The sequence below is a fragment of the Bombina bombina genome, chromosome 3, assembly GCF_027579735.1.
Source record: "Bombina bombina isolate aBomBom1 chromosome 3, aBomBom1.pri, whole genome shotgun sequence".
NCBI classification, from domain to species: domain Eukaryota; kingdom Metazoa; phylum Chordata; class Amphibia; order Anura; family Bombinatoridae; genus Bombina; species Bombina bombina.
This window is the reverse complement of record NC_069501.1, coordinates 978,543,971-978,616,059: the sequence shown is the minus strand read 5'-3', so window position 1 is coordinate 978,616,059 and position 72,089 is coordinate 978,543,971. Positions and strand designations below refer to the sequence as shown.

The 72,089-nt window shown below is 39.8% G+C and overlaps 1 protein-coding gene across 2 annotated transcripts; it reads right to left on the bottom strand.

Annotated features, from left to right (window-relative positions):
- Positions 1-17,417: 17,417 nt before the first annotated feature.
- Positions 17,418-64,988, bottom strand: PRPH (peripherin). 2 transcript variants are annotated; one of them, XM_053704958.1, is made up of 9 exons: positions 64,295-64,988; positions 44,725-44,785; positions 43,817-43,912; positions 41,301-41,465; positions 39,005-39,130; positions 35,395-35,615; positions 32,367-32,416; positions 19,869-19,948; positions 17,418-18,643 (listed from the first exon to the last, which is right to left on the bottom strand). In XM_053704958.1, exons 1-9 carry the CDS (start codon positions 64,810-64,812, stop codon positions 18,593-18,595), a joined length of 1,368 nt encoding a protein of 455 aa, XP_053560933.1. In that variant the 5' UTR covers positions 64,813-64,988; the 3' UTR covers positions 17,418-18,592. The 2 variants fall into 2 exon arrangements, with proteins under 2 accessions (XP_053560933.1, XP_053560934.1); XM_053704959.1 differs by having other exon boundaries at positions 17,418-18,640.
- Positions 64,989-72,089: the final 7,101 nt, after the last annotated feature.

Below are 72,089 nucleotides of genomic sequence, written 5' to 3'. Positions count from 1 at the left end.
ATACGGTTCCAATGACTATCGCTATATCAACTGCAGATAGACAGGTACAGGACATACTCACCACTCTAAAAGCCCTTCTTCTTCCAACTTTCATTAAACTGGAAGCAACCATGCTGAGCCTATTGACTGAGACGCAGGCTCTTAAGCCGCCATCTTTGTTGGCTGACCGCCACCTTCTCCCAGATGTTCGACTTTGCGAAGCTGCTAATCCAGCTGAGTTACAGACACTTGTGAACCTGGAGCAGGACAAGCTAGAAGTGGAAGTTGCCGCGGGGTCCTTTGAACAAATGGGACTATATATGGCCTCTGGTAAGCAAGCAACTGAAAGCTTACGCTGTGGGGCTGCGACTCTACATGGAGAACGGCGTCTCTGTCGTGGAGATGGTGACCAACAAGAAACGGACACGGCCTCACCTTCTCCGCACATGAGACTCCCATATTATCAGCTTACCTCATTCTGTGAGTCCTTCAATACTCCAGGCGGATCTAACGCTGCATACAGTGACAGGCATGAGCGTCCCATATCCGGATCTAGACAAAAGCCCACCCAACCAGCCGGTACTCCGAGAACAAACAGCCTTGCTTACATACAGATTCCTTTAGTCAACACCCTGACCTCTTTTTATGAACATTTCTACCGTGAGACCGGGCAGATAATTATTGAGGAGAAGCTGCTGTATCCCTGCTGTCCTACCGGAGTTGGTTAATATATGAATTTATGGAGGTGACGCTGGTTGCACGGTATTGGGACATACAGGTTTATTTTCATGAATACAACTGGACATACTTCTGTTATAAAATTTTAAGCAACGTTTCTTAAAGGTGTCTGACCCTGCTCCCACATACCAGTTTTCGTTGTGCTAGTATAGGCAGAGCAGCCGGTAGCGAGTGATTGCGAGGCTGTCTCCTGAGAGTTCACATCTCTCTTTATGTTTACTATTGTTCTGTTTTTGTTAATGTTCTGGTTATATTGTTTTAGTTTGTTTATTTATCAGTTTAAGGGAATACACCGATGAACCACTAGTTTCTCATCGTAGCCATATATTCACTTGGAACTGAGCATATTAACTGTCATTGTTGTTACTGCTTTAATCTCTAACTAAATCATGTTAACTCCCATCAACCCTAGTCTGGGGTAAGTTTACTAGGTAGGCTTAGCAATAATGGAACCTATCTTTATTGTTCCTAGCCCCATATTAACAATGTGTTTGTCTGCTGGAGAGGAAGCTTATGACTTGTTGTAAATTTGAATCTTGCTGTGCAAACAAGAGATAATGCCACCTACAGTATGGGTTATGCATTCATGTTGCTATGTTGCTCATCCAGACAAAAAACAAAAAAAATAAACATATATACAAATAAGATATGCCTGCATGTAATAATGCTGTTCCTACCTATACCTTATTGATTAGCTCATGGTCTCCTTAGGCTATGAATGTCAGGACCACATGCTGCCGCCCAAGTTTTTGGAATAGTTCTTTTAGAATCCTCCACGTAGATACTGTTGAACGGCTGTCACAGGTTTACTCCTTAATGCTCACATAGACCATGGTAAATAGTTCACAATAGATCTTTGTTTTACTTGTTCGCTATATCAGATGTAGAAACACATTTTATCATTTTATCATATCCTTACTGAAAGTTTTTTTTGCGCTGTGTTATAGCGGGGGGTTTTGCCTTTTCTATCACAATTGCTACTCACACCATTATACACGCTTAATTTGGGCCGCAACACCCTCACCTTCAATTCGAAAGGCATGTGCATGTTGACCTTTAACATACTGTTTACTGTTTTAATTGCTTGGGTTATATCCATACAAACATTTTCCTTCACTCTCACTTTATGTAGTGATAGGCGACTGTTCAGTGGGGCAAGAGACATAGGCTTAGAAATTCAAACTGCTGTTACATTAAGAGAGACATCCTTAAATGACAATACACCTCAATCTGCATGACCCCCAGACTAGGGATCTCTGTACCGGTGGTTTTAATTTATTAGACAGTTGGGGGGGTGGGTAGGGGATTAGTTGGGGATACTGTTAAAAGGTAAAATGGAAGAGCGGAGTATGTGGGGACAGCAAGACTGTAAGCGGCATTGGAAAGATGTAAAGTGCCTCTTGTGTACTGACATTTGTCATATATTGCTTTCATGGACTACTGCTATGTTATACACAATGTTACCTCTGTATAGGTTAAATCTTTATTGTATTTGTGAATGTAATTCTCATAGTATTATCTGGAAATGTTATTTGATGTCTCCACAACTTGGCTCTCAATAAAAAGAAATTAAAAAAAAAAAAAAAAAAAAAACAATTGAAGATCTTGCCAATAATAAATCACCCGGACCAGCCGGTCTCCCAAATGAGTTCTATAAAATTCTGAATTCTGAGATTACTCCCTATCTCAACAATTTATTTAACAGTTTGTACATCAAAGGCAATCAGGTGGCCGCCTCTTTCTCTTCATCTAATACTGTCTTAATTTTGAAGGGAGGGAAAGATCCCTCCCTCAAAGAATCATATAGGCCCATAGCTCTCCTGAATGGAGATTATAAGATATTTTGCTCTATCCTTGCTGAACGCCTCCAAGCACCACTTGCCACGGTGATACACCCAGACCAGGCAGGGTTTCTTAGGGGCCGAAACTCTTCAGCTAAAATCAGAGAGGCCATACTTATTACGGAGTATTTTAGGAAACTGGAGGTACTCGAGGGAGGGGGGAGGGGGTGGCACTTTCGATCGATGCAGAGAAAGCATTCGATTCGATACATTTTGACCATCTTTTTTCATCTCTGACAAATTTTGGTTTCAAAGGTAAATTTCTCGAATTTATTATGAATCTCTATAAAGAACCACACACTACCCTGATTGTCAATTCTATAGCATCCTCACAGATAACTCTCGGAAGGGGAACGCGCCAGGGGTGCCCCCTCTCTCCCCTTCTTTTCGACATCTCAATCGAACCACTAGCAATTATGGTTAGGCAACAACTTCCAGGCATCAAGGTGGGGAAGCAAGTTATAAAAATTGCTTTATATGCGGATGACCTTCTGTTATACCTTTCAGATACTAAATCCAGCATCCCCAAATTGTTAAACATTACTACTCAATTTGGGTCCTTTTCGGGGTACAGGATTAACAAAGTAAAATCGGAACTACTATGGTTGAGACAAAACAAAGACTCTCTTTATGATACCCTCTTTACCGTCTCTAAAATATCTCTCAAATATCTTGGAATTTTAATCCCTTCATCCCAGGGGGACCTGTACAATCTTAATCTCTCTCCGATTTTTGAAATGATCAGGGAAAAACTTAAAAATTGGCAATCTCTTCCGCTATCTTTATCCGGACGGATTGCTTTGTTTAAAATGATCTTGCTCCCAAAACTCCTCTACGTTCTCCAGAACGTCCCATTAATTCTCTTGGAGAAAGACATCCGCTGCTTAAATGGCTCACTTAGCAAATTCCTCTGGCAGGAAAAAAGACCTAGGATATCCCTAAATAAACTTTTTCTATCAAAAGAGAGTGCTGGTCTTGCATTGCCAGATATCCGATCCTATAATTATGCTTGTTTAGCCCGCGTGGTGGCCGACTGGTTATCCCAGAGTAACTATGTTACGAATCAGCCCCTGGAAGAGAACATGTGTAGCCCGTATCAGTTGATAGCGCTGGTCCACTGCCCACCAAAAGACCTACCAGGCAGAATCAAAAGATTTAAATCTGTTTCTAATCCACTAAGGGCCTGGTGGAGAATAAGTAATCTATTATCCCTAAATGGGAAAATTTCTCACTATCTTCCAATACAGGGAAATCTGAAATTCCCCGCAGGAGTCAGTTCAGGAACCTTTAGGAAGTGGCAAGACCTAGGTTTGAGTAGGGTAATACAACTTTGGGACCCAGAAAGGAGCATTGTCAAATCCTTTGACGAGCTAAAAGGAGAGTTTCACATCAACAATAAGGAATTTTTTGCATTCCTACAAGTTAGACACTTTCTACTCGAACTAGTGAACGAGGTAGGATGGAGCTGGAATATGGGAAAGCTGGAAGGCTGGATCACTCTGTTCAAGAACGGCATCAGGTCCATCTCCCCATGCTACCAGCTACTTAAATCAGGCAAAGGTGTTGTAGAGCTAGAGAAAATCACTGCTTTATGGAACAGGCTATTACCACAATCAACTATTGATACAAAAACTATTCAAAGCTCAATTTGCAAAGTGGCTCAGGTTTCTCTCTCAGCTACATGGCGTGAGATGCACATTAAACTTCTTCACAATGCATACTTCACCCCCAAAAAAGGCGATAAAATTCATTATGCCAGCTTTAACAAATGTCCAAAGTGTTCACTCCCCGCAGCGGATGTAATACACATGATTTGGAGTTGCCCCAGAATAAGATACCTCTGGTATAAATTAGAGTTCTGGATTAACAAAACCCTTAGGATCTCCCATCCGGGTCTTACACAGTTATTGATTGTCTTTGGCCATGGGGAACACAATCCAGAGAATAAATTGATATTTTTATCTATTTTAGCAACTAGATATCTTATCTTCAAAAAATGGAAGACGAGGGCAATACCATCTATCTCAGAGATAAAGAACTGTCTGAAAAAACAATGCCTTTTAGAACAAAGGGACACTAACCTAGATAATGACCTAGACATTAGACGATTCTTTAGTAAATGGTCTGCCTTCATCAAGTCACTACAAGACACAGAAATGCATGACCTTATATTCCCCTTCAGGAACTCGGAATTGGTCCTTCTGGGTGCTTGGTAGAGACCTGAGGGTGCTCTGACGCGGGGGGGGGGGGGGGTTCTCTCTCACATCCCTATATTCCTCTTCTTTTTTTTCACCCCCTCCCTCCTCTACTTCCCTTTTCTCCCCCCCCTCCTTCCTCCCCCGTCTTTCCTTCCCCCCCCCCTTTTTTTTTTCTTTTCTTTTTTCTTTGTTTGTTTTGTTGTCTGCTTGTTTTGTTTTGTTCTGTTTTGTTCTAATTTTTTCTCTTTTTCGTTTCTTTAACCAGTATAAATAAAATAGAAAAGACTCCAGTTTAGTGTACAAATTTTACGCTGTGGGGACCAACTTATTAAGATAAAATGAAGTTATTGTTTTAAACTATTTTTTGAGGTTCTCCGAAATGTGGTTTACCTGGCCCTGCGTGGCATAAAGAGGTTGAATTTATTTTGATTGTACACTCTGCTGGATTTAAATAAATATTTAAAAACAAAAAAACTTTTCTTCCTTGGTCAAACCTATCACAGACATGACCCGTAAAGAGAATGATCCACTCCATTGGTCACCTACTGCCATTAAGGCCTTTGATAGTCTTAAGACTGCCTTTGCTGCCGCTTCAGTTCTGGCTCATCCTAACCCTGTCCTGCCTTTTGTTCTTGAGGTCGATGCGTCTGAGACTGGAGTAGGTGCCCTCTTGTCTCAACGTCCTACGCCTGACGGTTCCTTGCATCCGTGTGGTTTCTTCTCTAAAAAATTGTCTCCAGCGGAGTGCAATTATGAAATTGGCGACAGGGAATTACTGGCCATAATTTTGGCACTCAAGGAATGGAGGCATCTTCTTGAGGGTACTAGCGTGCTCATTCTTACTGACCACAAGAATTTAACTTATCTATCTGAAGCAAAACGTTTGTCGCCCGACAGGCCAGATGGGCGCTATTTTTGTCTTGGTTTAATTATGTGGTCTCCTACCTGCCTGGTAGTAAGAATGTTAGGGCTGATGCCCTCTCTCGACAATTTTCGCCTCTGTCCAAGGAGGAGTCTGTACCTACTCCTGTTATATCTCCTGACCATATTTTAGCTACCATACGTACTAATTTGACTTTTCCCTTGGGGGAGGAGATCCTGGCTGCACAAACCAATGCACCTCCTGAGAAACCTAGTGGTGTTTTGTTCCTGAGAATCTTCAAACTAAACTTTTGCACACTTACCACTATTCTAAAACCGCAGATCACCCGGGCAAGAACCAAATGAATTGGTCTGTCACTCGACAATTCTGGTGGCCAGGTCTTCGTTCTGATGTTGCTGCGTATGTTGCCTCCTGCTCAGTTTGTGCACAGAATAAGACTCCTTGACGTCTTCCAGTGGGTCTTCTTCAACCTATTGCTAATGGTGAGCGTCCTTGGACACATCTTTCCATGGACTTCATTGTCGAGCTCCCTGTTTCCAATGGCAATACTGTTATCCTTATGGTGGTTGACCGTTTTTCTAAAATGTCACATTGCGTTCCCTTAATGAAGTTGCCTACCGCTCAGGAGTTTGCTTCAATTTTTGCCCGGGAGGTCTTCCATTTACATGGGTTACCCAAGGAGATATTGTCGGACCGGGGTAGCCAGTTTGTCTCCAGATTTGGGCATTCCTTTTGTGCTCAAATGGGGATCCAGCTTTCCTTCTCCTCTGCATCACCCTCAGTCCAATGGGGCTATGGAACGGTCTAATCAAGCTCTGGAACAGTTCCTCTGTTGTTATGTCTCAGATCACCACAATAATTGGTCTGAACTATTACCTTGGGCAGAGTTTGCTCGTAATAGTGCTATTAATGCTTCCTCCAAGTTATCCCCGTTCATGACGAATTATGGGTTTCAACCATCCTTGTTGCCCGATTCATTCATGTTTCAGGGTATTCCAGCTTGGAGGAGCATCTCCGGCAACTCCGTTTCACGTGGGTGCAGATTCAAGATTGCCTTCATTGTTCTATGCAGCGCCAAAAGTTCCAGGCTGATCATAGGCGTCTGCCCGCGCCTTCCTACCAGGTTGGTGAGAGAGATTGGCTGTCCTCCCGCAACTTGAACCTTCATGTGCCTTCCAATAAACTGGCTCCCCGTTATGTTGGTCCTTTTCAAATACTCCGACGGGTCAATCCTGTGGCCTACACTCTTGACCTTCCTCCTGCAATGCGCATCTCCAATGCTTTTCATGTCTCCCTCTTGAAACCATTGGTTTGTAATCGGTTTACCACTGTGTTGCATCGTCCCTGTCCTATCTTTGTTGACAACCATGAGGAGTATGAGGTCAGCAGCATTATTGACTCTCGTATGTCCACTGGAGGGGCTACAGTCCGGAGGAGCGTTCTTGGGTTCCCTTCTCTGATGTTCATGCTCCTGCCCTCCTCCGTGCCTTACAGGCCCATTTCCCCAATAAGCCTTTTGTCCTCCCGCAGGGGAGGGGTCGTTGAGGGGAGGGTACTGTCAGGGTTTTTTCCCTGTTTTGTTTGCAATGTGCTGCTGGCAGCCATTTTACTCACCTCTCTTGCTGACTATGGTGCATTGTGGGGAATGCTGCTCATTTCCTGCACTTCCTTTTATGGCCAGACTGGTGTGCATCATCCATGTGAGACAGGATGCAGTCTCAGAATTGTGATGTCATCACTTATTATTTAAAGGGCCTCTGTTCAGTATGCTTTGCCTTTGCGTTGTCTCAGACCTGTTTGTGAGAGTTCCTGTGTATTACCTGGCTGCCTGACGTCCTTTGCGTTGTCTCAGACCTGTTTGTGAGAGTTCCTGTGTATTACCTGGCTGTCTGACGTCCTTCCTTGTTCCTGATCCCTGGCTTGTTCCTGACTCTGCTGTTTTCCTTGTTCCTGATTCCGGCTCGTCTGACTATTTGCTTTGGCACCTGACTCGGCTCGTCTGACTACCAGCTCTGGTTTTGACTCCTGGCTTGTTATTTGACTTGATTAATAAAGGTGTGATTATTTTTGCACTTCTCGTCTAAGTCTGATTCCTGGCACCCTGACACCACTTCCATTAAGACCAGACCTTTTGTCTCAAGGTCCGTTTTTCCATCAGGATCTCAAATCATTAAATTTTAAGGTTATTTACATAATTTTAAGGTTAGTTAATAATCATAGATTCAAGCTTGTATTGACTAGTTATTATATCCTTTGTTAATTCAGTGAATGTGAAACTGAACAATTGTCGAAATGTCATTTTGTTTGTCTTTTTCTGTATGTTCGAATCTTAAGACATGCTGTATACCGGAAACCTCTTTAATAAAAAAGGAATTTAAAAAAAAATAAAAAAAATTTAAGGTATGGAAATTGAACACCTAGTGCTTAGTCATAGAGGTTTCTCTGACTCAGTAATTAATACTGTGACAGATACCCCAGCTACTCCGACTGGGTAGCTCCACCAAACGGGTCTTGCTTCCTCCCTGCCGACTGCAGCTATGTAGCTGGCAAGTGATCACAGCCTGTAGCCACCCCTGATGCCTGACAGGACCAGTACTCAGGGTCCCACCCTGTGGCAGACTCCGGCTACCCAGAGGCCTGAGGATCCTTTCCCAGCCTGGAACAGGCTGCTATGTAGCCCAGGAAAGTGATTTTAGCTGGAGCCCACCCAAATAACAGACTAGCATTCAGGTGAAACAAGAACTGATTTTATTGAAAGCACACACTCCTTTTATACAGACAGCTCATCTTGATAAGAACAGAAAAACAATGCCACAGTTTTCCCACCATTCCCACCCCTCCAGACAGCCCGGCACCTCCATAGGAGCCACAGTCTCACATAATCCCAATACCTAGGGGTGGCGGTTTTGGGGTGATCCCTGGCACTTCAAGGGTGTCATTTTAAAGCTCTCAGTCCCCAGATGCCACAGTCCAAAAAGCATGATTCATTACCGGGGACCGGAGTTACAGTCCATTGAAGTTATGGGGTTAGGGGTGTCCAAAACCCCCAGTTCCCAAAGGAGACCCCTCTGATAATTGCCACAGCTCTTGACCTCCCTAGGGGCTACCAATCCCCAAAAGATCGGAAAGGGCTGCTGGAGCGATCAGGGGTAAAGTTAGCGGGTGTTCTGATGTCCTGTGGCCGACCGGGAGTTCCAGGAGCCCGGCCAGCCAAGGAGGGTTTTCCTGGTCATACACCAGCTTTTCACAAAACAAGCAAAAAAAGCTTCCAGGGATGAGGTTGTAGGGGGGGTTGGGGGTAGTATTAGCTGTCTGGTATCTGTGACATCTTCCCCCCTCCAGTTCGGCAGACCCGGCTAGACCCTTAATGGGTTGGCCTGGGGCTGTCCAACGGTGGCCCTCCACTTCTCAGTTGCTGGGAGAGGTTGCTCTCCTGTGCTTGGGGCATCCTGGGGGGTTCCTGCTGGTGTTTATACCCTGTGCCCTGGGCGCATGGATAGTAATATAATGCAAAGTCCCAAACAAGTTTGTTAAGGCTGGCTCCCAAACAATTGCTGTTCCACAAGTTCCAGTTTCCTTAAGTTCCATGGCCAAACTGTCTCCCTCTGTGATACTCTGTTGAGTACCGGCTGACCCACCCACAAACAAAGCCAGTGCCGATTTCCCAGCTGTATTCCAACCCCAGATCGGAGGGGGAGGTTGCTCCTTGGTGGGGCATGTAAAGCTCGGGTGCCCAAACATGTGGCCCCAACTGTATACGCTTTAATCCTCCTTGCCCAATGCAACGCCTGCCCTTAGTGAGAAATAGTCCAGGACAAGAAAAGGGTAGAGACCCTGCCAAGCTCCTGAGGGGAGAGTCCGTTTGTCTCTTCTCCCGAGAAGGAGATCTACCGCTGGGGTGGGAGGTCTGCTACCTCCGCTCCATGGGAAACTGTGCTGCCGCTGGGGAGGGAGGCTGGCTGTCTCTGCTCCCTGTAAGGGGTTCTGCCGCAGGGAAGAGAGACCAACTGTCTCCTCTCCCAAAAAGGGATTTGGCCGCTGGGGAGAGATATCGATACCCATCTCTCCTGCAAGGGCTTCTCTGTAAAGGGAGGGAGGACAACTACCTCCACTCCCAAAGGATGGATCTGCCACTGGGGAGAGAGACCGACTGTCTCCTCTCCCAGGAAGGGGTTATGTGTAAGAGGAGGGAGGATGACTACCTTCGCTCCCAGGGGATGGCTCTGCCGCTGGGGAGAGAGACCAACTGTCTCCTCTCCCAGGAAGGGGTTCTGCTTACGGGGAGGGAGGACGACTACCTCCGCTCCCAGGGGATGGCTCTGCCGCTGGGGAGAGAGACTGACTGTCTCCTCTCCCTGTACCTGGCCCCAGGAAGGGGTTATGTGTAAGGGGAGGGAGGACGACTACCTCCGCTCCCAGGGGATGGCTCTGCCGCTGGGGAGAGAGACCAACTGTCTCCTCTCCCAGGAAGGGGTTCTGCTTATGGGGAGGGAGGACGACTACCTCCGCTCTCAGGGGATGGCTCTGCCGCTGGGGAGAGAGACCAACTGTCTCCTCTCCCAGGAAGGGGTTCTGCTTACGGGGAGGGAGGACAACTACCTCCACTCCCAGGGAATGGCTCTCCCGCTGGGGAGAGAGACCGACTGTCTCCTCTCCCGGGAAGGGGTTCTGCTGCTGGGGAGAGTTATCGACATCCATCTCTCCCTGCAAGATGTTCTCTGTAAGGGGAGGGAGGATGACTACCTCCACTCCCAGGGGATGGCTCTGCCGCTGGGGAGAGAGACCGATTGTCTCCTCTCCTGGCCAACTGTCTCCTCTCACAGGAAGAGCTTCTGCTTACGGGGAGGGAGGATGACTACCTCTGCTCCCAGGGGATGGATCTGCCACTGGGGAGAGGGACCAACTGTCTCCTCTCCCAGGAAGGGGTTCTCTGTAAGGGGAGGGAGGATGCCTACCTTCTCTCCCTGGTTTCCTGGGGCTGTTACAGGTGCTGGGCAGAGGCTTGCGGCTCTTTGCCCTGTTGCCAGCACTTCTGCTGGGGTGGCTCCTTTGTCCAGGTCTATAAGCCCGGGCCCAGGCTGCTGATCTGTATCTAGCAGCTCGTCGTTGCTTATGAGGCCAACCTCCATGATTCCCAGAGTGCTGCACCACAGCTCCATGCAGACTCCATGGCATGCTGCAGAACTCGGTCTAGCAGCCTCTTGTATGCCTTTTCCAGTCCCCATTCTTGGACAATAAGCAATACCATATCGGATACCAACCAGGGCTGGTCTCGGGAGTGGCCAATGTTCGTTACTCTCAGTTCCGGCCCACTCCCAAATTCTGGGTCTTCTGTCAACTTTTCCAATAGTAACCCAGGGCCGCCGAAGCCAAAGCCCTCTGTGGGGGAGCAATCCTCCAGCCATGGCCATACTTGCATAGCGAGCCATCGGAGGTCCCGATAGCCATCCTCCACCCACATCTCTGCCCAAACCAGTCGATCTAGTTCTGATAGCCATTCCCCCATGGGCTGCTCTCCCTGGAAAAGCACTCGCATGTCCCACCGGACCCAGTACCTCTCATCATCTGTGGGGAGGACCTTTCCATCACAATCCTTTTCTTGTTGAAGCCTCTCCCTCCAAAGTTGGCGGTGGACAATGCTCCTGCAGCTCAGCTGGTCTAGTTCAGAACCAGGACTGTCCAGCTGGGTCATTGCCTCCTGTACTCTCCTTAGGTACTCGGCTTCCATAAGTACCAGCTACTGTGACCCTTCTCTGTCAGCAGGAATCGTGTGGAAGAAGCAGATCCCACCGCCGACAGCCAATGGGATGGATACTCCAGCTACTCCGACTGGGTAGCTCCGCCAAACGGGTCCTGCTTCCTCCCTGCCAACTGCAGCTATGTAGCCGGCAAGTGACCACAGCCTGTAGCCACCCCGACGCCCGACAGCACCAGTACTCAGGGTCCCACCCTGTGGCAGACTCCGGCTACCCAGACTGGGTAGCTCTGCCTGAGGATCCTTTCTCTGCCTGGAACAGGCTGCTATGTAGCCCAGGAAAGTGATTTTAGCTGGAGCCCACCCAAATAACTAGACAGACTAGCATTCAGGTGAAACAAGAACTGATTTTATTGAAAACACACACTCCATTTATACAACAGTTCATCTTGATATAACAGAAGACAATGCCACAGTTTTCCCGCCATTCCCGCCCCTCCAGACAGCCCGGCACCTACATAGGAGCCACAGTCTCACATAATCCCAATACCTAGCCAATACCTAGCGGTAGCCCAGGAAAGTGATTTTAGCTGGAGCCCACCCAAATAACTAGACAGACTAGCATTCAGGTGAAACAAGAACTGATTTTATTGAAAACACACACTCCATTTATACAACAGTTCATCTTGATATAACAGAAGACAATGCCACAGTTTTCCCGCCATTCCCGCCCCTCCAGACAGCCCGGCACCTACATAGGAGCCACAGTCTCACATAATCCCAATACCTAGCGGTGGCACTTCCAGTATGTCAATTTAAAGCTCTCGGTCCCCAGATGCCACACACCAAAAATCAGCAAGATTCGTTACTGGGGACCAGAGTTACAGTCTGTTGAAGTTATGGGGTTAGGGGTGTCCAAAACCCCCAGTTCCCAAAGGAGCTCCCATCTGATAATTGCCACAGCTCTTGTCCTCCCTAGGGGCTACCAATCCCTAAAAGAGCGGAGCTCTGGAGCAAAGGGCTGCTGGAGCAACCGGGGGTAAAGTTAGCGGGTGCCCTGCTATCCTGTGGCCGACCGGCTCTTCACAAAACAAGCAAACAAAATCTTCCAGAGATTGTGGTTGCTCTGAGGAGCCCAAAAACTCTGAGAAACAACAGGGGTGAGGTTGTAGGGGGGGTTGGGGGTAGCCTTAGCTGTCTGGTATCCATGACAAATACAATGTTACAGGCTCGTAAATCTGTTTCTAGGAAGATTTATTATCAAGTTGGGAAGACTTATATTTCATGGTGTTCTCATAAATTCTCCTGGCATTCTTTTAGAATTCCTAGAATTTTACAGTTTCTTTAGGATGGTTTGGATAAAGGTTTGTCTGCAAATTCATTGAAGGGACAAATCTCGGCTCTTTCTGTTTTATTTCACAGAAAGATTGCTAAACTTCCTGATATTCACTGTTTTGTACAGGCTTTGGTCCGTATTAAGCCTGTCTTTAAATCAATCTCTCCTCCTTGAAGTCTTAATTTGGTTTTGAAGTGTTTGCAGGCTCATCCGTTTGAGCCTATGCATTCTTATTATAGAATGCGAGCTCAATCCTATTGGCTGATCCAATCAGCCAATAGGATTTTTCCTATCAGACAATCGAAATTCAAAGGAAACAATCTTGGATGACGTCATTTAAAAGAACCTTCATTTAGTGTTAGGACGTCGTTTGAAGAAGATGGCTCCGCGTCGGCTGGCTTGAAGATGGACCCGACCCAGATGGATGAAGATAGAAGATGCCGCCTGGATGAAGACTTCTGCCGCTTGGAGGACCTCTTCTGCCCGGATCGGATGAAGACTTCTGCCCCTCTTGAAGTCCACTTGTGCCCTGTGGGTGAAGACGGCTCAAGGTAGGGAGATCTTCAGGGGGTAGTGTTAGGTTTTTTAAGGGGGGATTGGGTGGGTTTTAGAGTAGGGTTGGGTGTGTGGGTGGTGGGTTTTAATGTTGGGGGGTATTGTATTTTTTTACAGGTGAAAGAGCTGATTACTTTGGGGCAATGCCCTGCAAAAGGCCCTTTTAAGGGCTATTTGTAATTTAGTATAGGGTAGGGCTTTTTTATTTTATTAGGGGATTGGATTAGGTGTAACTAGTTTAAAATTCTTGTAATTTTTTTTTTTCTGTAATTTAGTGTTTGTTTTTTTCGTAATTTAGTTTATTTAATTTAATTGTAATTAATTGTAGGTAGTTTATGTAATTTATTTAATGATAGTGTAGTGTTAGGTGTAATTGTAACTTAGTTTGGATTTATTTTACAGGTAAATTTGTACTTATTTTAGCTAGGTAGTTATTAAATAGTTAATAACTATTTAATAACTATTGTACCTAGTTAAAATAAATACAAAGTTGCCCGTAAAATAAATATAAACCCTAAGCTAGCTACAATGTAACTATTAGTTATATTGTAGCTAGCTTAGGGTTTATTTTACAGGTAAGTATTTATTTTTAATTAGTATTAATTTATTTAATTGTAGTAATTTTATTTAGATTATTTAAAATTATATTTAAGTTAGGGGGGTTAGGGTTATGTTTAGACTTAGGTTTAAGGGTTAATACCTTTAATATAGTAGCGGCGACGTTGGGGGTGGAAGATTAGGGGTTAATAAATGTAGGTAGGTGTCGGCGATGTTAGGGACGGAAGATTAGGGGTTAATAAAATTTAACTAGTGTTTGCGAGGCGGGAGTGCGGCGGTTTAGGGGTTAATAATTTTATAATAGTGGCGGCGACGTTGGCGGCGGCAGATTGGGGGTTAATAAATTTAATATAGTTACGGCGACGTTGGGGGGGCAGATTAGGGGTTAATAAATATAATGTAGGTTTCGGCTATGTTGGGGGCAGTAGATTAGGGGTTCATAAGTATAATGTAGGTCGCGGCAGTGTCTGGAGCGGCAGATTAGGGGTTAATAATATAATGTAGGTGTCAGCGATAGCGGGGGCGGAAGATTAGGGGTTAATAAGTGTAAGATTAGGGGTGTTTAGACTCGGGGTTCATGTTAGGGTGTTAGGTGCAGACATAAAATTTCTTTCCCCATAGGAAACAATGGGGCTGCGTTAGGAGCTGAACGCTGCTTTTTTGCAGGTGTTAAGTTTTTTTTCAGCCAGCTCAACCCCATTGTTTCCTATGGGGAAATCGTGCACAAGCACGTTTAGCCAGCTTACCGCTGACTTAAGCAGCGCTGGTATTGAGGTGAGATGTGGAGCTAAATTTTGCTCTACGCTCACCTTTTTGCGGCTAACGCCAGGTTTAAAAAAACCTGTAATACCAGCGTTGTCTTAAGGGAGCTGTGGGAAAAAAGGCTCGTTAACACCGCACCCCTGTTACCGCAAAACTCGTAATCTAGGCGTAACATTGTAATTAGCACCTAAAGGCTTATTTTTTTCACTGAAAAATTTTGTTTTAGAGATGTATGTAATTGTTTGGGTCAGATCACACTGAGAAAAGAGAGAGGTAGAGGGAAATGCAGACAGCCAATAATTGCAATCATTGCTGTCACATTGTATCAGTGCCATTCACTGTGATCACATGACTTCAACGGCGCTTATTGGTTCCTAGTGGACTGCCTGCGTTGCCCTGTATGTCGGATCCATGCGTGTAAGTTTTATGGGAGAAAGAAGGGGGGCCACAGAAGTTAGGATGTTTCATGCTCACCTAACATGTTTTCGGGGCGGCATGGAATGTCCAAAATTCATTAAGAGGATAACCCCTAGCTACTGGCAATACAGATTTAAACTTGCCCAAAATGCTGGATAATTTTTAACATTTTTGCTATCGGTTTTGCTACAGCGTTGTTTTTTTATTTACTTATTAAAACTATTTTTTTTTTTTAGTAGACAATCCAAGGTATTGATCTAGGCCCCTTTTAGTAGATATCACGCCACCATTTCGCTGCCAAATGCGATCATATAAAAAAAAAAATCATTAACTTTTTCTCAAATATTGGATTATTTACATACTGCTTATGCAGTCACAAATGGTTGTAAAAGCTTCTCTGGGATCCTTTTTGTTCAGGAATAGCAGACATGCATGGCTTTGCCATTGCTTTTTAGTAATAATAAGGCCATTAATTGCAGCTTCGCACCAGACTTCTAAAAATTTCTGGCATTGAAGGGGTTAATTAGCTAGCCGTATTGTACTGGAAGGATTACCCTACCACCTGAAACCTCACTAATCCCTATCTGATCCCTCCAAAACAGCTCTCCCCCAACACTCCTTACCACCATATTAAGTACTGACAGTATGCAGTTTAGGGCTTTTTTTCTGCAGTGTAGGGATCCCTCCTAAACAGCTCTCTATCCCTCCCCTCTCCCACTATTAGCAGACATCTTAGGTACTGGCAGTTTATAGGTATTTATTTATTTATAGGGATGCCCCTTGCCCGATCGTTGTGTGGGGATCCCCGTCCTCTCTAATTTCTCTTTTTTTTTATCGTGTAGTAATCTATCCATCGCTCCCTCTTCAAAACTTATTTTCCATAGTGTAGGGTCTCCCCTGCTGGGCCATCCAACCGCCTTCCCTCCCACACCTCCCACCGGCACCAATGGATAATCATTACAGATAGAAACACAGGCAGTGTCACTGTCTGTAACAATCTGGCTGATGCCTGAAGCCCGCAAACAGCAGGTTTCATTTGTCACTTGACAACCGTTACTGCTTGGGCTTACAACAAGTCAGCCGTAGCTCTACATTATGCGGTACGCTCTGCTTTGCACCCCAAGATCTAGATCTACATAATGATTAAGGGGTAAATTATTAATATATTTAGATTTAACTAATATAGAACCTCAAAAATGTAAAAAGAAAAGAAAAGCCATTAGAATTGTATTTTAGAAATAAATTAAAGGAAGAAAGAACTGTAAATATTACTGGAAAGCTTTAAACACATTGCAGTAATTCAATGAAAAGATGCTATAAAGCTTTGTTCAATATCCCGCATCATGCTTATAATTCACCACTTATCTGAGAGTAAATGTGTGAGGGGGAGAGAAACAGTCTGCACTTTTCTTAAAAAAAAAAAAAAAAGCCTTAAAGGGATACTAAACCCAAAAGTTTTCTTTAATGATTCATATAGAGCAAGCAATTTTAAGCAACCTTCTAATTTACTCCTATTATCAATTTTTCTCAGTTCTCGTGCTATCTTTATTTTAAAAAGCAGGAATGTAAAGCTTAGGAGCCAGACCATTTTTGGTTAAGAACCTGGGTTACGCTTGCTTATTGGTGGCTAAATGTAGTTGCTTAAAATTGCATGCTCTATCTGAATTATTAAAGAAAAAAATTGGGTTTTGTATCCTTTTAAGACTGACAAAGGTGCTCATAAGTGATTACCAGAAGGGTTGTTGACTGTGACTTTAAAACATCTCATAATACTGCAGTGCTTTTACCACACAGCAGTAATATTTAAAGTTTTGCTGTCACTTTAAAGACAACACTTCATAACAGACTCAAATTTGCGGAAAATGTATTGTTGCAGTCTGGTTCGTTGCAAAATGTGAGAGTTCTTACTTATATGTTATATGTATTATATGTTACTTTGGTGCAGTTACAATCCATTGAGAAAGGTTTACTGCTGCATCAATTATTTTCAGTAGTTAACTCCTGTTCAGATATGACTGCATGCCAACTTGTTTGCAAAGTACAGTTGTGAAGTGCTCCTTCTCTAATGGAACATGAGTGCCTCTTCTGCTCTGCAAAGATCTAATCTATGTGGCACATTTTTAATCATCTATAAATGAGTTGGCATATAACATCTATAGAATAGATAACTGTGTGGCATACAACAGCTATATTACAGTAAAAGAAAAAAAATAAACAATGATGGAGGTTATAGCTGTAGATCCTCTTTATTTTGCAGAGTAGACTATTTTGGTCAACATGCGGGCAGCATCTTGGCTGTTAAACTATGAATAGGAGCCCACTCCTACATTTGCAAATAAACTGGACAAAGGGCCCTTGGCTTACATTAAAAAACAAATCTCAACTGGAGCTGTTGAAGATATGACTTGGGAATTAAAGATGTGTAAGATAAATACAAATAATGAACAACTGCAGGTTTGATTGCTGTAAATGTTTTATTGACTGGTTAAGCAAACATGGCACATGTACTGTACATTGCTAAAAGGCTTATAGGGTGGATTCCCAACCATTACTAAGAGGCAAGGTAATCATAGCACCAAAGTCGCTTCACAGCTGTCTTGTCTTCAAGCACTTCCTACCCTGGGCAGCAGCTAGCACCTAAAGCCAACCAGCACGCTTGATTTGTCATATGTACGGTGATACTGAGGGACCAGAATATGATAAAGCTGAGAAATGCTGTTACTAGTGAGAGAATACATTGGGGTATATTTATCAAGCTCCGTATGGCGCTTGATGCCCCCTGTTTCTGTCTAGCCTGCAGGCTCGCCAGAAACAGCATTTATGAAGCAGCGGTCACAAAGACCGCTGCTCTGAGCAGGCGGACAGACATTGCCGGAAATAAACCCGATCGAGTACGATCGGGTTGATTGACACCCCCCTGTTGGCGGCCGGCCAATGCTGGTGGTGCAATGCTGAATACGGCGAGCATATTGCTCGCCGTATTCAGCGAGGTCTGGCGGACCTGATCCGCAGTGTTGGATCTGGTCCGCCAGACCTTGATTAATATGGGCCATTGTCTTCTTTAGCACTTTAATACTAGAAGGTATATTATCAAGCATTGAGATAACCTCAGCTTTGTTTTTGTCTGAAATTCTCCCTTGCCATATACAGTATATCTTAAAGTCATCAACACTTTTCTAACCTTTCTGCCAGTAAAGGGTTAAAGCTTTACCAAATTAGGTTTATAAGGTAAATATGACTTCAAGACAAGTGAACATGTCTGTATAGGTTAAATAATCATTTCAACAGCTATCAGTTAATGCAGCTGGTGATTTTGTTTGTAGGAAGAATAAGTGTTGAATAGTATTTATAATGTGGGAACACATAAGCACTGCATTGTGATTACATACAACATTAGTATGGGTTAAATTCTGAAAACAAATATTGACACTAATATCTAGAACACAGGCTTTTAGGAGCTGATTAATCATCAAATAATGGATGATAGTAATGCAACCCCTAATTTCCACATGGATGCTGTTCCATATCGGTCAGTCAAATGGGATAGCACAGGCGGCTTTATGGTCTCTAGGCTTGGGTTAATTCAGAGTTTTCCAGGGGCACCGGGTGTCTCGAATTATAAGTAAGAGGTCACTTGTTGCCTTCTGAAGACTGCTCTTTCCGGGATTCAGTGACTACCTGCTGTGTGCGGAGGAAATACAGATTACACATAATTAGCAAGGTACCCCTAAGCATAAAAACATCACCCAAACTAATACTTGTTTATAGTGTGCACCTTAAAGGGACAAACAAATGCAAAAATGTCATTAGATAATCTAATTTTTGTATTAGCGACCCAAGAACACTATGGGGCCTATTTATCATATGTCTGTCGGACCTGATCCGACAGTGCGGATCAGGTCCGACAGACATCGCTGAATGCGGAGAGCAATACGCTCTCCGTAGTCCGTATTCAGCATTGCACCAGCAGCTCTCGTGAGCTGCTGGTGCAACACCAGCAGATTGAGGGTGTCAATCAACCCGATCGTACTCGTTCGGGTTGATTTCCGGCGATTCCTGCCCGCCTCATCAGAGCAGGCGGACAGGGTTATGGAGCTGCGGTCTTTAGACCGCTGCTCCATAACTTGTGTTTCTGAAGACTCGCCAGAAACACAGGCCCACAAGCTCCTTACGGAGCTTGATAAATGGGCCCCCATGTGTTTAACTCCTGCAAAGGAAGCTGCATGGCATGTGTGACTTTACCTATGCATTTAAACCCATTTGTAGGAAGAGGAATTTGCTAAAGGACACCTAAAGTGTTAACAATGTTATGAACATTCCTTTTGTGGTTTACCGGTATTTAAAAAGTATCCCCAATAAAATATCTCATCCAGTCTACAGGTTCTTCTCCCTCATGGCTTCAAATATGCAGTGAGTGTTTCCCCTGGTTCCAGAGCTCTCCGTATCAAGGAGTTTGTGTAAAGTGTTTCTTAATTAGCTAAGCACCATTCTATAGCTTCAATCTGAAGTGTTGGTAAAGCTTAATATGCCAGGAAAAATACAAAATGCTGTACTAAGTACAGCACACCATGCAGTAAGTACAAAATATATATTTTCATGATGTTGGCCTATTTTAAACACCTTTTCTCATTTTTTTCATGTCATATAGTTTTCAAGAACCTTCCGTACAACACCTGTTTAACATATTTGATCATAATCAGAAACATATTTATGTAGTCACTGGACACCATTGGTGTATTTGGAGTTCCTTCTGCTTACATTTGCTTTGCACTTATTATTTATAGCGTGCTTTTGGATATCATTTAAGGCCATGGAACTATGTGTTAATTTGGACACAATAAAGCTACAACCATATTCTCAAGTATATATCTGGTATATTAAACCTAGTATAAATGTTGTCACTCACCTCCCCATCACGAGTCTCAATTGTTTTAATTACTACAGTTTTCCTAGTATGAACTTCAGGCATGGGTTCAGGTTCAGGAGCTGCACAGAAAACAGGAATCAGTATGATTTACATGGAAAGGAAAAAAGATATTTTGTTTACAGCAGTCAAGAAAATACTCAAGGCTAAAGCAAAGACATTTATATCTAAACACAGAGAGGCCTGTTAATTAAGATGCGAGCGGACATGATCCGATATAGCAGATTATGTCCGCTGCACAACGATAAATGCCGACAGCATACAATGTCGGCATTTATCATTGCACAAGCAGTTCTGGTAATTGGCCGCTAGCAGGGGGTGTCAATCAGACTGATCGTATAGGATCGGGCGGATTGATGTCTGCAGCCTCAGAGCAACTGGAGAAGTTATGGAGCAGCGGTCTTTAGCTCTTGTGAGCTGCTGGTGCAATGTTAAATGCGGAGAGCGTATTGCTCTCCGCATTTAGCGAGGTCTTGCGGACCTGATCCACAGTGTCGGATCAGGTCCGCAAGACCTTTGATAAATTGGGGCCTTAAAATCTTTTAAAATGAAAGAGTAAAATGTTTTTATTAGGATTTATTTTCTGACACATAATTTACTTGATAAAACAATACAAGTTTAAACTAAAAGTAAGGCTGAATTTTCTATTTCAGCAGCTTATTAATTTTCCCTTTAAAATAAACCGATGTAACATTTTAAACTGTCCGGTTTGAAAAAAAAACCTGGTTATTTCTAGTACACCGTGTAACAAGAAGCTATTTTTAGTGCCTCTCTGTGTCGCAGCAGTAATTTGAGCTTGGCAGTTGCGGTCACATGACCAGCTTTACTTCATATTGTTTCTAAGGCACCTCAGTAATTGAGGTGTGGGGTTGCCTGAGGTGTATTTTAGAAGTTTATTTGATGTTTATTAAATGTTTTTCTTAACTTTTCTCACATAAATTTTAGCTGGGGATCGATCCTAATTTGGGATAAAATTTAAAGTGAATTTTTTCCTTGGCTTATTTTAATTGAATATTAAAATCTTTGAAACTTATCTGTACAAGTTTATTTACGGTTTCACAACATGTCTGATATGGAGAAAGAGCCTTCTCTCATGAATGCATGCTTATTATGTTTAGATGCACACATTTTAGCTCCTATGCAATTTTGTTCTTGATGTGTCAAGAAAACCTTGCAAAATAAAGGTAACATTTTTGAGCCTAATGTCTCTCAGGATGATGCTGTTAAAATAATACCTCAGCTTTCTCCTGCTACGTCCCAAGCGTCAATGGCGTCACATGCAGTGCCCTGCAGTTCCTCTATAACTCCTAGTGGAGTTTATTTAAAAGCAGAAATTGCTGCACAGGTATCTTCAGTGGCATCTGCGGCATTAGCTGCCATTCTCAGATTACAGAGAAAACGCAAGAAGAAATCTAGAAATTCAGAAAGTAAGGCGCCTGTCCTCAGTTCTGCTTCCCAAGTTGCCCTTTCTCATAAGTCTGATGAGGAAGATACATCGGGACATTCTGAGGGTGAAATCTCAGATTCGGACAGTATAATTCCTTCTTCTGAGACTGAGGTGGTATCCTTTAGATTTAAGCTTGAACACCTTTGTGTATTGTTAAAGGAGGTTTTAGCTACTTTAGATGACTCCGACACCCCTGTACATTGTCACTCCTAACTTAATAGTTTCTTTGATGAACCTTCCACTTCAGAGGATTTTCCTGTGCCGGACCATTCTAGAGAGATTATCTCACAGGAATAGGAGAAACCAGGGGTGTCTTTTTCCCCATCTCCAATTTTAAGAAAATGTTTCCTGTCGAGGACTCCATTAAAGACCCTTGGTATACTGTACCCAAAGTTGAAGGGGCCATTTCCACTCTGGCTAAGAGAACCACTATTCCTATTGAGAAAAGCTGCTCTTTTAAGGACCCGATGGACAAGAAGCTGGAGGCTTATTTGAAAAAGATTTATGTTTATCAAGGTCTCTAATGGCAACCTGCGGTGTGTATTGCCACCGTGACTAGTGCGGCATCTTATTGGTTCAACGCCTTGTCTGATTCTCTTCAAGTAGAAACTTCCTTTGATGAAATTCAAGATAGCATTAAAGCTCTAAAGTTGGCCAATTCCTTTATTGCAGATGCCATTTTACAGGTTGTTAAACTAGGAGCTAAAACTTCTAGTTTCGCTGTCCTAGCCCGCAGGGCATTATGGTTGAAATCCTGGTCTGCGGACATTTCCTCTAAAGTCAAGCTTCTGATGATTCCTTACAAGGGCAAAACCTTATTTAGACCCAGTTTAGCAGAAATTATCTCTGATATTATGGGTGGAAAAGGGTCTTTTCTACCTCTAGATAAGGAGAATAGGCCTAAAGGACATCAGAGTAATTTTTGTTCCTTTCATAACTTCAGAGGAAAGCCTTTCCCTTCTTATTCCAAGCAGAAACAATCCAAGTCTTCTTGGAAATCCAATATGTCTTGGAACAAGGGGAAACAATCAAAGAAACCTGCGGCTGATTCCAAATCAGCATGAAGGGTTTGCCCCTGATCCGGGATCGGATCAGGTAGGTAACGTTGAACAAGCAATATCATCCAGCACCCAGGTCACTTGCACGCCACATAGGGGTACCACCACACCCTACTAGTAATACCAAGAAAAAGCCAAAAGATGTGGCATCCAAGCTCTGGTAAAAAATATCAAATTAGGGATTTCTTTACCTGTCATTCAAAATTTGTTATTTACCTTATTAAATGCCCATGTGGGTGGAGCTATGTTGGAGAGACCACTAGGCCTATTAGGGACAGAATCATAGAACATAAAAGTTCTATTAGGATTCATAATAAGTTAGCCCCTGTTGCCTGCCACTTTAATTTGGTTGGTCATGCAATTAATCAACTTCGCTTTCAAATTATTGATTTTGTCCTTAGACCTAGGAGAGGTGGGAACAGTGAACTTTTATTACATCAAAAAGAGCGTTTCTGGATATTTGAATTAGGTACGCTAGAACCAATTGGTTTAAATAGAGACTGGGATCTGTAAGTATTTTTGTAGCATTTTGTAGCACTTTATTCTCCTTTTGTTGAAGTAGAATTGTGATCTTTTTGAATAACTGTTTTCTAATACTTTATGAATTTGTATGAAACAATGATTTGACTAAAGGATTAATTATATCTCTATATTTTATGTAATCTCTTGCTGTATATAATATATGTATCATTGATTTATTTTTTAAAATGTAACTTTTTGTAATAATTTTTGTATTAACTTTTGTATCAGCTGTCTGTATATATGTGTGGTGACATTCTATTATTTATAGGTCAGGGTTAGGAAAGAGATAAATATACATAAACTAGGAAACACCTCTTTATTGCCCCCTGGTGGTGAAGGGTATATTAGGATGGTTTTCACCAGAATGTTTTATGCATGATTAAGGGAAGGTGTTCTCGAAACGTCGCCTGTGTTTGCTGTGCTTAAATAAAATTTATTCTACTTCACTAAATTGCTGCCACATCTTTTGGCTTTTTCTCGGATCAGGTAGGGGCAGACTTTCTTAGTTCTCTCAAGCCTGGATATGAGATGTCCCAGATCCCTGGACTGTGGACATAGTATCCTAGGGTTACAAATTGGAATTCAAGACTTTTCCTCCCAGAGGCAGATTCCTTCTCTCAAGATTATCTGCAGACCAGATAAAGAGAGAGGTGTTCTTGAAATGTATACAACATTTGATAGGGAATTAATACTAAAGAAAAGAGAAATGTTACAACCCAATGGGCTTAATAAGGATTTTGACTGGTCACTGTTCCTTTAAGGTGTACCTATGAAATGTAAATGTTGCACGATTCTGAATTTTTAATTTTATGTATAGATTTGCTTTAATTTTTCATATGGTTTTATTACAAATATTTTAAAAAATATGCATGTGATAAACACATGTATATTGGAAAACGTCCACAAGATGGCGTTATTGTTTAGCCTAATAATTGTCTGATAGGTATAAAAGGCACACCAGTACATAGACTCTCTGACATGACTAAGAACCAATTGTTGGTTTGAAACGTTGTTGCTGTTGGTGTACTATGGACCCTGTATAAGTGAATAAAGGTTTTTTACTTACAAGTTGGAGGCTGGAAATCCTTTTGAATTTTGATTATGATATTGGGATCTGGCTAATACCCTTTTCCATGCCCCAAAGTCTGGAGAGAGGTGCTGTCTTTCCCTGGGAGTTATTTGGGGGGTAGACTTTCTCAGTTCTCTCAAGCCTGGATACGAGATGTCCCAGATCCCTGGACTGTGGACATAGTATCCCAGGGTTACAAATTGGAATTCAAGACTTTTCCTCCCAGAGGCAGATTCCTTCTCTCAAGATTATCTGCAGACCAGATAAAGAGAGAGGTGTTCTTGAAATGTATCTTTCATCCCTGGGAGTGATAGTTCCAGTTCTAGTGCAGGAACAGGGTCTCGGGTTCTATTCCAACCTATTTGTGGTTCCCAAAAAAGAGGGAACTTTCCGTCCCATTCTAGACTTGAAGTGTCTAAATAAGTTTCTCAAATTTCCATCTTTCTAGATGGAGAATATACGCTCCATTCTTCCTTTAGTACAAGAGGGTCAGTTCATGACAACCATAGACCTAAAGGATGCGTATCTTCATGTTCCTATTCACAGGTACCATCACAGATTCCTGAGATTTGACTTTCTGGACAAACATTCGCAGTTTGTGGCCCTTCTATTTTGTCTACCCACGGCTCCCAGAATTTTTTCAAAGGTTCTGGGAGCTCTTTTGGCAGTGATCCATTCTCGTGGAATTGCTGTGGCACCCTACCTGGACGACATATTGGTTCAGGCACCATCTTTTAACTAGCAAAATCTCACACAGAGATATTGTTGTCTTTTCTTCATTCCCATGGATGGAATGTGAATCTGGAAAAAAGCTCCCTTTCCCCTGCTACAAGAGTAGTGTTCTTAGGGACCACAATAGATTCTCTATTGATGAAGAAAAATAATTTCCTCTTGCCTTTCTCTTCAGGCTTCTGTTTATCCTTCAGTGGCTCAATGTATGAAGGTAATCGGTCTGATGGTGGCTTCCATGGACATCATTCCTTTTGCTTGATTCCATTTGAGAGCTTTCCAGTTGTGCATGCTCAGACAATAGAATGGCGACCATGCGGATCTATCGCAGAGAATAGAGTTAGATCAGTAGTCAAGGGATTTTCTCCTATGGTGGATTTCTCAGGAACATCTGTCTAAGGGCACATGCTTTTGGAGACCTTCCTGAGTGATCGTGACCACGGACGTCAGTCTGCTGGGCAGGGGAGCAGTCTGGAACTCATTAAAAGCTCAGGGCCTTTGGACTCAGGAGGAGTCTGCTCTTCCCATCAACATCTTGGAGTTGAGGGCGATTTACAATGCTCTATTGGCATGGCCTCAGTTGTCCTCAGCCCAGTTTATCAGGTTCCAGTCAGACAACATAACCTCTGTGGCTTACAACAATCACCAGGGAGGAACTCGGAGTTCCTTAGCGATGAAGGAGGTTACTCGGATTCTTCAGTGGGCAGAGACCCACAATTGCTGTCTATCTGTCATCCACATTCCAGAAATAGACAACTGGGAAGCAGATTTTCTGAGCAGACAGACTTTTCATTCCGGGGTGTGGGAACTCCATCCGGAGGTGTTTTCCAGCTTAGTCCTCAAATGGGGGGGGTGCCGAAGTTAGATATCATGGCATCCCATCAGAGCGCTAAGCTTCCAAGGTATGGTTCAAGGTCAAGATAACCGCAGGCCGTTCTGATAGATGCTCTGGCGATTCCTTGGGTTTTCAGGTTGGCATACCTGTTTCCTCTGTTTGCTCTCCTTCTACAAGTCAGTGCTCGTATCAAACAGGAGAGGGCGTTGGTGATTCTAATAGCCCTTGCGTGGCCTCACAGGATCTGGTTTGCAGACCTAGTGGAGATGTCATCCCTCCCACCTTGGAGACTACCTCTGAGGAAGGGCCTCCTGATTCAGGGTCCCTTCCTTCATCCAAATCTCATTTCTCTGAAGCTGACTGCTTGGAGATTGAACCCTTAATTCTGTCTAATCATGGTCTCAAATCATTGAGACCATGATTCAGGCTCGCAAGCCTGTTACTAGAAAGATTTACCATAAGATATGGTGTAAATATCTTTATTGGTGTGAATCCAAGGGCTACTCTTGGAGTAGAATTAGAATTCCTAGAATTTAATCTTTTCTTCAGGAAGGCCTGGAGAAGGGATTGTCAGTCAGTACCCTGAAGGGTCAGATTTCTGCTTTATCAGTTTTACTACATAAACGTTTGGCGGATGTGCCAGATGTGCAATCTTTTTGTCAGGACTTGGTCAAAATCAGGCCTGTCTTTAAGGCTGTTGCTCCTCCTTGGAGCCTTAACCTTGTTCTTAAAGTTTTACAGCAGGCTCCGTTTGAGCCGTTGCACTTCATAGACATTAAGTTGTTACCTTGGAAGGTTTTGTTTCTTGTTGCTAGCTCTTCTGCTCAAAGAGTCTAGGAACTCTCAGCTCTGCAGTGTGATTCCCCTTATCTTATTTTTTATGCCGATAAGGCGGTTCTTCATACTAAGTTAGGTTTCCTTCCTAAGGTTGTTTCTAATAGAAATATCAATCAGGAAATTGTTGTTCCCTCTCTGTGTCCTAAACCTTCTTCTTCCAAAGAACGTTTGTTACACAATTTGGATGTTTTATGTGCTCTTAAATTCTACTTACAGATGACTAAGGATTTTCGCCAGTCATCTGCCCTCTTTGTCTGTTTCTCTGGGAAACGTAAAGGTCAGAAAGCTACTGCTACTACTCTTTCTTTTTGGTTACGAAGTATAATTCGTTTGGCTTATGAGACTGCTGAACAGCAGCCTCCTGAGAGAATTACAGCTTATTCCACAAGAGCTGTTTTCTCTTCTTGGGCTTTAAAAAAATTAAGCTTCCGGGGAACAAATATGCAAGGCTGCAACTTGGTCTTCTCTACATACTTTTATCAAAATTTTACAAATTTGATACTTTTGCCTCAGCTGAGGCTTCTTTTGGGAGAAAGGTTCTTCAAGCGGTGGTGCCTTCTGTTTAGGACTGCCTGTCTTGTCCCTCCCTATTTATCTGTGTCCTCTAGCTTGGGTACTGGTTCCCAACAGTAATTATTCAAGCCGTGGACTCACCATATCTTAGGAAAGAAAAAACATAATTTATGTAAGAACTTACCTGATAAATTAATTTCTTTCATATTGGCAAGAGTCCATGAGCTAGTGACGTATGGTATATACAATCCTACCAGGAGGGGCAAAATTTCCCAAACCTCAAAATGCCTATAAATAGACCCCTCACCACACCCACAATTCAGTTTAACGAATAGCCAAGTAGTAGGGTGAAAAAGAAAGGAGTAAAAAGCATCAACAAAGGAATTTGGAAATAATTGTGCTTTATACAAAAAAATCATAACCCCCATAAAAAGGGTAGGCCTCATGGACTCTTGCCAATATGAAAGAAATTAATTTATCAGGTAAGTTCTTACATAAATTATGTTTTCTTTGATGTAATTGGCAAGAGTCCATGAGCTAGTGACGTATGGGATAGCAATACCCAAGATGTGGAACTCCACGCAAGAGTCACTAGAGAGGGAGGGATAAAATAAAAAACAGCCATTTTTCGCTGAAGAAAATTAATCCACAACCCAAAATATAAGTTTATTCTCATAAATAAAAGGAAAAAACTTAAAACATAAGCAGAATAATCAAACTGAAACAGCTGCCTGAAGAACTTTTCTACCAAAAACTGCCTCCGAAGAAGCAAATACATCAAAACGGTAGAATTTAGTAAATGTATGCAAAGAAGACCAAGTTGCTGCTTTGCAAATCTGATCAACTGAAGCTTCATTCCTAAAAGCCCACGAAGTGGAAACTGATCTAGTAGAATGAGCTGTAATTCTCTGAGGCGTGGCTTGACCCAACTCCAAATAAGCTTGATGAATTAAAAGCTTTAATCACGATGCCAAAGAAACGGCAGAAGCCTTCTGACCTTTCCTAGGACCAGAAAAGATAACAAATAGACTAGAAGTCTTCCTGAAATCTTTAGTAGTTTCAACATAATATTTAAGAGCTCTCACCACATCCAAAGAATGTAAAGATCTCTCTAAAGAATTCTTAGGATTAGGACACAAGGAAGGGACAACAATTTCTCTATTAATGTTGTTAGAATTCACAACCTTAGGTAAGAATTTAAAGGAAGTCTTCAAAACCGCCTTATCCTGATGAAAAATCAGAAAAGGAGATTCACAAGAGAGAGCAGATAATTCAGAAACTCTTCTAGCAGAAGAGATGGCCAAAAGAAACAACACTTTCCAAGAAAGTAGTTTAATGTCCAAAGAATGCATAGGCTCAAATGGAGGAGCCTGTAAAGCCTTCAAAACCAAATTAAGACTCCAAGGAGGAGAGATTGATTTAATGACAGGCTTGATACAAACCAAAGCCTGAACAAAACAGTGAATATCAGGGAGCTTAGCAATCTTTCTGTGAAATAAAACAGAAAGAGCAAAGATTTGTCCCTTCAAGGAACTTGCAGACAAACCCTTATCCAAACCATCCTGAAGAAACTGTAAAATTCTAGGAATTCTAAAAGAATGCCAAGAGAATTTATGAGAAGAACACCATGAAATGTAATTCTTCCAAACTCGATAATAAATCTTTCTAGAAACAGATTTACGAGCCTGAAACATAGTATTAATCACAGAATCAGAGAAACCTCTATTACCAAGCACTAAGAGTTCAATTTCCATACCTTCAAATTTAATGATTTGAGATCCTGATGGAAAAATGGACCTTGAGACAGAAGGTCGGCCTTAATGGAAGTGGCCAAGGTTTACAACTGGACATCCGAACAAGATCCGCATACCAAAACCTGTGAGGCCATGCTGGAGCCACCAGCAACACAAATGATTGCTCCATGATAATCTTTGAGATCATTCTTGGCAGAAGAACTAAAGGCGGGAAAATATAAGCAGGTTGATAACACCAAGGAAGTGTCAACGCATCCACTGCTTCCGCCTGAGGATCCCTGGACCTGGACAGGTAGCAATCTAGACTAGTCATGTCAGCGTTCCAAGATTTAAGCCACAAAGCTCTTCTAGCTAAAATAGCTAAAGACATAGATTTAACATCAATTTTGATGATATCAAAAATGGCATCACAAATAAAATGATTAGCATGTTGAAGCAAGCGAACAATGCTAGACAAATCAGAATCCAATTCTTGTTGCGCTAAATTTTCCAACCAAAAAGTTGATGCAGCTGCAACATCAGCCAATGAAATTGCAGGCCTGAGAAGATGACCTGAATATAAATAGGCTTTCCTTAGATAAGATTCAAGTTTCCTATCTAAAGGATCTGTAAAAGAAGTACTATCTTCCATAGGAATAGTAGTACGTTTAGCAAGAGTAGAGATAGCCCCATCAACTTTGGGATCTTTTCCCAAAACTCTAAAGTAACTGCTGGCAAAGGATACAATTTTTTAAACCTTGAAGAAGGAATAAAAGAAGTACCAGGCCTATTCCATTCCTTAGAAATCATATCAGAAATAGCATCAGGAACTGGAAAAACCTCTGAAATAACTACAGGAGGTTTATAAACAGAATTTAAACATTTGCAGGTTTTAATATCAAGAGGGCTAGTTTCCTCCATATACAATGTAATCAACACTTCTTTTAACATAAAACAAATATAATCTATTTTAAAAAATAAGTATTGTCAGTGTCAATATCTGAGGCAGGATCTTCTGAGCCAGATAGATACTCATCAGAGAAGGATAATTCAGTATGTTGTCGGTCATTTGAAATTTCATCAACTTTATGAGAAGTTTTAAAAGACCTTTTACATTTATTAGAAGGCAGACAAAGCCTTCTGAATAGAATCAGCAATAAATTATTTTAAATTCACAGGTATATCTTGTACATTAGATGTAGAAGGAACAGCAACAGGCAATGTACTATTACTGATTATCTGCATGTAAAAGTTTATCATGACAACTATTACAAACCACAGCTGGAGAAATAACCTCCACAAGTTTACAACAAATGCACTTAGCTTTGGTAGAACTGTTATCAGGCAGCAGGGTTTCAACAGTGATTTCTAAGACAGGATCAGATTGAGACATCTTGCAAATGTAAGAGAAAAAACAACATATAAAGCAAAATTATCAATTTCCTTATATGGCAGTTTCAGGAATGGGAAAAAAATGCAAACAGCATAGCCCTCTGATAGAGAAAAAGGCAAGAGGCATATAGGAATGGGGCTTTAAATAATGAAAATATTTGTCGCCAAGAATGACGCACAACACAAACAGAATTTTTTTTTTGCGCTAACAACATCTGGAAATGACACACTTTAGTCATTGAAGACGCAACCTTGTGAAAGGACTCAGCGTCAACTAAGACGCCGGAAATGACGAATTTGCATCATCGAACGTAACTTTGCGCCAAAAATCTTGCGCCAAAAATCTTGCGCCAAAAATGACGCAATAAACTTTAACATTTTGCGCCCTCGCAAGCCTAATTCTGCCCGCAAATTTGAAAATGACAGTCAATTGAAAAAAGTATATACCCCAGGTAAGAAATACATTTTCCTAAAAAATGCATTTCCCAGATATGAAACTGACAGTCTGCAAAAAAGGAAATATACTGAAAACCTGAATCATGGCAAATATAAGTACAACACATATATTTAGAACTTTATATAAATACATAAAGTGCAAACCATAGCTGAGAGTGTCTTAAGTAATGAAAACATACTTACCAAAAGACACCCATCCACATATAGCAGATAGCCAAATCAGTACTGAAACGGTTATCAGTAGAGGTAATGGAATATGAGAGTATATTGTCAATCTGAAAAGGGAAGTAGGAGATGAATCTCTACGACCGATAACAGAGAACCTATGAAATAGATCTCCCGTGAGGAAAACCATTGCAATCAATTGGTGATACTCCCTTCACATCCCTCTGACATTCACTGTACTCTGAGAGGAATCGGGCTTCAAAATGCTGAGAAGCGCATATCAATGTAGAAATCTTAGCACAAACTTACTTCACCACCTCCATAGGAGGCAAAGTTTGTAAAAACTGAATGGTGGGTGTGGTGAGGGGTGTATTTATAGGCATTTTGAGGTTTGGGAAACTTTGGCCCTCCTGGTAGGATTGTATATCCCATACGTCACTAGCTCATGGACTCTTGCCAATTACATGAAAGAAACAACATTTATGCTTACCTGATAAATCTATTTCTTTCCGGATATGGTGAGTCCACGGCCCCACCCTTTATTTTAAGACAGTTGTTCTTTTGACTATAACCTCAGGCACCTCTACACCTTGTGTTACTCCTTTTTCTCCATTTCCCTTCTGTCGAATGACTGGGGGTTGTGGGTAAGGGAGTGATACTTAGCAGTTTAACTGTGTTGCTCTTTGCCTCTTCCTGCTGGCCAGGAGTGATATTCCCAACAGTAATTACTCAAGCTTTGGACTCACCATATCCATAAAGAAAGAAATTTATCAGGTAAGCATGCATTTTGTTTTTCCTTCATTACCTTAAAATGCCTCTCAACGATATTCCCACATACCTTCCTTAACGATATTCCCACATACTGCTAATATGTACTAGTATGGCTGCTAATGCACCATAACGTATATACCCAACAATAGCAAATATTTAGACTACAGATGACAAATCCTTATTATTAATGATATGCTCATAGTAACAGAAATACTAGAGCTTCCTAGTTACTAGTCCATTGTAAAATATATGTAAAACTAGCAGAGTAGAGTAAGAAGCCAAATTTCCAAAATACACTACATTTAACCAGTTTGCTTATCATCACACAGACGTAGTCCTTTGAATATGATTATGTATATTTTTCTAAAGCCACTATAAAGTTGCTCTTTGTTGACCAGTTATTACAATTTTGCTACCCTCTTGCAGGGCACTTCTGTGTACAGAATGACAGGAAACAGGTGATTTTATGGACACACAGGATAGCTGGGCTTCAACTGCTGAAATACAAGGACTGTTAGATCTTACCACTGAAATGTTGGGAGTGAAGACCAAATAAATTATAGAATACAATGTATAAAGCTTTACACTTTGCACTTTTTATTCTAAGTTTACTAGTGTATAAAGTACAGCACATTTAGATGGGAAACATTGTAACAATGAGGAATATACAAAGGGCAAGGTATCAAATGAGAAAATGCTGATTTAATTTATTGCCCTCTTATCCCGAACTATAGAAAACACACTTAAGTGAGATACCGAGCGTATAATGATGTAAACTATTTCAATTTCCATATGAACCTTATATTAGCAGCTTATTTGAAAAATTAGCTTTAATGAACCTACATTGTTTTATATTTTACATCAAATTTAGAGCCATGTAAAGTCAAAGTGTAGTGGGGTCTTTGTAAGTCAATAAAACAAGTACAGTAAACAAGAGAATGTAATTGACTTACCCGGACTTTTAATACTAAGAGATGTAAAGGAGTGCACAGGCACAGAAATCCTGAAAGAAACAGACTGAGGTTAGAAAGATACAAACCACAGAACTACACTTTTATCAACAGTCTTTTTCTTTAAAAGGATACGAATCCCTCCAAAAATTCGTATATGATTCAGATAAAGCATGTGATTTTAAACAACTTTTCAATTTACTTCTATTATCAAATTTGCTTCATTCTCTTGGTATCCTTTGTTGGAGCAGGACCTGTGCACTACTGGGAGCTAGCTGAACACATATGGTAAACCAATGACAATAGCTAGCTCTCAGTAATGGACTGCTGCTCCTGAGACTACCTAGGTATGCTTTGAACTAATTATACCAAGAGAATGAAGTTTACATAATAGAAGTAAAATGGAAGTAGTTTAAAATCACATTCTCATGAAAAAAGCATTTTACTTTACATGCTTGATTTAGAATGCAAAGTAGACAGATTGTATTTCCAGTCTTGTCTGTATTTTGGGACGTAATGATGTCTATTTAATGTAACTGAATCTAGAAGCAAGGCCTCTAATAACAATAAAGGGAACAAACAGTCGGCTAGATTACAAGTTTTTGTCGGTAATGGTGTGCGGTGCTAACGCACAGTTTTTCCTTATCGCTCACCTACAGTAACGCTGGTATTACGGGTCTTTAGAAACCCGGCGATAGCCACAAAAAAGTGAGCGTTGAGCAGAATTTAGCTCCACATCTCACCTCAATACCAGTGCTCCTTACGGTAGCGGTAAGCTGGCAAAACGTGCTCGTGCACGATTTCCCCATAGGAATCAATGGGGCAGAGCCGGCTAAAAAAAAAACTAACACCTGCAAAAAAGCAGCGTTCAGCTCCTAACGCAGCCCCATTGATTCCTATGTTAGGTTTTATTAAGGGGGGATTGGGTGGGTTTTAGAGTAGGGTTTGGTGTGTGGGTGGTGGGTTTTAATGTTGGGGGGTATTGTATTTTTTTTTTACAGGTAAAAGAGCTGATTACTTTGGGGCAATGCCCCGCAAAAAGTCCTTTTAAGGGCTATTTGTAATTTAGTGTAGGGTAGGGTTTTTTTTATTTTGGGGGGCTTTTTTATTTTATTAGGGGGATTAGATTAGGTGTAATTAGTTTAAGCAAATTGTAATTATTTTATTATTTTCTGTAATTTAGTGTTTGTTTTTTTCCGTAATTTAGTTTATTTAATTGTAATTAATTGTAGTTAATTTAGGTAATTTATTTAATTCTTTGGAAATTAATTATAGTGTAGTGTTAGGTGTAATTGTAGCTTAGGTTAGGTTTTATTTTACAGGTATATTTATATTTATTTTAACAAGGAAGCTATTAAATAGTTAATAACTATAATAACTATTGTTAGCAAATCAACACAGCTATACAATACAAGAGTGATACAAGCAGTGCTTTTGTTATAATCGTGTCAGAGCAATTAGCTACAAAACATCTCTCTATCACAACGACACAATTATAAAGTAACTTATAAAGAATCTTGCAAAAGCATATTACCACTATAACCAGTACATTGCAAGGAAGGTGTAACACTCCTTTTCAAATAAAATAATAAAAACTGAGATCAAGCTGAGTTCTAACCACCCTTTTTAAACCCATTTATTGGTAGATTAAGCAGCCAAAATATATATTTTCAAGCATAGAAAACAACTATATATTACATAAGATCTAACTAAACATTTTATGAGATCCTAACAAAGATTTACTATAAAGCACAAAGGATCTTAGAATTAAATGAGATCTTAAGAAACCATCAGATATATATATATATTTTTTTTTCAAACTGCCAGAGAGTGCAGCAAACATTTTGGTAATATATGAAACAAAGCTGTCAGTATATCTAGACAGCAGTTGAAACAGTAATAGAATTTAGGTGGTCACTCAATTGTGGTTATAGACTGGCAGTATTGCCTACTTCATACCAAATATAGCATTTAATCCTCTGAATAAGCAGTGATAAAGGATTTGCAAAAACTACATTACATAAGTGTAATACAAGTAACAAGATAGAACACAAATCAGATATTGCTATATGCAATCCTAGATCAGCTCTAAACTGTGCAACTTTGTGTTTACCTTAAACACTTAGTAAAACTATGCCAAGTCTAACTTAGAAGCTTAAGAAAAGAAACAACTTATTTACTACCACAGTGGTACAAGCTCTATATACATAACATAAATACCTAGAGGGTCAGATTAAAATAGATTCTCATAGATACTACAGACCTAATACAAATTCAATCACTTTGAAAGGTATTACAACCACTTTGTGTAATTATAGAATATTGGATTATAATCAATCCGACCAAATCCTGTGTTTTTAACACTGTAAATATGTTGATTGTGTTTGTATTTTTGTTTTTGTTTTAAATTACCCAATAAAGGTTATATTTTAAAATTTGTAAAGCACTCCTTCTCTCCATATATTCAGTCTCTATCCAATTTATGCCATCCATGATTGAGGGAAGAGTGCTACCCAGGTGTACAATTGTTTCAATCCTCAGATTGATTTTTTTGTGTTTTATAATAACTATTGTACCTAGTTAAAAAAATACAAACTTGCCTGTAAAATAAAAATAAACCCTAAACTAGCTACAATGTAACTATTAGTTATATTGTAGCTAGCTTAGGGTTTATTTTATAGTTAAGTATTTAGTTTATAAAAATTAATAATTTATTTAATAATAGGAATATTTATTTAGATGCATTTAAATAATATTTAAGTTAGGGGGGTGTTAGGGTTAGACTTAGATTTAGGGGTTAATAACTTTAGTATAGTGGAGGCAAATCCCATTGAAAAGATAGGATACGCAATTTTGTGTGGATTTGTGGTATGCTCGAGTCGCGGAAAAAAAGTGAGCGGTACACCTGTACTTGTAATACCAGCGGGCGTTAAAAAGCAGTGTTGGGACCTCTCAACAATGCTTTTTAAGGCTAACGCAAGACTCGTAATCTAGGCGAGTGTTTCTATTGCTCATGTTTAGTCCTCCTTACCTGCTCTCCTCTCCTTCCAGCAGTTTTCTGTAAGTTGCAATCTCAATATCTAGTGCCATCTTAACATTCAGCAGATCCTGGTATTCCCGCAGGTGACGCGCCATCTCCTCCTTCATATGTTGTATCTCCTGATCTAGTCTTCCAATTGTATCCTGGTAGTTAGCTGCCTCCACCCCAAATTGATCCTCCAAATCCTTCATCTGACGTAACAGAGATTCATTCTGGGAAAAGGCAGACAGGACATAAGACCATATTTATCTCTACTGCTTCTTGCACCGAAATATCCAGAACAGAGTAAACACATAAGGCAAAAGTGAATTCATAAAGGATAGTTTATTTCTCATTATGAGCTTTTGAAGCAATGGGTCAGATTACAAGTGGCGCAATATTTAGCGCTTTTGCTCGCAGTCGAGCACCGCCAGAAGTAAACTTTTAATTACAAAAGTAACTTGAGATATCGCAACATTGTGACTTCTCCCCATAGACTTTATATACATTTATACACATATAAACGCATAACACATAAATACACATGTATACATACATACTTTTTATTTTTATTATTATACTTTATTTATAAAGTGCCAACAAATTCCGCAGCACTGTCCAAGGGTACAAAAGATAAAAGTACAAATAACAATATTTTTATTTTCCAATGCAGAAAAGGATTCTGGGTAAGATATGCAAATGAGGTTCACAATGACACACTTTTTTACTTCAAGTCTGCTTTTACGCAGACTCCCTTTACGCCAACGCATCGCTGTTCACACAGTTTATAAGCTTAGCTAGGGTTAGTGCGTAGTGGAGGATTTTAAACTCACTTTTTGCCTCCCCCTAATTTTAAATGTTGTATTTTGCCCAGAAATCAACTTCACCCAGCAGTGATTCAAACCTTCTCCCAGCTGATGAGTGGCAAACACCACGAAACAGTCTGTCCTGGGATGGTTCTGAATCACTGCACTAACCCTAGCTAAGCTTATAAGCTGTGTGAACAGCGATGCTTTGGCGTAAAGGGAGTCTGCGTATAAGCAGACAAAATAAAAAAGTGTGTTGTGAACCTCATTTGCATATATTGCCCAGAATCCTTTGCTGCATTAGAAACAATGTAATTCAGAGGTTTTCTGTGGGAAAAACAAGCCTTCTGGCCTGTCTACATTTGTTAATGAACTACACAATTAGTTATTTTCTCTATATTTTGTGCGTAGTGGGAGATTTTAAACTTACTTTTTGCCTCCCCCTAATTTTAAATGTTGCTATATATATATAAATATAAATATATATTTAATAGATTAAAACTGAAGAACTCCACTATTTCTCCTTCTCTCCTTTATTTTAGTGCACCTTCCGCTTTATGCTTGAGCAATAGCCAGGAGCTGAGTTTTTCAGAGTCTGTAACATGTAAGATTTAGCGAGACTGCACCTATCTAATCTCCAGATGTCCAAGTCATCTGCTTGTGCACAAACATTTACTCTGCACTTGTAATATGAAAGTAAAAATAGAAGCGCTATGGAATGTACTCCATAGCACTACAAAGATGAATATAATTATATCTATGGAGTTGCAATAGTCTAGATGGGAAATGATGAGAGAGTGGATTCAAATCGTTGATTTGTGCCTTGTGTGAGGAAGTGGTGAATTTTGAAGATGTTTTTAAGGTGGAAACAGCAGGGATAGGAGAAATACTGGATGCGAGAAGTGAATGAAAGATCTGAGTCAAGTGTGACCCCCAAGGAATAGGGCATGAGGGGTTGGGGTAATGATGTTTTTATTGGGGTGGTCAAGATTTTGGAATAAGGGGAAAATAAGAAGATAAGTTTTAGAGAGATTTAACTTAAGGTATTGAGTGGGCATGCAGAATAAAATATTAGAAGGACAGTTAGTGACACGAGTTAGCAAAGCAGGGTGGTTATGGTGCAGAGAGGTAGATTTATTTGAGTGTCATAAGCATATAAATGAAACTGAAACTCTGGATACTTAATTAAGGAACTTAAGGATGAAGTATAGTTTGAAAGTGAAGGGGATTAAGAGCAGAGACTTCATGTACCCCAACAAAAAGCGGTAAAGAAGGAGAGGATGTGTCAGAAAAGGATATAGTAAAGGTACAGTTAGACAGGTAGAAAGAGAGCCATAAGAGTCGCAAATACCAAAGGATTGGAGGGTTTGGAGCAAGAGAGGGTGACCAGTAGCACCAAGGGTTGCAGAAAGATCAAGAAGAATTTACAGAGATAAATGGCCTTTACATATTGCTGTAAGTAGGTCATTAGTAACTTAAATGACTGCAGACTCTGTGAAATGTTGGGAATGAAATCCAGATTGCAATGGGTCAAGGAGGGAGTTTGATGTGAGGATGTGTATATACTAGCCTTTTTCTAGAAGTTTTGAGGCAAAAGGGGAGTAGGAAATAGGGCGATAGTTGGGGGGAGGGAGAAGTTTTTTTTTGAGGATAGGTGTGACTAGTGCATGTTTAAAGGATGAGGATGCTGAGGGAGAGATTGAAGATATGTGTGAGGATAGTAAGAGACGGAAAGAGCAAGGTTGTGAGGGGATGGGATTGAGTGGGCAGGTAGTGAGATAGGAGGATCATATAAAGGGCATTAACTTTATCCTTAGTAATGGTCAATCAATGGAGCTAAATTTGTGTCAGTGGCTTTTGGATGTTTGCATACAGTTGAGGGGGTTGGAAACTAGTAGTACACTGAGACATGATTTCGTTTCTGATGAAATTGATTTTGTTGTTGAAGTGGATAGCAAAATCTTGAGCTGAGAGAGAAGTGGTAATAGGAGGTGGGGGAGGGCGGAGAAGGGTTTTGAAAGTGGAGAACAGACATTTTGGATTTGAAGAAAGGGTAGAGATAAGAGTAGAGACATAATCCTGCTTAGAGGCAGGGGAAGAATAGTAGGAGTGCAAGATTAACTGAACAGCAAAACTTTATTCATAGTCACTCAGCAGTGCAGGAACATCTGCGTAGGTAGCGTGCCAGGGCTCAGGATGAGTGTGTGATTTGTGAGCTATGGTAAGAAGAGCCAAATTATCAATGACTGATGTAAGAGTGGACTTGCAGTAACAGATAAGATGGATAAAAGCATGAAAAGGAGGAGATGGAAGGGAGCAAAAGGTTTGAGAGATGTTGTGGGACTTATGAATTAATGCTTCTGTGGAATTCGATGTGAGTGTTGAGAGAGTAGTAGGGAGCGATATTGCAAGTGAGGAAATGGAGGTCAGAAATAGGAAAAAAGGAATTTGTGAAGTGTGAGAGAGTAAATTGATAGCTGAAATTCATATAAAGGGAGTATCCATCTGTGTGAGTGGGGGAGTCAGTCCATTGTGACAGACCGTAAGAGGAAGTGAGCTCAAGAAGTTTTGTTGTACCAGGGCGGTGGGACTGTTAACAGGGAGGTTTAAATCACCAAGAATAAGGTCAGGGGTGTCTGAGGAGAGGAAATAAGGTAGCCAGTAGCAAAGTAATCAATAAATAATAATAATTATGAGCTTCTAAATTAGTAATACATTTTAAAATTCCATCTTTTAGGTGCAACAAAAATAAACCTATTTTAAGTGTTTGTTCCTTACATATTTTTATTTACCAGGCCATTGGTAAGTTTACTCACCGATCCTTTTAGCCCTTCAATTTCACAAGTCAGGCTCTTGATCTGGCGCCGGGATTCATTCATTTCCTGTTTAGCTTGACGCAGAGCCTCATTATTCCGATTTGCAGCAGTTGACAGGTCAGCAAACTATGTAAAAAAATGTCAAATGTTATATTTGGTCTTAAATAAACAATTCTAAAATATTAACACATTGTTTGCTGAAGAACTTTGTAATCATGATGTTTGAACCTAAAATGTCACCGATATAAAATAAAATTATTGATGGTATCTTATCTCTTGTATCATGATCATGGGCCACAAAACAGAGCTACAACAGAATTTATCTGACTACTACTACTATACATGTTAGAACCAGGAATAAAATCTTATCAGTATTTTTCACTGAACAGCAAATGTGAAGGCAGAAAACTGTCTGTTTCTGTGCTGCAACACAGGGATGCCATGTTGCCAGACCCTTGTTTTGAGTAAGCTGAAACAACGGTAAAATCATAGCTAAAGCAGTTCTCCTTTTAGTGTTGAGCTATATATATATATATATATATATATATATATATATATAATAGGTACAGTACAATGTGCCCCCTTGTGTGAAAAGGTTGGCGTAGTGAGTAATGCAACAGATGTTAGGTAATTTTACATGCTAACAGATGAATAGCAGAAATTTCACAAACTGACTTTTGGCAAAGGTGGCATCTTGTCACAGGGCCATGTTTAAGCTCACTTTCGTACAATGTTTGTCATTGGTGACTTCATGACTATGTGCTAATTTTTATTCACCTGTTAGCAATGGGTGTGGCTGAAACACCTTAATAATTAGTAGGGGTTTATACATACTTGTTGCCATTTGATGTATGTGTAAGTATAGTACTTTAAAAAGGACTATATTAAAATATGTAGACAATTTCATTAGTTTGCGCCAATTTATATTTTTAGTTTTAATGTTGTGTAAGGTGTTACCACAATGCACCTTGCAATCAAATGTGAACCGCCCATAAATGTTGAAGGGTAAAAGGTACATAGGTTTCTGTGGGGCTCAACCAGCTATAAGCTTATTATTAAGGGGACAGTCAACACCAGAATTTTTGTTGTTTAAAAAGATAATCCCTTTAGTACTCATTCCCTTGTTTTGCATAACCAACACAGTTATAAAAATACACTTTTTACCTCTGCCTTTTTACCCTACTGCTCCCTTATTTCAGTTCATTCTCACTTGCCTAGAGCAGTTATAATCTAGCCATTAATGTCTCATCACCAACATGCTAGTTACATAAATACTCATTTATGTAATACAGTCAAGTAAATAAATAAATTGTGATCTTAACTAGATTATTGAGTGACCTTAATTAGATTAGTGTGGTGCATATCACTGCCATTTTCACAATACAGCAGGCTCTTAGTGACAATCATGGAATATTTTGACTCAGCTACTTAATAGGCTTTGTATATTTTAACCACCCAACATTACAATTTAAAAAATAGTGACTGGGAAGCAGAGTCTGAGGATATCTCTATTTATGTTTGGGGTGGTGCATGGTCATGGCTCAGTAACTTAGGGGTAGTCTGTGGTAGTGGCTGGGTACTTCAGAGGTGGGCAATTGGTGTGGCTGGGTACTTCAGGGGTGGTCTGTGGTAGTGGTTGGGTACTTCAGAGGTGGGCTATTGGTGTGGCTGGGTACTTCAGGGGTGGTCTGTGGTAGTGGCTGGGTACTTCAGAGGTGGGCTATTGGTGTGGCTGGGTACTTCAGGGGTGGTCTGTGGTAGTGACTGGGTACTTCAGAGGTGGGCTATTGGTGTGGCTGGGTACTTCAGGGGTGGTCTGTGGTAGTGGCTGGGTACTTCAGAGGTGGGCTATTGGTGTGGCTGGGTACTTCAGTGGTGATCTGTGGTAGTGGCTGGATACTTCAGAGGTGGGCTATTGGTGTGGCTGGGTACTTCAGGGGTGGTCTGTGGTAGTGGCTGGGTACTTCAGAGGTGGGCTATTGGTGTGGCTGGGTACTTCAGGGGTGGTCTATTGGTGTGGCTGGGTACTTCAGAGGTGGTCTGTGGTAGTGGCTGGGTACTTCAGAGGTGAGCTATTGGTGTGGCTGGGAATATCTAGATCATAATATGGCACATGGAAAGCAGCAGAAAAAAAAGAAAAGAAAAAATACATTTTAGTGTTTTAACTGGAAAAGGCTCTAATATTTCATCTTTCTTTAGCTTTGGTTTAAGATTTTGTTCTTATCTGGTGTATTTTTCCAGGCACATTGTTGATTGGATTCTAATTTTGTTGCCGCTATACCAGCGTCTTCTATACCTTAGATTTGTACCAATCCTCAGATTCCTGCAGATTTTTGGCTGCTATGGACTCATACTGAGTTCGGATTTCTCTCAGTGCAGCTGTCAGGTCGGGCTGTTTCGATGCCTCAATTTCCATGTGTATTGGTTGTACTTGCACTGTTTCCTGCACATCATTAAGTTCCTGCAAAACAAAAGAAGAAATTACAAATGTTTAAGTGTAGTTTAACATATCACTTTGTGTAGATCAACAGATTGTTTCCTGTTATAATAAAAGATAATTTTTATTAAATTATTCAGTGGCACATAACATAACCATGCACAAAACCCCAATAATAAACCCTTTCATTACATATTTTTCCTTTAATAAAAGGTTTAATAATAGAAGTTTTGTTTTATAATAAGATTATGTCTGGTTCATTTGTGAAAATCATCAATCAAAACTGAGACAAACATTTTACCAGCCCAGCAATGGCCCAGATCATAAATGGAGCACTATTGATAGCACAGGGTTCAATATCAACATTGCAGAGCTGCGCTAAGTATAACAAAACACATGTAAAACATTTTAAAATAAAGTATAATACTCATATATTTTACATATTAAATGTAAAATGTATGTTTATTAATGAAATAAATGTATATAAAGTGTTTGAAAGGGATATGGTATATGATAAGGTGTTTGACTGGGAAGCGCTCCCAGTATACTGTATATATATTAATATGTGTGTGGATTGGTATGTGTTTATGTATACAGTGAGTAAAAAAAAAATATTTGATCCCTGCTGATTTTGTAAATTTGCTCACTGACATAGAAATGTTCAGTCTATAATTTTAAGGGTAGGTTTATTTGAACAGTGAGAGACAGAATAACAACAAAAATCCAGAAAAACGCATTTCAAAAAAGTTATAAATTGATTTGCATTTTAATGAGAGAAATAAGTATTTGACCCCTTTGCAAAACATGACAGTACTTGGTGGCAAAACCCTTGTTGGCAATCACAGAGGTTAGACGTTTCTTGTAGTTGGCCACCAGGTTTGCACACATCTCAGGAGGGATTTTGTCCCATTACTCTTTGCAGATCCTCTCCAAGTCATTAGGCTGACGTTTAGCAACTTGAACCTTCAGCTCCCTCCACAGATTTTCTATGGGATTAAGGTCTGGAGTCTAGCTAGGCCACTCCAGGACCTTAATGTGCTTCTTCTTGAGCCACTCCTTTGTTGCCTTGGCTGTGTGTTTTGGGTCATTGTCATGCTAGAATACCCATCCACAACATATTTGCAATGCCCTGGCTGAGGGAAGGAGGTTCTCGCCCAAGATTTGATGATACATGGCCCCATCCATCGTCCCTTTAATGCAGTGAAGTTGTCCTGTCCCCTTAGCAGAAAAACACCCCCAAAGCATTATGTTTCCCCCTCCATGTTTGACGGTGGGGATCATAGGAAGCATTCCTCCTCCTCCAAACATGACGAGTTGAGTTGATGCCGAAGAGCTTGATTTTGGTCTCATCTGCCCACAACACTTACACCCAGTTCTCCTCTGAATCATTCAGATGTTCATTGGCAAACTTCAGATGGGCCTGTACATGTGCTTGGGACCTTGCAGGCGCTGCAGGATTTCAGTCCTTCACGGCGTAGTGTGTTCTTGGTAACTATGGTCCCAGCTGCCTTGAGATCATTGTCAAGATCCTCCCGTGTAGTTCTGGGCTGATTCCTCACCGTTCTCATGATCATTGAAACTCCACGAGATGAGATCTTGCATGGAGCCCCAGACCGAGGGAGATTGACAGTTATTTTGTGTTTCTTCCATTTACGCATAATCGCACCAACTGTTGTCACCTTCTCACCAAGCTGATTGGTGATGGTCTTGTAGCCCATTCCAGCCTTGTGTAGGTCTACAATCTTGTCTCTGACATCCTTGGACAGCTCTTTTGTCTTGGCCATGGTGGAGAGTTTGGAATCTGATTGATTGATTGCTTCTGTGGACAGGTGTCTTTTATACAGGTAACAATCTGAGATTAGGAGCACTTCCTTTAAGAGAGTGCTCCTAATCTCAGCTCGTTAGCCATATAAAAGACACCTGGGAGCCAGAAATCTTGCTGATTGATAGGGGATCAAATACTTATTTCACTCATTTAAATGCAAATCAATTTATAACTTTTTTGAAATGCGTTTTTTTTATTTTTCTGTTGTTATTCTGTCTCTCACTGTTAAAAAAAACCTACCATTAAAATTATAGACTGATTATTTTTTTGTCAGTGGGAAAAATCAGCAGGGGATCAAATATTTTTCCCTCACTGTATATGTGTGTGTATGTATGTATGCATGTACAGTATGTTGCCTCCAGGCACGAGTGATCATAGCTGTACCCAAGTTATGTAGAGACTGCAGAATAAAACTATAAAGAGACACAATATAGATAAGAGATGCAGATATCTAGAGAAAATCAAGATTTTTTAAAAAATACTTTACATTCCTCTATGATTTATCTTAATGAAGCCATTAAATATGTACAAATCACACTCAAAACCTCACCTCCTCATGAAGCTTCTTCAGAAATTCTATTTCATCCATCAGAGATTCAATCTTTCTCTCCAGCTCCAGCCGATAGAGGGTAGCATCATCTACATCCTATGAGGAAATGAGGGTAAATGAGTGCACTAGAGAGTGATTGAAAGAAGGCAATATACATCCTAATATTAAAAGTACACAAAGCCACAAATGTTTTCTTCCATGAATCAGATAGATCATACAGTTTTAAACAAATTTCCAATCTATTTCTATTATCAAATTTGCTTTATTCTCTTGGTATCCTTTGTGGAAGGAGCAGAAATGCATTACTGGGAGCTAGCTAAACATATTGGATAAGCCAATGACAAAACAGGTATATATATATATATATATATATATATATATATATATATATATATATATATATATATATGCAGACACAATCAGCCCCGCTAGCTCCCAGTAGCTGCTCCAAAGCCTACCTAGGTATGATCTTCAAGAAAGAATACCAAGAGAACAAAGCAAATTAGATAATAGAAGTAAATTGGAAAGTTGTTAAAAATTGCACGCTCTATCTGAACCATGAAAGAAAATATTCCCTGTCCATTTAAAGTGTGGAGACAATCAAAAGGGGCAAGCAATGACCACAAAGAGGCCACTGTAGAAACAACGGTCAAACAAACTGGACATATGTGGCTATTTCAAAAGGACATACAGTATATACTTTTTTATTTTTTGAATGAAGTATACTGCAGAATATGTACAAATGATAAGGCAAACAAGGGTTATGCTTTCTTTCTAGAGAAAATTATAAACCAGTGGTTTGGTTGCAGTGTCCTATACTGCCTTGTAAACAATGCACAGGTTACAGAATCTACAAGTATGTTATAGGGACAGAAAGTACCAGGACCAAGAGAAAAACAATCACTAACCTTTCTAAATAACACAAGATTGTTTTCTGCATCTTCACGTTTATGGACCTCCTCATCCAACCTGTCCAGGGAATGAAAGATAAAAGCACATTACACATTAGTGAGGAGACAAAGCTTAAATGTATTTCTAGTTTAGAGAAAATAGTCAAATAACTAGTTTCTCATTATCCTTAGTAGGGGAGAGGATCTTATGGCATTGGCCCTGATATTCAAAACCTCTCTGCTCAGGTGAGATATTCTAAAATGACCGCCCAGCACTGCAAGATGCCTAGGAAATTTTTCAAAAGGCAGATTCTGCTTTACTTCTCCAAGGGGCGTTCCCTGCATTTCTGTAGGAAGGAGAGACAAGCCCAGTGCAATGTAGCACTGCATGACATGAGAGTTCTGCTGCATTTACACTTTGTGCTTTCTACTTTATATCACTTTACACTTCAGATTACAGTTTTTTACATGTATACTTTGCACTTTCTATTTTTTATTTTATTTTGTATACAGTAGTGTATTTAGGATTGTGATTTTTACAAATTCGGATTATGCCTTCACAGTTTCTGTGTAACTTTAACAAACTAGGCTCATACTTTGTATATTTATGTTTATCTTTTACAAATTAGATTGCACTTTGCATATCTTTTATTTAAATTAAAACTGAAAAACTGAAAGCTTCAGTGACAGATGCCTTCCATAGAAAGTAATGACGTTATCTGGGATACAAAATTTCACATGGGAGAGAGAAGGTAATTGGAGAACCCCTGGGGCTGATATAAAGCCTCCATTCCAATTTAAACTGAAATGTTTTCACTATATTGTAACTTGCTTTTGTCTATATGTTAGTATATATTACTTTATGAATTTTGAGCAAACTTCACATGCATACAGCTGAAGAGAAAAATCAGTGAGACCAACTTCTTAAAAATGCTTACAAAATTTCACAAGACTGGTGAGAGAGCTTCAGATATACTCTGGGAACTACCCTGTTCAGTCCAGGGAACTGCCCTATCCCTCCCACTTTCGGAAAGTGTCAGTTTTAGTTTGCAATGCAGAAAATACAAGGTGCAATGTAATTTGTAAAAGCTACATAAAAATATACAAATTATGATCCTCAGTTATTAAAGTAACACAGAAACTACTTTCAAAGCATAATTAGAATGTGTAAAATCACTGTTAGATCAAAATTGAAACGTATTAAAATATAAACGAGAAAGTGCAAAGCTTAAATGCAATAATACTGAAAGGACCCAATCTGAAGTGTATAGTAATATAAAATACAATGCATAAAGTGTAAGTGTAACAAAACCCTCATTTCATACAGTGCTATATTGCATTGGGCTTGTCTTTGCTTCACATACATAAATGAGAGAAATCTCACAGTTCTGGACAGTTCTGCCCTTTTTCTTTTGAAAATTCAGTGAGTTCTTCCTTTGTGAAGTCTGAACTACAATTTCTCTCCAAGCTGGAGAATCTTTGAATATCTGGCCATTGTGAAAGGGTGCTCCAGGGCTTGCACTTTCATTATTATTATTTTGCCCTTTTTCAGTAAATGTAAATCAATCGCGTTAATTTATTCCCCCATAGAAATCAAGGGAGCAAATCTGATCACATAGGGGCCGAATTATTATTGTGCGAGCGGACATGATCCGATATTGCGGATCATGTCCGCTGCACATCGATAAATGCTGACAGCATACACTCTCTGCATTTATCATTGCACCAGCAGTTCTTGTGAACTGCTGGTTGAATTCCGTCCTCTGCAGATTAGCGGCCGCTAGCAGGGGGTGTCAATCAACACAGATCGTATTAGATTGGGTTGATTTCTGGCAATGTCTTTCCGCCGCCTCAGAGCAGACGGACAGGTTATAAAGCAGCGGTCTTTAGACCGCTGCTTCATAACTTGTGTTTCCGGCGAGCCTGAAGGCTTGCCAGAAACACGAGGCATCAAGCTCCATACGGAGCTTGGTAAATATGCCCCATATTCTCAAGTGCGCTAACCCGACATAAAAATATTAATATTCCACATTCCAATGTTCTCCACATAGCAGAATATGTTCTATTTATTCATAAATACATATTTCTACATATATCTGATTGTATTTTGGTACTGTATATATCTATATATATATATATATATATATATATATATATATATATATATATATATATATATATATATATATATATATATATATATATATATATATATATATATATATATAATTATATATATAGGTATAGATATATACCAATATATAGGAATATTTATATATAAATACATAACATATTTCTCTATGTGGAGAACATTTAAATGTGAAATATTTACAGTAAATACACAGTAAAACACTTTATTATAAATGAATATTGCATAAATGTTTTTACATGTTTTCATCTACATAACCGCAAAGGGCTCAAATGCACTTATATATATGTATGCATATGTATGTATGTGTTTATATGTGTATATATGTCTGTAAATACATATATACACATATAAAAAAATACATCTGTACACATTTATAAACATATATCATATTTACACATGTATATGTATGTATTTAAATGTTAAAACCCTTTGCCTGCATTTTTATTTTAACACCTGAGACCTCATATCTTTGAACCCTTTTTTGGGTAATCATTCTAGCGTAAATCGTGACTGTGCTCACACGTTCACAAACAGCCGCGATAAACCGATATATATATCGATTGCGTGTAACCGTTAGCACGCCACTCATAATCTGGTCCTTAATATATAACAGAAAACAGTCTTTCCCAACTACGCACTCACGCACCCATACCAAGCCACAGTGGGAATTTCTCCCTGATCGAGCTGGTCAGCTGCTCACTCACCATGGCTGACCCACCTGATCAATAATATTTCATTTATGTGATGCAGTTGAAAGAATTATGTCTACAGGGACACATGATATAAGTATTGAGAAACACTGCTCATTCTTACAAAGCCACTAACGCTTAAGGAACAAGCAAAAAACTGAGGCCTGGCTTACAGTTTTGGAATTAATCATTTTCGGCTACCAATAAAAGATAATATCATACAGCAGATAGTTGACAGATGTTCCTTTTCCACTTGCAAAATAATGTCAGCACAGGGCTATTTTCAGCTCTCATTAAATAGAGAGTGTACTGTAAAATGGCTTTTCCCTTAATGCGTTTCCGATGACTTGTTATACCAACTGCAGAGTATAAAATGTATGGGAAATTGCTCATTTACATTTATTTTGGTATATAAAGCAAACATTCTTAGTTTTTTTTTCTCTATATACACAATGGCCTCTTTGGGGCCTATTTATGAAAGGCCTGTCGGACATTATCCGACATTGCGGATCATGTCCGATATTCGATCGGGTTGAATTGCTGCAATGTCTGTCCGCCTCCTTAGAGCAGGTGTTTCTGGCGAGTCTGAAGACTCGCCAGAAACACAGGGCTTCAAGCTCTATACGGAGCTTGATAGATATGCCCTCTTATTTCTGGCTACATAAAAGCAAGTGCAACTGAAAAAAATACATTTTAGTACAAATATCTCACACACACCACTCGGAGTGTAAATTCTTCTGCAACTTCATGTTTATGTAGCTTTAATATAGCTAATACTTAAAGGGACATTAAAGTGAAAATTAAACTTTCTTATTTCAGATACTGAATGCAATTTTTTTTGGTAGCCACAGAAGCAGCAATGCACTACTGGAAACTAGCTGCTGGTTGGTGGCTGCACTACTGGAAGCTAGCTGCTGGTTGGTGGCTGCACTACTGGAAGCTAGCTGCTGGTTGGTGGCTGCACTACTGGAAGCTAGCTGCTGGTTTTTGGTAGCCACAGAAGCAGCAATGCACTACTGGAAACTAGCTGCTGGTTGGTGGCTGCACTACTGGAAGCTAGCTGCTGGTTGGTGTCTGCACTACTGGAAGCTAGCTGCTGGTTGGTGGCTGCACTACTGGAAGCTAGCTGCTGGTTGGTGGCTGCACTACTGGAAGCTAGCTGCTGGTTGGTGGCTGTACTACTGAAAGCTAGCTGCTGGTTGGTGGCTGCACTACTGGAAGCTAGCTGCTGGCTGCACTACTGGAAGCTAGCTGCTGGTTGGTGGCTGCACTACTGGAAGCTAGCTGCTGGTTGGTGGATGCACTACTGGAAGCTAGCTGCTGGTTGGTGGCTGCACTACTGGAAGCTAGCTGCTGGTTAGTGGCTGCACTACTGGAAGCTAGCTGCTGGTTGGTGGCTGCACTACTGGAAGCTAGCTGCTGGTTGGTTGCTGCACTACTGGAAGCTAGCTGCTGGTTGGTGGCTGCACTACTGGAAGCTAGCTGCTGGTTGGTGGCTGCACTACTGGAAGCTAGCTGCTGGTTGGTGGCTGCACTATTGGAAGCTAGCTGCTGGTTAGTGGCTGCACTACTGGAAGCTAGCTGCTGGTTGGTGGCTGCACTACTGGAAGCTAGCTGCTGGTTGGTGGCTGCACTACTGGAAGCTAGCTGCTGGTTAGTGGCTGCACTACTGGAAGCTAGCTGCTGGTTGGTGGCTGCACTACTGGAAGCTAGCTGCTGGTTGGTGGCTGCACTACTGGAAGCTAGCTGCTGGTTGGTGGCTGCACTACTGGAAGCTAGCTGCTGGTTAGTGGCTGCACTACGGGAAGCTGTGGTTATTTATTAATTTAAAATATCTTTACTTTCTACTAAATATAATATACTAAATCTCTATGGTAAAACCACTAAAACCAACACAGATAAATTGTGAAATAAACTCTATGAGAGGGTCTCCATTATTTGCCAAACAGTTTATTTAGGAATCAATATATGTTAATAATAAGATAAATATTTACAGGTATATATATATATATAAATCTATTTATACAGCAACACAGTCCACATTTAAGATTCAGGGCAACTTACTACAAAAATCCCAATTTGTGAAATACTGCTACACAGAATATTATACTTAGAAATACTTAGCCAGATTCTCTGTGTCCAACATCATTCATCTTTTTAGCAGGAGCAGGATAGGAAAAAAGAGACAGAGGTTCTGGTGTTACAGTATTTTATACCCCAATTCAAAAGGGAGTGGCTTATCAAATGCCACTCAAAAAGACCATTGGGAGTGTCTTTAGTTCAGAGAGAAAGGTGTACCTGGGGGAAGGGATTTTAATAACAGCTAGGTGAATATTCCAGTGATAAAATGTCACCACAGAAGCTAGCTGCTGGTTGGTGGCTGCACTACTGGAAGCTAGCTGCTGGTTGGTGGCTGCACTACTTAAAGCTAGCTACTGGTTGGTGGCTGCACTACTTAAAGCTAGCTACTGGTTGGTGGATGCACATATTTGCCTATTATCATTGGCTCATCTGATGTGTTCAACTAGCACCCAGTAGTTCATTGCTGCTTCTTCAACAAAGCATTCCAAGAAGATGAAGCAAAGCTGATGGCAGAAGTAAATAGGAAAATTGTTTAAAATGATATGTTCTACCTGAACCTTGAAAGAAAAAAATTGGTTTCCTGTCCCTTTATGTACTAAAGATTTTAGTATAGAATGGGCATGCATCAGGCAAAAGCAGCAATTTCAAATGACAAAATAAAGGCACATTAATTATTTGTAAACAATTTAATACACTCCAAAAGGTAAAATGAATAATTGGGAACACATTAAAGGGGAGAACATGTTACAGTGTACTGTCCCTTCAAAGAGACATGAAAGACAATATTCTAAGCCATATGAAAGTGTGTGTTTTAGTAAATGTTTTCCATAAAAAACAGGTCTTAGGAGTTGTATTTATGAACACTGAGGAGTTTATCCCTAAAGATCAACTGTTTCTAAGTATGAATGTCCTGTAAGTTTCAAAATCAATTTAAATAGCTTTACTTAAAGAACCATTAAAATGTTTCATTATTGAAAATAGTACATTATTGCACTATAGATAAAAACATTTTTTATTTTGCTTCCTTTTGATGTAAAATACATCTGAAAATTGTATTTCTTTCACTTTCTCCCAGAGAGGCTTGGGTTAATAATGTTAACTAATTTATCTATGGGGGGGTTTTACCGCCATCATACCTCAAATTCTTTGTTCTGATTTGCTTTTTTTAATGTGGATTATAAATTTTACATCAACAATCATGATAGGAAAAGTATTATTTGCAATAGCAGTGAGCATACAAGGTAGTTTAGGAGTTAATATAATTGTGTATATATAAATATATATTTATATGTATTTAGCTACTAGATAAGGATTAAAAAGGAAAATATGTCTGTTTATTTAAATACCTGTTAAATAAAAAAAATTACTAATTATTTAAGCTGTCAGTGCTAAACCACTTTACTTTAAAGGGGTAGTCTAGTCAGAATTAAACTTTCATGATTCACATATTAGGGCATATTTATCAAGCTGCGTATGGAGCTTGATGCCCCGTGTCATCAGACTCGCCAGAAACAGCAGTTATGAAGCAGCGGTCACAAAGACCGCTGCTGCATAACCTGTCCGCCTGCTCAGAGCAGGCGGACAAACATCGCCGGAAATCAACCCGATCGAGTACGATCGGGTTGATTGACACCCCCCTGCTGGCGGCCCATTGGTCAGGATCAGGTCCGCCAGACCTTGATAAATTGGGGCCAAAGCGTGCAATTTAAAGCAACTTTTTAATTTACTCCTATTATGAATGTTTCCTTTGTTCTCTTCTATTCTATTCCATTCTATTGGGTACTTGTAAAGCGCAAACTAATCACCCGTGAGGGTCTCAAGGCGCTATGGGGGGGGGGGGGAGAGGGGGGCTAAGGGAAGACGATTCAGTCGAAGAGCCAGGTCTTGAGGTTCTCTTGGTATCTTTATTTGAAAAGGCTGAAATGTAAGCTTATGAGCCGGCCCATTTTTGTTTCAGTATGCTGGGCCGGGGCTTGCTTTTTGTTGGCTACATTTAGACATGTGTGACATTTGTGCAGTTCATGTGTCTGTGCATGGATTTGTGCAGTTCATGTGTCTGTGCATGGATTTGTGCAGGTTATGGCAATACGCTCTCCGTATTCAGCATTGCACCAGCAGCTCACAAGAGCTGCTGGTGCAACGCCGCCCCTGCAGACTCGCGGCCAATGGGCCGCCAGCAGGGGGGTGTCAATCAACCCGATCGTACTCGATCGGGTTGATTTCCGGCGGTGTCTGTCTGCCTGCTCAGAGCAGGCGGACAGGTTATGGAGCAGCGGTCTTTGTGACCGCTGCTTCATAACTGCTGTTTCTGGCGAGTCTGAAGACTCGCCAGAAACACGGGCCGTCAAGCTCCTTTCAGAGCTTGATAGATAGGCCCCTGTGTGTCTGTGCATGAATTTGTGCAGTTCATGGGTCTGTGCATGAATTTGTGCAGTTCATGGGTCTGTGCATGAATTTGTGCAGTTCATGGGTCTGTGCATGAATTTGTGCAGTTCATGTGTCTGTGCATGGATTTGTGCAGTTTATGTGTCTGTGCATGGATTTGTGCAGCTTATGTGTCTGTGCATGGATTTGTGCAGTTCATGTGTCTGTGCATGGATTTGTGCAGCTTATGTGTCTGTGCATGGATTTGTGCAGCTTATGTGTCTGTGCATGGATTTGTGCAGCTTATGTGTCTGTGCATGGATTTGTGCAGTTCATGTGTCTGTGCATGGATTTGTGCAGTTCATGTGTCTGTGCATGGATTTGTGCAGTTCATGTGTCTGTGCATGGATTTGTGCAGTTCATGTGTCTGTGCATAAATTTAAGCAGTTCATGTGTCTGTGCATGGTTTTGTGCAGTTTGTGTGTCTGTGCATGGATTTGTGCAGCTTATGTGTCTGTGCATGGATTTGTGCAGCTTATGTGTCTATGCATGGATTTGTGAAGCTTATGTGTCTGTGCATGGATTTGTGCAGCTTATGTGTCTGTGCATGGATTTGTGCAGTTCGTGTGTCTGTGCATAAATTTAAGTAGTTCATGTGTCTGTGCATGGATTTGTGTAGTTCATGTGTCTGTGCATGGATTTGTGCAGTTCATGTGTCTGTGCATGGATTTGTGCAGTTCATGTGTCTGTGCATGGATTTGTGCAGTTCATGTGTCTGTGCATAAATTTAAGCAGTTCATGTGTCTGTGCATGGATTTGTGCAGTTTGTGTGTCTGTGCATAAATTTAAGTAGTTCATGTGTCTGTGCATGGATTTGTGCAGTTCGTGTGTCTGTGCATAAATTTAAGTAGTTCATGTGTCTGTGCATGGATTTGTGCAGTTCATGTGTCTGTGCATGGATTTGTTCAGTTCATGGGTCTGTGCATGGATTTGTGCAGTTCATGTGTCTGTGCATGGATTTGTGCAGTTCATGTGTCTGTGCATGGATTTGAGCAGTTCATGTGTCTGTGCATGGATTTGTACAGTTCATGGGTCTGTGCATGGATTTGTGCAGTTAATGTGTCTGTGCATGGATTTGTGCAGTTCAAGGGTCTGTGCATAGATTTGTGCAGTTCATGGGTCTGTGCATAGATTTGTACAGTTCATGGGTCTGTGCATAGATTTGTACAGTTCATGGGTCTGTGCATAGATTTGTACAGTTCATGGGTCTGTGCATAGATTTGTACAGTTCATGGGTCTGTATATGGATTTGAGCAGTTTGTGGGTCTGTGCATGGATTTGTGCAGTTCATGTGTCTGTGCATGGATTTGAGCAGTTCATGTGTCTGTGCATGGATTTGTACAGTTCATGGGTCTGTGCATGGATTTGTGCAGTTAATGTGTCTGTGCATGGATTTGTGCAGTTCAAGGGTCTGTGCATAGATTTGTGCAGTTCATGGGTCTGTGCATAGATTTGTACAGTTCATGGGTCTGTGCATAGATTTGTGCAGTTCATGGGTCTGTGCATAGATTTGTACAGTTCATGGGTCTGTGCATAGATTTGTACAGTTCATGGGTCTGTATATGGATTTGAGCAGTTTGTGGGTCTGTGCATGGATTTGTGCAGTTCATGGGTCTGTGCATAGATTTGTACAGTTCATGGGTCTGTATATGGATTTGAGCAGTTTGTGGGTCTGTGCATGGATTTGTGCAGTTCATGGGTCTGTGTATGGATTTAAGCAGTTCATGGGTCTGTGCATGGATTTGTGCAGTTCATGGGTCTGTGCATGGATTTGTGCAGTTCATGGGTCTGTGCATGGATTTAAGCAGTTTGTGGGTCTGTGCATGGATTTAAGCAGTTCATGGGTCTGTGCATGGATTTGTGCAGTTCATGGGTCTGTGCATGGATTTAAGCAGTTCATAGGTCTGTGCATGGATTTGTGCAGTTCATGGGTCTGTGCATGGATTTAAGCAGTTTGTGGGTCTGTGCATGGATTTAAGCAGTCCATGGGTCTGTGCATGGATTTGTGCAGTTCATGGGTCTGTGCATGGATTTGTGCAGTTCATGGGTCTGTTCATGGATTTAAGCAGTTCATAGGTCTGTGCATGGATTTGTGCAGTTCATGGGTCTGTGCATGGATTTGTGCAGTTCATGGTTCTGTGCATGGATTTGTGCAGTTTATGGGTCTGTGCATGGATTTGTGCAGTTTATGGGTCTGTGCATGGATTTGTGCAGTTTATGGGTCTGTGCATGGATTTGTGCAGTTCATGTGTCTGTGCATGGATTTGTATAATTCATGTGTCATGAAAACACCTGCTGCCTGGGATCTCTACAATGTGCCAAGACCATTTGTATTCCCTGCTACCTTCACCCATGCCAGGAAGAGTCTTCATGCTAAAATCTGCCCTATATTACAAAGAAAAAATAAGAAAATTATGAATATATCGTTTTCTCTACCATCCTACAGTGATCCTGCCTGCGATGGCTTTTAGTATGGGCCACTAGATTTGCTGATGTGACTCACAAGATAAGAAATGTATGCTTTTTTCAATCATGTATAAACTACAAAATACATTGCCCCAACCCTATGTAAGGGATATATGAGAGGCAAAATCACCAAACTAATTAGATTTTTATTCAAAGGAAAAATAAAGAACATATCAATTGAACAAAGAAATCAATATCTTAGCTTTATTATAATCACATTTCAATGTGTTTAACAGTTTGCCATCTTCAACTATTAGCTGCTTAGTTCTATCAAATCATCAGAAAAGAGGAAGCAATAATCAGATCAACTTTTCTCTACACTATGGGGCCGAATTATCAAGCTTTCTGCGCGAGCCTTTAGGCTCGTCGGAAACAGTAGTTATGAAGCAGCAGTCTAAAGACTGCTGCACCATAATAAATCCGCTGCCTCTGAGGCTACATCGTATCATGTCCGCTCGCACATTAATAAATCGGCCCCTATGTCTTGAATTTAATGTTAAACAAGAAAAGAGAAAACAAGCATTTAAATTGTAGCTAAAGAATTTATGTAATGATATAATGTCACACATAACATGTAAAGGTGTAACTTGTACTTCAGCGAAGTACCCAGGAAAGGTAAAGTCTACATTTAGGTTTTCCCTGTTTCTTCTGTTCAGATGATACATTTCTGCACTATCCTTTTAGGTACAGTCAGACTGATATGCTGCAGGATAAGTTCCTCTCTGGGGGGCCTTATGATTAAAAGCTCGTCCTCATGGAGAGAGATCACACAAAATCTTTGCTGTTTTTTTAGATTATATTGTATTGTATGTGTCTCTGCTTCACATACAGAACCTGCACATCTAGATAAAAAGCTCTCAAGCTAAAATATGCCTTTATAAAATTATTTGAGGGACCTCACATAACTGAAAGGACTTCTTAGATAATCTCACCCCAGCAGAGAGCTTAAGGTCATCGCCCCGGGCCCAAGTGTGAAAAATATAAACTAGAAGAGATTGCACCATGAGGTATCTCTGACTTACATATAAGGATATATAATTTACAGCCAGCGTATGCTGTCGGCATTTATAGATGTCTGGCGGACATGATTGCTACAGCGGATCATGTCTGCCAGACAAATGATAAATCGGCCACTATGTCTACTGTTAGATTTTTTTTCTTTATCATTTTATCCATATGTGTGCCCCAAATTAAAAGTACCCTGCACAGAGTACCAGGTGTAGTTCTAGACTAAATGTAGTCCATAACGTTTATTACAGATACCAAGGGTGCAGGGGGTATAGATGAAAGACCTATTATTAAACTGTTGCTACATTTATTGTTTTACCCCTACTTTTCCCTCAGTTGTTCTGCATAGATCATATGTTAAAAACACACTTTATTGCAAATTCATGCAGCAGGAACCTTTAAGTGTTTGGTGTAAAATGCTAATAATTGAGGATGTGGCGCATCACCACCCTAGAGCGGCTAACTGTACGTGCCCATGTTAGTATATGTGTGGGTTTGTGCACTGATGACGTCTTCCATCTGGGTTTTCTCTGTATTTGACAGTCTCCTAAATTTAGAATTTTTTTAGATTCAAGGTTTTTTTTTTTTTTTAAATCAGAAAACTCATATTCAAATTACACATTCAGTTTGTTTTTTTGAAGTTTTATTTTGATTTATAGATGAAACCCTTGAATTATGATTTGATTTGATAAATATATTTGTCTTTTATAAATAAAAGCCCTTCCCAGAATATTATTTGGTTGTACACCTTTCGCAAACACAATTTACAATTCTTCTCACACAAATAAGATTATTTTGTAGTGTTTCACCATTTAAATACAGATGTATGCCCAATCATAATATAAGAGCAGTTGTCTCTATTACTAATACCTGTGCCCTTGCTAGCTGCATTGGCACATAATTCAGTCTGGCTGGAGCCTTGCCAGCTCTGCATCAGAAATAATTTGTCTGCGCAGACCAGACACACCCAGCAACTCCAACAAAAGAATACATTCTGTTTTTCCTACCTCCTGAAGCAATGATGGAGAGCCTGTAACTGAACAAATGGTGGACCATACTATAAAAAAGGAGGCTGCAATCCCAAATGCTGTGTAATTTGTATCTATGTATGTGTTTGTACAATCAAATGGATAGGTGCCACATTTATTAAACAAGTGTGGTGGATTTCTGCTACCTTTATAATAATTATTTGTTCTCAGCTGTGGGACATCTGGCATATATAGCTGTGGGCTACAAATGGGTTTTAGCGTGACTATGCAGTTTTTTCTAGCCCATAATTCACTTTCCCAGTCTATCCTTCGGAGTAGTTTTACATGAAGAGAAAGGACCACTATAGGGAAATAATGCTTCCCCCCCCCCTTAGCCTCAATGGTAAACCTTTCTCTGTATCTGGCTGGAGCAGGACATGACAGCTCCTCTACAACAGACTAATTTATGTCTGCACTTTTCCCTTTGAATTGTATTAAAGGGACAGTCAACACCAGAATTTTTGTTGTTTAAAAAGATAGATAATCCCTTTATTACCCATTCCCCAGTTTTGCAAAACCAACACTGTTATATTAATACACTTTTTATTTCTGTGACTAACTTGTAAATAAGCATTTTCTGACCGCCCGTAATCACATGACTTTTAGTTATTATCTATTGACTTGCATTTTAGCCAATTAGTGCAGTGTCTGCCACTAGCCACGGGCGTGATTACAATGTTATCTATATGGCCTACATGAGCTTGCTCTCCCCTGCTGTGAAAGCAAATAAAAAAGAGGAGGACTTCAAGGGCTTAGAAATTATCATATGAGCCTTCCTAGGTTTGCTTTCAACTAGAATACCAAGAGAACAAAGCAAAATTTTGATAAAAGTAAATTGGAAAGTTGTTTAAAATGACATGCCCTATTTGAAAAATGAAATTTTTTTTTGGACTTGACTGTCCCTTTAAGCTACACCCATACTGTACCAATCTCTTCAGAATGATAGCACACTCAATACTGGCTGCAAAACATTAACCTTTATCCTAATGGACCAACATGCACAGTAAGTTGGTCTGTAAATAATATAAAATGTCCCTACAAAAACACTCCATATCTTTATGAAATTAACGTGTGCCTATAAAAGCTATCATAGCTAAACAGACAAATAATAATGGTGCTATTCATGTCCGCTACTTGATCCAAGCTGTGCCCACAAAATTAAAATGTCTCAAATCTAAAACCTCTTCAAATTCATTTTAAGGGACATTCAAGGCCCTATGGGATTAAGGGGGTATAACAGACCATTGATTTTAAGGTAAAAAAAATGTATTTAACTTTCTAAAAATAGCATTTTTCAGAAATCAGCCCTTTCCAGTCTCCTCAGATAAACATTTTCATGGATTACGCAAGGGCTGGTTCACTTCGGCCTCTCTTAGGAAAAACTATAATTTTCACATCTAAGTTACTGGAAAATCTGGCGAAATAAATAATAAAAGTATATTGCAAAGCACTTCCATGTAAAGCTGTTTAATTTAATACTGAAACTAACCATGAATCTATATTTATGCACAAATAATCAATAGGAAGAAACGGCTTATTGGCTAACACCCCAGAGCGTTATGTGTGGACAAGCTTTATTGGTGAACAGGAATATGCCTCCATAAATCTAAAAATTAAAAATGATTTTATTCACAACAGAAACGTCCATTAAAAAAAAAACAACTGCAATACATAAAATACACACAAAAAAATCCTCTTTTAGATATTATAAAAAATAATACTTTAAATTTTAATTTATTTAAGGTACGTCACCCCTTCTCATTTTTTTGTATTTTGGAATATACAACATTCAAATTCTTTCGCTAGCATCACATTGAAAAAAGCGTAATGCAAGACATTTTGGGTTTCACTGGACTGTGTTGCATTGAATCGGGCAGGTGAGATTACACATTGAACATTACAGTCAAGGACATCTGTAGACATTTTTCCAGTGGAGAACAAAACAATTAAAATGCCACAAAGACAAATATTAATGATAGTATGAGAGACTTGCTTGTGGTACACATGAGCTGCCAATCTTTTTAAAAATGTTAGTTAATTTGCATTAAAGGGACAGTAAAGTCAAAAAATGATTCAGATACAGCATGGAATTTTAAACAACTTTCTAATTTATTTCTATTATCAAATATGCTTTGTTCTATTGGTATCCTTTGTTAGTAAGAGGAAAGCTAGGTAGACTGATAAGAGCTTATGAGTGGGAACATGGCATTCTATGGCAGAAGTGTTTGCAACTATGTATAACATTGCTATAAACAATGTTGCAAACACTGCTGCCAAATGGCTAAAGACACATACACGCTCCTCAGCTCACCTAGGATTACTCTTTAACAAAGTATTCCAAGAGAACTAAGCAAAATTGATCACGGAAGTAAAAAGGAAATTTGTTTAAAATGTAACACTTTATCCAATCCATTTAAGGGGACAGTTTATTTAAAAATGTTCTCCCCTTTAATTTGTTCCCAATGATCTACTTTACCTGCTGGACTGCATTAAATTGTTTTCAAGTATTTCCATTACCCTTATATTGGCATTTGAAATAGTTGATTTAGCCTGTGGTATCCCCACCTATCCTGAAATGTTTTTGGCCTTAAAGGGACAGTATACTGTAAAATAGTTTTTCCCTTAATGTGTTTACAATTGCTTTTTTTACAAACTGCAGAGTAAAAAATGTATGAAAATTAGCTTTTAAAGGTTTATTTGTGTATATTAAAGCTCTGATTTTGTGTTTTGAAGCCACAACCTAATAAAATGGGTTGAGCTTGTGGGTATAATCAGATCTCATTACTGTATCACATTGTGCACATATACCTGCTTCTTTATCTTATATCTGTCCTTAAAACAATCACCAGTACTTTGAGAGAACAATGGAAAATCAACATTTTATTACCTTAGTTCTGCTTTATCACACTGGGAGTGTAATTTCTTCTGCTGGCTGTGTTTGCAAAGCTTATCTATAGCTGGTACGCGCGGCCACAAACTTTCAGAATAGGTGTGGATACCACATGCTAAATTAACAATTTCAAATGCCAATATAAGGGTAAAGGAGCTACTTGTAAACAATTTAATACACTCCAGCAGGTAAAGTGGATCATTGGGAACAAATTAAAGGGGAGAAATTTTTTGAGTAAACTGTCCCTTTAAGGCCAAGCTGTGTAAACACAGCCAGTAGAAGAAATTACACTCCTAGTGGGGTATAGAAGAGATAAGGTAATAAAATGTTAATTTTCCATTGTTCTCTGCAAGTATTGGTCTTTGGTTTACGGACAGATATAAGATAAAGAAGCATGTATATTTACACAATGTGATAAAGTAATGAGATCTAATTATACCTACAAGCTCAACACATTTTATTAGGTTGTGGCTTCAAAACAGAAAATCAGCTAATTCATATACACAAATAAGCCTTAAAATAGCAAATATCATACATTTTATACTCTGCAGCCATTAAAAAAGTAACTGGAAACACATTAAGGGAAAAACTTTTCTTTTATAGTATACTGTCCCTTTAAGATTAATTTACTGTCCCTTCAAGTGGATGCTTATTCTTAGGTATAAGAGATAAAATTCCAGGCGGAGGCAATTGCGATCTATTGCCCCCCCCCCTTTAGTCATCCTTGAATACATTGTAAAAATAATAATAATATTGAAATGTCGTCATTACAGAAGAACACAAAATAACTGTGGCCCCAGAATATTTTGAAGAACACGTTGTATATTTGGAACATCATCTGGGAATTGTAGTCTGCTTAACCCTTTGAATACCAGAGAGGGCTGCTATACATTGCATCTCTGTCTGGCATAGCAGGGGCTACACCTAGCCTTTCAAAGTGGCAACATTTGTAAAGTGTCATCATGTTGCATGACATTGTGACTGCAACATAATGTTGGCAAACCCTATTATAAATATTAAATACAAGTTGCCTATGAAAAGTGTGGGAGACAACAACATCAGGTTCTGTTATTCATCACGAGCTGACCACACCCACATTAGCCATGCCTTGTGCTGTATAACAATTACACTATACAAAGTATAGAGTGTGATCAGAAACTCAGTCTAGGTGAAATACTTGCAAGCTTTATTAGTAAATACACACAGTATGTTTTACATTATATTATGTGTTCTAATAAAACATGCATGATTCAGCACTGTTGTTATTTTGAGACAAAGAATTTCAAAGCTGTGCTTTGTGTAGTATGGCATTACAATGTACATCCACAGCATCAGCAACCAATTGTAAAATACTTTTTCTAAGAATAAAATGAAACTTGCAACTCATATAATGGTTCCCTACCATTTGCATTTGGCGCAGTTGGCAAATATTTTCCATTCATGTTCCTTATATATTTTAATTGATATGATTTCTCCATTGTGTAAATGATGTAAAAAATAAGATCTGTATGTAACGAGTATTGCTTCATGTGATTCTCGAAAAAATATCAAGATTGAAAGAACATAATAGTAAAATAATGCTCTGATCTAGATATTGTTAGAGCAGTATATTTGTGACTAATCACCTCTGGTTTCTTTATCAGATTTAAGCAAATAAAAATGCTTACAAGTAAAACTGATTGGCTGATCCCTCTATCTTTTTTGGGTGTGGTGCTGAACGCTATTTTAAAGCATTTTTTTTTTATTTTTTAAAAGCTGTAAAGAAAGATATTAAAGGGCATTTAGTCAAAATACACTTACAGCAACATAACTTTATTTGTCTAATTCTATATCTCTTAAGCTTAAGCTGCTTAATTGAAAAAACTTGGATTTTTATCAAAGAGGAGTTATCCTTATTTTTCTATGAGGCATATAAGGGGCAGCCACTGATCACCAGCTAGCTCCCAGTAGAGAAGTGCTGCTCCTAAGCCTACCTAGGTATGCTTTTCAACAAAGCAAGTGAACAAAGCAAATTTGACAGTAATAATACATCGGAAAGTTGTTTATGTCCGTATAGTTAACTTACTATTTCATGATCAATATGGAATCTTTATACCGTCTGCCCTAAGCGACACCCTCAAGTGACAGTTGACACCCCAGGGTATCTTGACATCCTGAGTTAGCAATCAGCAGTTTAGCAGGCTCAGTGTTTATCTGAAATTCTAAACAGTCAACCTTTACTGTTTTTTAGGAAATCTTTGGTGCATAAGAAGTTTGGGGTATGCAACTTTATATTTAAAGGGCATGGCGAATACCAATGTACTTATATCATCTAATTTTGCTTAATTTTTTAATATATCCATTGTTGAAGAGATAGCAATGCACATGGGTGAGCTAATCACACAAGGTATCTATGTGCAGCAAGCAATCAGCAGCTACTGAGCCTATTTAGATATGCTTTTCAACAAAGGTTATCAAGAAAATGAAACAAATTAGATAATATACGTAAATTGTAAAGTTGCTTAAAATCGCATGCTCTTTCTAAATTATCCACATCCACTGTTTTAATATATCTTGGGATATTGTAAGCCTACTGTTCTTAATAGATGATATGATGCAGCATCCTAATTTATTAAGTAATGTTGCTGCAATTAAACGTATTATAGTCTACTAATACTTATATAGACACTTTTAATATTGCAACTTTGGCAAAGAGCTGCTTAAAGGAACTCTGTGTTAGAACTATATAAGCTGCATGGGCTGACCACACCCACACGGCCATGCTTCGGGTTGTGGTGTTTAGCAATAAGCAGAACACACATGAGCCAGATACTAATGGACAAAGCCCATAAGAATATTTGTAAAAAACCCCACAGCATTTAATACATTTCATATTAAGCATTACCACATTCATGTTATTTTACATAAGGATTTTTAAGATATGTAATATTTACAAGCATATGATACAGGGGTGGATTGTTACATCCAGTGAAAACTCATTCATTCATAATACAGAAGAATGCCCCTCTAAACTGAGCACAAGAGTCTGTACCATTGCCTCATGTTTGTGTGTCTTCTGTACCATTGCCTCATGTTTGTGTATCTTCTGTACATTTGCCTCATGTTTGTGTCTTCTGTATCATTGCCTCATGTTTGTGTGTCTTCTGTACCATTGCCTCATGTTTGTGTCTTCTGTACCATTGCCTCGTGTTTGTGTATCTTCTGTACCATTGCCTCATGTTTGTGTATCTTCTGTACATTTGCCTCATGTTTGTGTATCTTCTGTACATTTGCCTCATGTTTGTGTATCTTCTGTACCTTTGCCTCATGTTTGTCTATATTCTGTACCATTGCCTCATGTTTGTGTATCTTCTGTACCATTGCCTCATGTTTGTGTGTCTTCTGTACCATTGCCTCATGTTTGTGTGTCTTCTGTACCATTGCCTCATGTTTGTGTGTCTTCTGTACCATTGCCTCATGTTTGTGTGTCTTCAGTACCATTGCCTCATGTTTGTGTATCTTCTGTACCATTGCCTCATGTTTGTGTCTTCTTCTGTACATATCCCTCATGTATGTGTATCTTCTGTACTATTGCCTCATGTATGTGTAATCTTCTGTACATTTGCCTCATGTATGTGTATCTTCTGTACCATTGCCTCATGTTTGTGTCTTCTTCTGTACATATTCCTCATGTATGTGTATCTTCTGTACCATTGCCTCATGTATGTGTATCTTCTGTACATTTGCCTCATGTATGTGTATCTTCTGTACCATTGCCTCATGTATGTGTATCTTCTGTACATTTGCCTCATGTATGTGTATCTTCTGTACCTTTGCCTCATGTTTGTGTATCTTCTGTACATTTGCCTCATATTTGTGTATCTTCTGTAATTTTGCCTCATGTTTGTGTCTTCTGTACCATTGCTTGCCTCATGTTTGTGTATCTTCTCTACCTTTGCCTCATGTTTGTGTATCTTCTGTACTATTGCCTCATGTTTGTGCATCTTCTGTACCATTACCTCATGTTTGTGTATCTTCTGTACCTTTGCCTCATGTTTGTGTATCTTCTGTACCTTTGCCTCATGTTTGTGTATCTTCTGTAACTTTGCCTCATGTTTGTGTATCTACTGTACCATTGCCTCATGTTTGTGTATCTTCTGTACCATTGCCTCATGTTTGTGTGTCTTCTGTACCATTGCCTCATGTTTGTGCATCGTCTCTACCTTTGCCTCATGTTTCTGTATCTTCTGTACATTTGCCTCATGTTTCTGTATCTTCTGTACTTTTACCTCATGTTTGTGTATCTTCTGTACCATTGCCTCATGTTTGTGTCTTCTGTACCATTGCTTGCCTCATGTTTGTGCATCTTCTCTACCTTTGCCTCATGTTTGTGTATCTTCTGTACCATTGCCTCATGTTTGTGTATCTTCTGTACCATTGCCTCATGTTTGTGTCTTCTGTACCATTGCTTGCCTCATGTTTGTGTATCTTCTGTACATTTGCCTCATGTTTCTGTATCTTCTGTACATTTGCCTCATGTTTCTGTATCTTCTGTACTTTTACCTCATGTTTGTGTATCTTCTGTACCATTGCCTCATGTTTGTGTCTTCTGTACCATTGCTTGCCTCATGTTTGTGCATCTTCTCTACCTTTGCCTCATGTTTGTATATCTTCTGTACCATTGCCTCATGTATGTGTATCTTCTGTACCATTGCCTCATGTTTGTGTATCTTCTGTACCATTGCCTCATGTTTGTGTATCTTCTGTACATTTGCCTCATGTTTCTGTATCTTCTGTACTTTTGCCTCATGTTTATGTAACTTCTGTGCCATTGCCTCATTATGTTTGCGTCCTAGCTCACTGTACTCACCTCTGCTTGAGGAAGTTGAGGTCGTCTGCTAGGTTGTCCCTCTCCACCTGTACGCGGTCCTTATCCTTCCCCAGTACATCCAGCTGCCGGCGCAGCTCCCTCAGCTCCTGCTGACACAGGTCCGCCGCCCGGGTCGGCTCCTTGGATCTGGCTTGGTTGATCTCGGTGACCAGAACCGCATTCTGCTGTTCCAGGTACCGCACTTTTTCTATGAAGGTGGCAAAGCGGTCATTGAGCTCTTGCATCTCCGCCTTCTCATTGCTGCGAGTGGTCAGAAACTCCTGATTCAGAGCCTCAGCTACAGAGAAGTCTACTCTGTCCAAGTTAACTCTGACCGGTGTGCTGGATCTCACCCTATAGGCAGAAGAGGAGCGGCTGGAGGGACCTGGAGATGGGCTCGCCAAGTGCCTGGAAGAAGAGAACCTGGAGGAGGAGGTATAAGAGACCGGGGACAAGAGGGGACCCCCAAAAGTGCGACGGTATGAAGTGGAAGAACTGCGTAAGCCGGGGTTACTCATGGTGAGCAAGAGGTTGGTGGTGCTTTGTTAGATGCCCAGGAAAAAAAAGTGACACTGAGAAGGAAGTCGGCGTATCCTGCAGGCTCTTTATAAGCAAGCATGGACCAGCTCATTGTGAGGGATCAGCCCCTCCCTCCTGGACCACATTCATCTCTTATCCTGGGCCGGAGGAGGACCCCAGCTCTCCACCCCTCTGTGCTCTGCTCAGTCCCCATCACCCAGCAGTGCGGTGCTGAGCTGGACTTGCTACTTTCTCAATAAGGTACTGAAAGAAATAGCTCACTCTCCACTAACATAAACAATGTAAATAAGACACAACTTCACCCACTGATAAAATATTTAGTGATCTCTTTGTCTGTGCGAAAATCAGCTGGAAGAGTCTTTAGTAAATAGATTTACTGGCGGTAAAGAAGATAAAGACAAAAGATACAGCCCTGCAGCACATATATTTGCATTGTACCTATATCATGACTTAAATTGTGCATAGAAGTGATGCATTAACTTTGATATAATACTCCCAGAACTTGTCGAGGTGCTGTAAAGTGTTAAAATGTATTACAATATTTTTGCATATTTTATAACATCTATATACTGTTTTTTTAGAGCATATTTTAACAAATTATTTTCTCTACCCCTGCTAATAAAACCTGCACATCCAGTGCTCTCCCATGGTGCTCCATGTGAGGATAGTGTGGTTGGAACATACACATGTGGCTTTTCTAACCAACTATTTATTTATCTGGATCTGCATGGCAGTTCACTGGTACTAGATTTGCCCAAGGCTAAAAGGACAATTCAGGAAAAAATAAGAATCATTTATGGAATATACTTGTATTAGCATAAATCTCTGTAATAATTTTTTTTTACGGTGCATATGCAAATTAAGCATATATAGATATTCTCTATGAACTAGTGTGCCTGGTCAGTGAGCCAGTGGCCCCTTGGCTTGGGTATGGGATCACAGTTTACTTGGCACAAGACTAGCTTTCCAAGCAGGCACACCTAAAAATGCTGATGCATGAAGCATATTCACTGCACATGTACAGCAAAAAGTCTCACTGAAGACAGTGACAGCTTACTAGAAGCGTTTTTGCAAATCAAATTTGAAATGCACTGATGGGAATTTCAATTTTGACTGGAATGGCCCTGTAAATGGTGAGAGAAAGTAATTTGTTTAAAAATACAGTGAGGTGAAATATAGATATTTTTGTCATTAGAAAGCCCATTTAAACAACTCTCCTATTCTCAACTTTAAAGGGATGCAAAACACTTTGAGATTGTAAAAAACATACAGTAAAAAAAAAAAACTTTGCACTAGATGCTTATTATTTATTTTTACCTATATTCATTTAAATTTACTGGGAAAATAGTGGGTTTTCAATTTGTGAGAACTTGAAATGCACACTGTAGACATGAGAAGACCAACATGCCACATATCTGGCAAACAATTGATTAAGACATGACATGATTAAGGTTCCATAAACCGAAACATTTTTGCTTGTATTTTTGGTGATGTTCCAATAGATCATATGTGGATACATTAAAGGGACATTAAACACTTTGAGATGATAATATAAAATGATAAATTGTATATAATAAAACAACTCTGCAATATACTTTCATTATTTATTTTGCCCTCTTTGCCTGTAATTCCATTCTGAAATTGTGAGCTTTTCAGTTCCTGTTAGAAATGGAAGTGCAGAACACTGTTATATTCCACACATCGATTGGCTGCACACTCTAGTGACCTATTTATAACTGTCCCTAATTGGCCACAGCAGAGAAGGTAACACAAGTTACAACATGGCAGCTCCCAGTGTTTTATAGACACTAAAACTTTACACTTATTTTGTCACTTTTTAAACAACTAATGAAACTTTAAAAAAATACATCTACATGTTAGTCATGGACTAATCTTTTCTTTGAATGCATCATTCTATCTAGTATGTATTTAGTGTGGAATGTCCCTTTAAGAAGAGTTGCTGCTTCTTTGTTGAATTTATTCAACTGGCCTCAGCAGAGATGATGAATTAAGGAACAGAACAATGGGAGATTTGCTAACAGCATGTCAGTGGCAAGCCTCGTCTATCCCAGTAATGAGTCCGTACAAATAAGACAAATGGTGGGGGCATTTGGCCATTGAAAACAATTGCAGGAAACAAGAGGTTAATCTATTCTGCAGTGATTTACACATGGCTGATATGTTAATCAATTGCAAGAAATTAGAAAATTCTTGTGATTACAAAGTGTTTTATGGCCCTTTAAATCCAGTTACAACATATTTTTATTGGTAAGATAGTGCAATGCATTTAGAAGCTGTATAACTCATATAATAAACAAATTCTGTACAGTCACAATTACCTGTAGTTGACTTATTTCCAAGGAAATTAGTGCTAAGCTATGTTTTAATATTCACAGAAAAAAACTATATCACAGATGAAGTTGGGTGCCAGGCTTTTTTATATTTATATAAAGTAGGCAAAAAAATGTTTTTTTAAGGGACACTAAAGTCAAAATTTAAAGTGACACTCAAGCCAAAACTAAAAGTTTATGATTCAGATAGAGCATTCAATTTTATACAAGTTTCCAATTTACTTCCATTAACAAAATGTGCACTTTAATTTGATATTTACACTTTTTGAGTCAGCAGCTCCTACTGAGCATGTGCAAGAATTAACAGCATATACAGGTAGCCCTCAGTTTATGCCGGGGTTAGGTTTCAGAAGGAATGGTTGTAAATCGAAACCGTTGTAAATTGAAACCCAGATTATAATGTAAGTCAATGGGAAGTGAAGGAGTTAGGTTCCAGGCCCTCTCAAAATTGTCATAACACCTAATACATTATTTTTAAAGCTTTGAAATGAAGACTTTAAATGCTAAACAGCATTATAAACCTAATAAAATAATCACACAACACAGAATATATAATTAAACTAAGTTAAATGAACAAAAACATTTGCTAAACAGCATTATAAACCTAATAAAATAATCACACAACACAGACTTTACTTGCATTTTTCTGCAAACAGTTCTTTCTATGCATTCCAATCTGGACTGATTTATAGACAGGAAGATCTTGTTCCTTTGCAAGCTGCTCGATAGCTCAGGTCTGGTTAAACTGATTAATTTCAGCTTGCTTGGCTTGCATATCTTTGCTGCAACACAAGCGGACAGCTCCACCTACTGGCTATTTTAATCAATACACTGATTCTCAATGCTTTTCATTAGCAGTCACATGACTGGAAAAAAAGGTTGTTATTCTGAAACGGTGTAAATTGAACCATTGTAAAACGAGGGCCACCGGTATACATTTGTGATTGGCTGATGTCTGTCACATGATACAGGATATAGGTATAACTTTGAAATTTATCAGAAACAAATCTACTACTCATTTGAAGTCTAGACCAAGTGCTATTGCATTGTCTTTTTATCATGCATTTGTTGATCATGCAAATCTACTGTATATACTGGCCCTTTAAACTTTCATGATTCAAATAGAGCATGCAATTATAAACAACTTCTATTAGCTTCTATTATATTATTTGTCTGTGAGTGGCTCTTTTGCCTGACCCATAGTAGGTGTGGGCCCTGCTCTGACCTGTTGAAACTAAAGCATCAGTCTAGACAATGACCAGAGCAGGAACACATTCAATTGTAATTGGCTCACTTTGGTGTCTGTTTGCTAGATATGAAATTCTGCTTCTTTGTACCTGCATAGAATCAGAATTTGTGCTATTTCACAATAAATATATTCATCAACCCTGTACAGAAAAGATCCACATCCTATTTCAATATAAATGCAGACAAACATCAAACAAACATTGGTTGCGATTCACCCCTCTGAAGAAGCGTAAGTGAAACACGACCGCGTCAGGGGTCTTCTTCGTAATTTTTAACTAGCTCTCTACTGGTTGCTTAATAGAATTAACTTATCATTTTTTAATACTTGCACTATTATTCACGCCACCAGATTCCTGGCGCAAAGCCAAGGTGGTGGATAGTTAGAGCAGCAATTCCACTGGTTAAAATACATACAATAGAGTTACACTCTAAGATGCCAAAGGGCACAGCTCTTAGCATAGAGGACATCTATTAACATTTCACCCTTATGCCACATTTACTCTAGGCCTAATATACTATATGCTTGAAGGGACATTATTTTTGGCAGTGCACACTAAGCGTGTGTAACAACACGCTGCATTTATACCTGTATCTCTTCAATTGTCATTACTGAAGTACTAATATAGCTGAGAGCTTTTTGAGTATTTATATATTAGATTTTTGAGAACTAACTATGTCTGTTATCTGGCATTACAAACTGGTTGCTGTTATTTTCTAGTATATTGTTGTTGATTGCAAGTCTCCATTTTACACATTTCTACCTATGCAATCCAGTATTGAAGTGTTTTTAACCTCAAGCAGGGCAGCAGACTTTGTATCTTTTCTGTTGTCTATTTAAACAAAGTAGCAACAATAAAAGTTACATTTTATGTTTCAGTTTATATCTCTTATTTGAACCTTACCTTAGCTTTGTGCATAAAGGCATTCTTTTTACCTATTTCTATGGGTTATTTTGATTAATTCAATTTTTGATATGCCTGAGGACAACTACCTGTATTGACATAGGATACTATTTATATCTTTAAGACAAGGTCTACAGTTAGGAAACATATATATATATATATATATATATATATATATATATATATATATATATATATATATATATATATATATATATATATATATATATCCATATTCACAAATTACAATTTCTTTATTCTTTAAAGTGATGGCAAATTAAACAACTTTATATTTTGCCAGTCGATGTGTAATTTAAAAAAAAAATATTTATTCTTACCTGATAAATGTATTTATTTCTTGACACGGTGAGTCCACGGATCATCTTAATTACTGTTGGGAATATCTCTTCTGACCAGCAGGAGGAGGCAAAGAGCACCACAGCAAAAGCTGTTAAATACCACTCCCCCTACCCACAATCCCCAGTCATTCAACCAAAGGGAAAGGAGAAAGGAAGTAATCTAAGGTGCAGATCGGGAAAGGAGAAAGGAAGTAATCTAAGGTGCAGATCGTGAATGAAGTTTATAGAAAAGCAAACTGTCTGAAAAACAGGGCGGGCCGTGGACTCACCGTGTCAAGAAATAAATATATTTATCAGGTAAGAATAAATTAGGTTTTCTTTCTAATGATATGGTGAGTCCACGGATCATCTTAATTACTGTTGGGAACCAATACCCAAGCTAGAGTACACGTATAATAAGGGAGGGACAAGACAGTTAACCTAAACAGAAGGCACCACTGCTGTGAAGAACCTTTCTCCCAAAGGAAGCCTCAGCTGAAGCAAAAGTATAAAATTTGTAAAATATAGAAAAAAGTATGCAAAGATGACCAAGTCGCAGCCTTGCAAAGCTGATCTACAGAAGCTCCAATTTTGAAAGCCTGAGAAGATGAAACAGCCCTCGTGGAATGAGCCGTGATTCTCTCAGGAGGCTGCTGACCAGCAGTCTCATATGCCAAGCGAATAACACTCCTCAACCAACAAGAAAGAGAAGTAGCCGTAGCTTTCTTACAGTTACGCTTCCCAGAAAAGACAACATATAAAGAAGACTGGTGAAAATCCTTAATCGCCTGTAAATAATATTTCAATGCACGAACCACATCCAGGTTGTGCAACAAACGCTCCTTATGAGAAGAAGGATTAGGACACAAAGAAGGAACAACAATCTCTTGATTAATATTCTTATCAGAAATAACCTTGGGAAGAAAACCCAAGGCAGTACGCAGAACTACCTTATCAGAGTGAAAAATAAGTAAAAGCAATTCATACTGTAAGGATGAAAGCTCCGAAACTCTTCGAGCCGAAGAAATAACCACCAGAAACAAAACCTTCTAAGATAACATCTTAATATCCAAAGAATACATAGGTTCAAACTGAGCCTGTTGAAGGACTCTAAGAACCAAATTAAGACTTCAAGGTGGAGTAGTAGACTTAAACACAGGCCGAATTCTAACCAAGGCCTGACAAAAAATATGAACATTTGGCACATCCGCCAGGCGCTTGTGCAATAAAATAGATAAAGCAGAAATTTGACCCTTCAGGGTACTAGCAGTTAAACATTTCTCCAAACCCTCCTGGAGGAAAGACATAATCCTAGGAATCCTAACTCTACTCCACGAGTAGCCTTTGGATTCACAGCAATACAAATATTTACGCCAAATCTTATAATAAATCTTCCTAGTCACAGGCTTACGAGCCTGAATCATAGTCGCAATGACTGACTTAGAAAGAATTAAGCGTTCAATCTCCAAGGAGTCAGCTTAAGAGAAACGAGATTTGGATGAAGGAAGGGACCCTGCAGAAGAAGGTCCTTCCTTAATGGAAGACGCCAAGGTGGAAGAGAAGACATCTCCACCAGATCTGCAAACCAGATTCTGCGAGGCCACGCTGGAGCAATGAGAATCACCAATGCCCTCTCTTGTTTGACCCGAGCAATGACCTGAGGAAGAAGAGCAAATGGAGAGAACACATATGCCATACTGAAAATCCAAGGAACTGCCAGAGCATCTATCAGAACAGCCTGAGGATCCTTTGACCTCAACCCGTACCTCGGGAGCTTGGCATTCTGACGAGATGCCATGAGATACAACTCTGGCTGCCCCAACTGAGAATCAAGCTGGAAAATACCTCTGGATGAAGTTCCCACTCCCCAGGATGAAAAGTCTGTCTGCTCAGAAAATACACTTCCCAATTGTCCACCCCTGGAATGTGGATAACAGACAGACAACAGTTGTGAATCTCTGCACACTGAATAATCTTGGCTACCTCTTTCATGGCCAAGGAACTCAGAGTTTCTCCCTGATGATTGATGTAAGCCACTGATGTTATGTCGTCCTACTAAAACCTGATAAACTGGGTTGAAGATAGCTGAGGCCAGGCTAGGAGAGCATTGAAAACTGCTCTCAGTTCCAAAACATTTATTGGAAGAACCGACTCCTCCCAAGTCCATAGACCCTGAGCCCTTAATGAACCCCAGACAGCACCCCAGCCCAGCAAACTGGCATCCGTGGTTACAATCACCCAGGCAGGTCTGCGAAAGCAAGTTCCCTAAGAGAGAAGATCCTGAGACAACCTCCGTGGAAGAGAATCTCTGGGCATCTGATCTAGAACAATCTTTGGAGATAGATCTGCATAATCCCTGTTCCACTGCCTGAGCAAGCATAACTGCAGGGGTCTGAGATGGAACCGAGCAAACGGA

Excerpts from the sequence above, each read along its gene's own strand:
- PRPH (XM_053704958.1), bottom strand. The coding sequence starts at position 64,812 with ATGAGTAACCCCGGCTTACGCAGTTCTTCCACTTCATACCGTCGCACT. Across the intron at positions 32,417-35,394 it reads CTGGAAGGAGAGGAGAGCAG|GATTTCTGTGCCTGTGCACT; the intron begins GTAAGGAGGACT and ends TGTTTCTTTCAG. Across the intron at positions 19,949-32,366 it reads TCTTAGTATTAAAAGTCCGG|CTCCTGAACCTGAACCCATG; the intron begins GTAAGTCAATTA and ends TTTTCTGTGCAG.